Below are 72,089 nucleotides of genomic sequence, written 5' to 3'. Positions count from 1 at the left end.
GCCCTCTCATGAGAAAGGCTCCTTGACACTTGTCACCATAGAGATGACCAGTGTACCTTCCTCCAACCTCTTCTCCAACTTCCTCAATCTTGGCCCTTGATATCTTCAGATCAAATCTAGACCATTGATTCTCGCCACCTCAGCTTTGGCCTTGAAATTTCTATAAATATCCCCCTTTTTGGAGCAATAAGGATCCCTTGTATTCATAGCTTTCATTACTATAGGCAATTTTCATTTCAATCATCTAGTAATTAGTATTTTGGATTAATCATAGCATGTTAATCTAGTTTCTTAAATCATGCATTTAATATCATCTCCATAGTCAATCATGATCAAATAGCTACTCAATGCTTGAGTTGCCACTTTGGAGGTCATTTGATTCTCTAAGAGCCCATCAATCCAACACCTTCAAGGTCCTCAAGAATAGAGGAAAATGGAACATTTCAAGGAAGGCTTATGGTTTGCATTTCTAAACTAGTTTTTAATTAAGATTTTCAATTACATTTTATTGTCTCATTATATGTGTATGCCTTCTATATAGCACATTTTCTCACACTCCAAACACTCCAAAGTTCATTATCTCAATTGATCTCCCAAGGGGGCATCATCGTACCACAATTTATCAATCAATGTCTGGGGCATCCTATCGAAATCAATATCAGCAACATCCTCAATCGAGTTTTCTTTGAACCAACACGTCGTCACACATTGCTTCAAAAAGGGGGAAAATGTATACACCTAAAAATGGTCTGAAGATAGTAAATTAAATACGCAATTATTTGATTAATTGCCCTTCCCAATTAATTGAATTCACAAGTAATTTAATTGATTACTCTATTCATCTACTAGTTAATAAATCTACATGATTTATTTATATAGTTCATTTCATATTCCCCTTTGATTAATTAATTCTAAATGAATTAATGTCCACCCATATAAATCAATTCTTTTAATCCCTAATTAAGATTAACAAAATGAAGTTTGTTGAGATTAATTATCATTTTCCAATTATTTGAATTTCTAAATTCAAATGAGCACATTGCTCCTAACTTTAACCACCTAACCTAGCCATCCCCTAACCTAACCCATTCCACCTAATCCTGGGTCTAACTAACCCTATCTTATCTTGGACATTCTAACCTCCTTATCCTAACCTCCCATGGTGTGGATATTCTCTCTTTGAGACACATGGCACTTTTGCCACATGTCTCCTCCCTTGGACACTTGCCCTCTCATGAGCAAGGCTCTTTGACACTTGTCACCACAGAGATGACAAGTGTCCCTTCCTACAACCTCTTCTCCAACTTCCTTAATCTTGGCCCTTGATATCTTTAGATTAGATCTGTACCGTCGATTCTTGCCACCTCAGCTTTGGCCTTGGAATTTCTATAAATATCCCCCATTTTGGAGCAATAAGGATCTCTTGCATTCATAGCTTTAGTATCATTACTATAGGCTATTTGATTTTAGATTAATCATAGCATGTTAATCTAGTTTCTTAAATCATGCATTTCATATCATCTCCATAGTCAATTATGATCAAATAGCTACTCAACTCTTGAGTTGCCACTTTTCAGGTCATTTGCTTCGCTGAGAGCCCATCAATCCAACACCTTCAAGGTCCTCAAGAATAGAGGAAAATGGAACATTTCAAGGAAGGCTTATGGTTTGCATTTCTAATCTAGTTTTTAATTAAGCTTTTCAATTACATTTTATTGTCTCATTATATGTGTATGCCTTCTATATACCACATTTTCTCACACTCCAAACACTCCAAAGGTCATTATCTCAATTGATCTCCTGAGGGGGCATCATCGTACCACAACTTATCAATCAATTTCTAGGGCATCCTATCGAAATCAATATCAGCAACGTCCTCAATCGAGTTTTCTTTGAACCAACACATCATCACACAATGCTTCAAAGAGGGGCAAAATGTATACACCTAAAAATGGTTTGAAGATTGTTAATTAAATATGTAGTTGTAGCATTGTAAATTGTACACACTCGCTAGGGTGGTACAATTTCACACCTAGTTTAGCACTCGCCTTAGTGCATTTTACATTCTGCATTGCATTTCTCCCTAAGCACTTAATTAATCAAATTAATTAGGTCTAAGGTTCCTATTTCATCATTCTCTACATCATAAAGTTGGGCCCTTTCACTAAAGCACGCCCTTCGCATTTTATTCCTCCAATACACCACTTAATCAAAAACCCTAATTAAGTCCTATTCCGAACTTGGGGGCTTGGTTTCGGGGTCAAAACATCTCGAAATCACCTGTAACTTCGGGATTCTCTCTAAAATCATCATATCCGACGGCCCTGAAAATTTGGTGAAAAGTTGCCGAGACCGTGGCGCCCAGTGCACATGGTCCCGGACATTTTTCCCAAAATTTTAGGAGCGCGATCCAATCATAAAATAAAGCTTAACCCCAAGAAATTGGTGGGATATTCAATCTCTAGGTTGGCCAAAATATGAATTTACGACCTAGGGTTTCATACATAAAAGCTCTCTTTCCTCATTTTGAAGGGATGGGATTTTTGTTTCCAGGAACTTCATATGCAGCGAAAGAGCAGATCTTTGAGGACTTCAACAACATTCAACATCATTCTATCAAGCATCTATCAAATTCATTCATCCACTTAGGGCTTGGAAGACATTGAAGAACAATAGGAGATTACCGACTGAAGATTGGCTTGTACTCCTCCCTTGAGGGTTGGGTATGATTTCGTATTGTTTTCATGTCTTTGCATAAGCTTTGGTACATCATTTATTCATGCTTTAGATCACATTGCATCTTGATTTAGAGCATTTACATTATCATTTACAAGCAATTAGGGTTTACTTTCTAGGTTGCTCTAGTTTGCTTTCTTGCATTTTGGACCTTGCACACACACTAGGTCTGCACACACAATACATTTTACAAAACAACTTGGCTATTCGTGGAGGTGGAAATCACCGAAGCGGGGGTTTGACTAAGGCAAAACCCTATATAGCCGCCCCTCCCCCTTTTCAGATATTATTGCAGGTTTTGAGATTCGGACGACGCCGCAGGATACAGATCCGGAGAGAGAAAGTTGGGACAGCACTCTGTGTGAAATTGCAGAGCAGAAGACTGGGATAGGGGTGCTGGGTGCCCTGGTCCTGCCAGGACAGGGGCGCTGGGTGCCCTGGTCCCTGGGACAGAGGCGCTGGGCGCCCTGGTCCTCCGGACAGACAGTTTACAGACAGTTTCCAGACAGTGTTTTAGAGTGCAGAACAGTGGTTTCCGGTGCAGTTTTCAGGACAGTGGCGCCCGCGCCCCCGTCCCGAACATTTTCAGTCCGATTTTGACTCTGAGTACATATCTGCATTCTTATTTCATCCTTGTACTTACAGCTGTTCATTGTTTAATCTCAATTCTGCAATCTTGTTATTAGTTCATACTTGCATTTTGAGATTAGGGTTTGAACTTGCATTACTTGATCTTACAATTTCAACAAGGGAATAGAAATCCTAATAGATATCCCATGGCTCTCTCTTTCACAAAAAGAAGTATCCAATTGTGCGATATCTCTAGGCTCTTTCGTATTCCGTAATGTGTGTCAAAAGGTAGGATTAGGGCATGATTAACCTAGTCTCGCTTTTTCCCCTACACATTTTGGTGAACCCGATGTGAATCTATCATTGCTTCCTCTTGCATTGCATTTATTAGATCTAGATTTAGATTTAGTGTGTTTTCATTTCATTTTATTAAGAGAAAAAAAAAGAAAAAAAGAGGAGTGTGTTTCTTTGCATTGTGTGTTTAAATTTTATGCGATCTTTTCAAAATGTCAGATTTTTATTTGCAAAATGTTCATACTTTTGATGATTATTATGAGTATAGCCAAGATGAATTAGATGAAGCTTTAGATGAGTTTTTGAACCCTAAGGATGCTAAACCTTCATTTTATCAAAAACTCATAAACCTTGTTACTATGCCATTTAGGTGTGATGAGAAAGATAAGTCGAATGGTTCCTCTCAAGGATACATTCCTATCCACTCTTCCCCTGAATCTAGTAACATGGTTGTTTTCAATAATCCCCTCTATGAGGAGATGTCTCCTTTTGAATCAAAAGACAAACCTTTTAACCGATATGATCATGCTTTGTTGGATGATGCTCTTGATGACTTTGTGGCTTTGTCGAAACCTTTAAACAAAAACAAGACCTCTAAATTGGTTAACATGATAAATTTGAATGAATATAACAAGCCTCTCTTTGAAGTCCAAGGTGCTTATCCTTCTCCCACCTTTCAAATTCCTAAAACTCCTCTCCTTACTGTCCAAGGAAGGTATGATCATGATTCCTTTCGTACTCTGAATAAACCAATCATCACCGTGCAAGGAAGAAAACCTATAAGTCCTTACAATTATGCTAAGCAAATAACTAGAGAGAGTTATCATGCGGTTGCCCATACCTATCATACCAGAAATAATAGGCAACCTAATCCTCCTCCTGTTATTCCAGTCTCTCTTCCTAATCCTCAACCAATTCCTCCTCAAGCTCCCCGTATTTCACAAGTTATGGGTAAGGAATATGATCTCATAGAACAACTCAAAGCTACCCCTACTAAGATATCCCTTTGGGATTTGATTCAAACTTCTTCCGCTTATCATGGAATGTTACAAGATGCCTTGAAAGATTTGAATGTTCCTCCATCGAATACATCTAGTAATATAGCATCTTTTGTTAACTCTGTGATGAATCCTAAAGCTCAAATTGTGTTTACCCAAGATGAGTTGCCTACTAGTGAAATTCAACAACAATATGATCCCTTGATGATTGTGGTTGTCATGAAAGACACTGCTATAAGACGAACACTAGTAGATAATGGCTCTAGCCTTAATGTGTGTAGCATTAATTTATTGCATAAGATGAATGTGGATACATCTCTTATGGAGCCTGACTCTCGTCCCATTCGTGGCTTTGACAATGTGGCTAAGACTTCATTAGGTATCATCACCTTACCTCTCATAGTGGGACCTGTTACTTTGCCTACTCCTATCCATGTTATGCCTGGAAATTTAACATATAACTTGTTATTAGGCAGGCCTTGGATTCACAGCATGCAAGCTATCCCCTCTACATTGCATAGACAAGTTAAATTCGTTTATAACAATAAGACATACACCTTGATGGGTGATACTAATTTTCAAGCTTGTCTACAAACATCTAATTCCAAAGGAGATTCTTCTAAGCCATCCTCGTCTAGTGATGACTCTTTAAACAAGAAACCTATCAATGAGTCTTCGCTCTCCGATGATCAAAATCCTTCGGATGAGTCTGGAACTCCTGGAGAAGATCCTTCTCGACTTGAAAATACACTTGGAAAGGATTTTGATCCTGAGAAGGTTCTCGCAGAAGATGATTGGGGATCTCTTGATTTTAACCCTACCTTTGTAGGTGAATATAAGGTTCCTTCTAGAGAAATTAAAGTTGGAAAGAAGGAAGAAGCTGAAAATCATAAAGTTGAAAAGAAAGAAGAAGCTAAAAATCAATCAACCTTACCTAAATCTATGAGTAATAATTTTGTGGCCGCTTCTCAAACTTCTTCTCCTCACATCTATAATTATGAAGAGTTTGATTCTTTGTCTTATGAAAAACCACCTTCTCTTCCTGAAATGGCTGATCGTTATGGTCGTGGTTTTCGCATTTTCGCTAAGCATGGGTATCATGGAAAAGGTTGTGGTGCTAATGAACAAGGGATAAGGGTTCCTCTAGAGACTAATTCTCACAATTATGCCTTTGGACTTGGCTATAATCCCTGCAGACGTACTAAAGCTTCTAAAAGACCATGCATTAGTGTTAATGCTATTTCTACATCTCTATCAATACAACACCTTGAGTATATTGACGAGGATTCTTTGGGTGATTGTGCTTTGGATATCTTCCCTACCGACGATGCTTTAGCTGAGTTCTTGGGAGCCTATGACACTCTTCCTCGTTATCATCACAATAGGGGACTCCCTTATTGTTTGAACACCGAAGCCTATTTTGGAAAAGAGATTGATAACGATAAGATTGTGAAAGAATTCCCTCAGTTAAAGGATACTCCTCAACAAAGTAATCTTCTCATAAGTGACACCACTGATGTTAAGATGGATCCTTGCAATAAAGAGAAAGTCATTAAAATTGGGAAATGTTTGGATGAAGAAGAACAAAAACAATATGAAGAACTATTGCGTGAATTCCCTGAGATCTTTGCTTGGGCATATTTTGACATGCCTGGTATAGATCCTAAGATCGTTACTCATAATATTGTCTTAGTTCCTGATGCTAAGCCCATGAAACAAAAGATTCAAAAAATGAATCCTAAGGTGGCTCTACTTGTTAAGGCTGAGATTGAAAAATTATTGGAGGCTGGATTTATCCACCCTATTGACTATTCCCCATGGATTTCAAATATTGTCGCTATGGCTAAACCAGACAACAAAATAAGAATGTGTACTGACTTTCGAGATTTGAATAAAGCTTCCTTGAAAGATGATTTCCCTCTTTCAAACATTGACATGATAGTTGATTCTACGGCAGGACATGCCTTGTTATCCTTCATGGATGGTTTTTCAGGTTACAATCAAATTTTTATTAACCCTCAAGATCAATTCAAAACTGCTTTCACCACTCCTTGGGGTACGTTTTGTTGGATAATGATGCCTTTTGGACTTAAAAACGCCAGTGCAACTTATCAACGAGCGATGACCCTTATCTTTCATGATTATATGCATAAGATTTTAGAGGATTATGTTGATGATATTTTGGCCAAATCTTTTCTTCGCATGGATCATGTTAAAATCCTTTGACAAATTTTTGAAAGAATTCGTAAATATCACATGCGCTTGAATCCCCGAAAATGTGTTTTTGGTGTGGATAGTGGAAAAATATTAGGATTCATAGTTTCACATCGTGGGATTGAGGTGGACACTAAGAAAATAGATGCTATTGTCAACATGCCACCTCCTAGAAATGTGTCTCAACTTAAAAGCTTACAAGGAAAGATTCAAGCTATTCGTAGGTTCGTGTCTCAGCTTGCGGATCGTACCTTTCCTTTTACTCAACTTCTTAAAAAGGATATCACTTTTCAATGGAATGAGGATTGTCAGCAAGCATTTGAAGATTTAAAAGTGTATTTGGCTAGTCCTCCTATTCTTCAACCTGTTGAACCTTCTAAAACCTTCCTTCTATATACAGCTGCTTCCTCTCATGCTCTCGCAGCATTGTTGGCACAACATAATAAAGATGGTAAGGAATGTCCGGTTTATTACATAAGTCGTACCTTACTCGATTATGAGACCCGATATTCTGCGATAGAAAGACAATGCTTGGCCTTGGTATTTGCGACTCAAAAATTGAGACATTATCTTTTAAATTCAGAAGTCCATGTCGTGGTTAAGTTTGATCCTTTGAAGCATCTTTTCTCTAAAACTGATTTATCAGGACGTCTAGCTAAGTGGGTTATGATGTTAACTGAATTTGACCTTAAATTTGTTTCACAAAGAGCAATTAAAGGACAAGCGTTGACCGATCACTTAGTTGAGGCCCCTTCACCTTTCTCCTTCCCTAACCCTGAATCCTTTCTTGACGACTTCATTCTTTCTATAGAGAAAGATGAAACTTGGGAGTTGTACTTTGATGTCTCTAAGTGTCATACGGGATCGGGGGCAGGGGTTGTTCTGATTTCTCCTACAAAGAAACCTATTCCTTTATCATATCGTCTAAATTTCCTGTGTACCAATAACATTGCTGAGTATGAGGCTCTTATAGCGGGAATAAAAGTAGCCTTGGCTCTGAATATAAAACACATACATATCTATGGAGATTCGCAATTAATTATAAGACAAGTAACAGGAGTGTATCAAGCAAAACAAGACAAACTATCACAATATAAAGATCTTGTTATCTCTTTATTACAAAATTTCGATTCTTATACCATGGAACCCGTTCCTCGAAAAGATAATCGACATGCAGATGCAATGGCATGTGTGGCTTCTCTAGTATCTTTAGAGGACCCTATGGTCGATCTTAAATTCGTTATTCACAATCTTATTTCTCTAGCTATTGAGGATGATTCTAGCTTGATAACATGTTGTGACTTTGTAGACTCAGATGAATGGTTCTCGCATATCGTAAGATATTTGACTGATGGTACCTTTCCTGATTCCGCTAATAGGAACACTAGGGCTAGAATCTGCAAGCTGTCTACTAGATATATCATCCTTTCTAATGTCCTTTATCGAAGGGGTTATGATGGTCTTCTCCTCCGTTGTCTTAACAAGTCAGAAATCCCTGTTGCGCTTGAAGAGGCACATTCAGGTGCCTGTGGGGGGCATTTTGGGGGCAAATCCCTAGTTCATAGGTTGCTTCGTATGGGATACTATTGGCAAACTATGCAGAAGGATTCCTTTTCATTTGTTAAAAAATGTCATCAATGTCAACAACACAATAATCTGATTCATGCTCCTGCCCAAGAACTTCATTCTCAAGTAGCTTCTTGGCCTTTCTCCGCATGGGGTTTGGATCTTATTGGAAAAATTTCTCCTCCTTCATCTCAAGGACACACCTTCATTATAACTGCAACAGATTACTTTACGAAGTGGGTAGAAGCTATTCCTCTTCGCTCTACTACTGCTGAAGTGATTTGTCAATTTCTTCTAGAAAACATCATTTCTCGATTTGGGATACCTTCCACTATTATCTCAGATAATGGGACATCGTTTAAAAACAAGGATGTGAAGAAATTCCTCGAGAAGTATCATATCAAACATCGATTTTCTACACCATATTATCCTCAATCAAATGGCCAAGCCGAATCATCCAATAAGATAATTGAACAAATTCTTCGTAAAACCGTGAATAAGCATGGTAAGGATTGGAGTAACCAGCTGATCTATGCTCTTTGGGCCTACCGAACGAGTGTACGAATTGCTATAGGAACTACTCCTTATAATCTTGTTTATGGTGCTGATGCTATTATGCCCTTAGAGTTAGAAATTCCATCACTTAGGGTTTCTCTCAAAGGTATAGTAGATGATGACTCTTATAGGGAACAACGACTTCAACAGCTTGAGATGCTTGACGAACAGCGCATAAACGCTCTTGAGCATATTCAAGTGTATCACAAAACTCTACAACGAAGCTATAATGACAAGGTTATTCAACGTTCCTTCTCAGTAGGTGACTTAGTCCTTTATGAGAATCAGCGCAATGTGAATGCCTTACCTGCAGAAAAGGGAAAATTTAGTCCTAATTGGCTTGGACCATATATCGTTATTGAGGATTATGGATCAGGTGCTTACAAAATAGCGGATGTAGACGGTACGCCTCTTAAAGAACCTATTAATGCTATGCACTTGCGTAGATATTATGTTTAATTCTTCATTTTTCATCTATCTTCTTTTTCAATTCTTCAACATTGGATAATATGTTAGTATTTCTTAATTAAAGCAAAATAGAATTAAATGTTATGTTAATCTATATTGCTTCGTTCCTGACAAGCATGTCTTCTTACTTTATAGTTTGTCTTGAATTCATTTACGTAAATTGTAAAAGATTTACATTTTTCATTATGCTAGCATATTATACAATGTCTTTATGTGTTAAGTAGAATCGTATCATGTTGTGTTTAAGTTCAAAATTAAATCACATTAGTTATATGATTCTTAGACTTAATGCATATTTCTTCCTTATCATCAATGTTGTACTTGATTAAATATTTTAATTAGGTCACACATGTATCAATTTAATCATGGAGCATTGAGAAATCAATCACATGGAAATTAAATTCTGAACATACATGTACATTTACCAAATGTATTAGATTTAATCAAAACAAAATATACATTGTTTTAGGCATTAAAGATAACACATTTGAGACAAAAGAGAAGCATGTATATATACATATATATGTGTGAATCGTATACAAACATAGGTCACTGTATATCCAAAATGTGACCTCTCCTACATCATACAATCATCTCCTATCCCTAGGGCTAGTGGCTGGAGAGTGTCAACTGGATGCTCCCTCCTGATCTGGCCGTGGAGGTGGACCCATGGGTGTGTAGCGCGATACAGATCGTGAGTGACTCCGAGAGGAACTCCTACGATCCCTATCCATAAGGATCGCACGATAGGTGGTAGCCTCGGTCTGGGCCGCTACTAGATCTCGCCGCACCTGCTGGAGGTCCTCTAATAGGACTCTCTCTCTTTACCGCGCTTGCTGGAGGTCCTCTGATAGGACTCTCTCTCTCTATCGCGCTTGCTGGAGGTCCTCTGATAGGACTCTCTCTCTCTGCCGCACCTGCTGGAGGTCCTCTGATAGGAATCTCTCTCTCTCCCTCCATATATCTACCTATACTCAGAATGGGAAAAAAAAATCCTCACGCCGACCCGCGTTCCCCTGAGGCCTATAGGCAATCTGTGAGGAACTGGGGATCTGTGCTATCATGGAAATGTCTATCATTGCCTGCTAAATCAAGGAACGCCATTCCTGCACATTAGCTGTAGCAGTAGAACAGATTTTTGTGTTAGTACCATTCTTTATCATCAAAACATTAATCAATCAATATAAACCTACTATACCTGGATCTCCCTCGCGCCAGTAGGGATCATGATATGGTAGTATCTGTGACTGAGAACCGCTAGGCTCCCCTCGCTCATATACTCTATCCACGATGGGTGTAGGCTGGACGGTACTGGTGACAGGTCACCATATCGCCTCCTGTTCCCCCTGTTGGAGAATAGGGGGTGGATCCAGAGCTATGGTATCATCTCCTGAATGGTGGGGAGCTGCATCCGACTCCTCCTCATCATCTCTATCCTCCTCCTCGTCGTCCTCCTCATCATCATCATCATCCTCGTCCTCATCCGCATCATCACCTGCATCCTCCTCGTCCTCCTCTCTATCTGCATCCTCATCCTCCTCCTCCTCGTCACTGGGCTGATCGCCTGTAGGTGGATCAGGATCTTCTGCCTCCTCATGATCCTCTCCCTCCTCTGGCTCCTCTGACCTGGATCCCTCATCCTCGTCTCGGTCTCCATGTCTCCATGGGCCTGGATAGCCTGTCAGATGATCTGGTGGAAAGATAGGACCTGGATATGATCTCATGAACCATGAAACATATCTACGCTGTGCTCCAGGCTCTGTAGAATAGTCAGTGACTACATCCTGATCAGATCCCTCTAAATCTGTCATCTCAATATCATCTACCGTCGGTCTCGCTACTGCTCCAGGTCTGGGAAGGACCCATGAGTGTCGAGTATAGATGGGCACATCGGCTGGAACACACTACTGTAGTCTGAACTGCCTCCATACTCGGTCAAAGTAGAAAGGGACTATGATGTGTGCATATCGTCCTCGCAGTAGGCGGTTCCTCTGTAGACATCCTAACTGTCTCTCCATACCATCTCATCTATGCATCAGTAGGTAAGGTCTCCACACTATCACCTCGGATGTCAGTCTGTCAATAATCACTCTCCAATACAACAAATCACCAAATCTCCACTCTCTGGTAAATGGATAAGCGAACACCCTAGGTCGCTCGCTCGCTATACTCAGTGGAAAGCCGATGGGCCTGGTGCATGTGAAGTGCTCTAAAATCCACACCTGTAGAAGTGTGCATGTCATCAAACTACAACCCTGTCCGAATACATACTCCCCAAGGTCGTGATAGAGATGCACAAGCATACTCCGACCCCAAGCATACACTCTCCTGTGTCTCTCCATTGCTCTGATACACCATGTGAGGCCCCCATGCATATGTGTCCCTTGCCCATTAGGGCAGACGGCTAGTGCTATGATGGCTATCATAAGGCATCTCAGAAGTGGTACCTCCCCTATAGGATGTAAGAGCCAGCTGACCATGATGCGACCTCTCATCTCGCTCGGCATGACTCTCCCTATGCAATACACCTGCTCTCTCTGATGATCCTCCGCTGACCGATTGGTCACGTATGTAACTATTGCTCCTCTGATAGGAAGACAAAATATACGGTACACATCCTCGAGTGTGACCGTCAGCTCTCCTACTGGAAGGTGAAAGGTGCATGTGTCAGGATCCCATCGCTCCATCAAGGCCATCAGCATCGCAGGATGAAATCGAATGGCCAGCATCAAAATCACGTACCACAATCCTACAATTGATAGTGTGTCTCTCTCTGACTAAGTCAGCCGTGGAATCTGATCTCACAAAGTGCGAAGAATATGTCCCGCTGTGTGCTCTCTCATGTACGGGAGACCCTGCAACACGAAAACATGATGATAATCAGTACTCGATCATCGAAATCGCAAATGAAAACCGTCGCACATCGTATGCTAGCCCCGGAACCTCTCGCCAGGCCCTGATTGGGGACCATGGCACCCTGCAGGGACCATGGCGCCCCTGCAGGGACCATGGCGCCCCTGTCAGGGACCATGGCGCCCTGGGGGGAGCAGGGCACCCCTCAGGGACCATGGCACCCTGGGTGGGCCCCGGTCAGCCTTCAAGGCCTGCATACGATCACAGAAAAGTCAAACATGCGAAAAATCAAAAGTCAAACATTTAGTCAACTCACCTCGTCCAGTGGCTCGTCGTCGATCACGGCCTGGCGTAGGATCTCGATCCTCGTGGGATGCTCCGGTCGTCGTGAAGGTATGGTGATGGCTAGGTGGGCTCCACTGCACTGAATAGTATTCTAAATCGACAAAGTGACGAATACAAGTGTCACTTTCGAGGTATATACTCTTGTTTGCTTGTTCTTACTTTTTGAAACCCTAATTTTTCCTCTGTCATTCATCTTATCATAACTTGAGTTTGGGAGATGCGATTTTTGAGCTGTTTGTTGCATTGGAATCGTACTTTCCTTCCCCTACTCTCGGGATGTTCCAAAAAGTGCTTTGATGAAGCCTATTTAGTGAACACCCCTCATCAATACTCTCTTACACAATTTGTCGCAAGTAAACATGCTACCCTGTTTCACCTCCCTAATAAGCAAGTCGAAACAGGGGGGACATATAGCTACTCACAGATTTCATTACTTTCCCTAGTAAGCATTAGGTTATTTTGTGATCTAACGTTTGTTTTGTAGGGTGCGGTTCCTAACTGTGTACTGCAGATACCGCTGGGGGCTTCGTCCGACAACTTATGGATATATCCTTTTTTCAAATGATGTTTACTTTTCTGTACTTTAGCTTGCATATGCACGTAGTACTCATATGACCGCTAAAGTGGGGGCTAAATGTAGCGTCGTAAATTGTACGCACTTGCTAGGGTGGTACAATTTCACACCTAGTTTAGCACCCGCCTTAGTGCATTTTACATTCTGCATTGCATTTCTCCTTAAGCACTTAATTAATCAAATTAATTAGGTCTAAGGTTCCTATTTCATCATTCTCTACATCATAAAGTTGGGCCCTTTCACTAAAGCGCGCCCTTCGCATTTTATTCCTCCAATACACCACTTAATCAAAAACCCTAATTAAGTCCTATTCCGAACTTGGGGGCTTGGTTTCGGGGTCAAAACATCTCGAAATCACCTGTAACTTCAGGATTCTCTCTAAAATCATCATATCCGACGACCCTGAAAATTTGGTGAAAAGTTGTCGGGACCGTGGCGCCCGGTGCACATGGTCCCGGACATTTTTCCCAAAATTTTAGGAGCGCGATCCAATCATAAAATAAAGCTTAACCCCAAGAAATTGGCGGGATATTCAATCTCTAGGTCGGCCAAAATATGAATTTACGACCTAAGGTTTCATACATAAAAGCTCTCTTTCCTCATTTTGAAGGGATGGGATTTTTGTTTCTAGGAACTTCATATGCAGTGAAAGAGCAGATCTTTGAGGACTTCAACAACATTCAACATCATTCTATCAAGCATCTATCAAATTCATTCATCCACTTAGGGCTTGGAAGACATTGAAGAACAATAGGAGATTACCGACTGAAGATTGGCTTGTACTCCTCCCTTGAGGGTTGGGTATGATTTCGTATTGTTTTCATGTCTTTGCATAAGCTTTGGTACATCATTTATTCATGCTTTAGATCACATTGCATCTTGATTTAGAGCATTTACATTATCATTTACAAGCAATTAGGGTTTACTTTCTAGGTTGCTCTAGTTTGCTTTCTTGCATTTTGGACCTTGCACACACACTAGGTCTGCACACACAATACATTTTACAAAACAACTTGGCTATTCGTGGAGGTGGAAATCACCGAAGTGGGGGTTTGACTAAGGCAAAACCCTATATAGCCGCCCCTCCCCCTTTTCAGATATTATTGCAGGTTTCAAGATTCGGACGACGCCGCGGGATACAGATCCGGAGAGAGAAAGTTGGGACAGCACTCTGTGTGAAATTGCAGAGCAGAAGACCGGGATAGGGGTGCTGGGCACCCTGGTCCTGCCAGGACAGGGGCGCTGGGTGCCCTGGTCCCTGGGACAGAGGCGCTGGGCGCCCTGGTCCTCCGGACAGACAGTTTATAGACAGTTTCCAGACAGTGTCTCAGAGTGCAGAATAGTGGTTTCCGGTGCAGTTTTCAGGACAGTGGCGCCCGCGCCCCCATCCTGAACATTTTCAGTCCGATTTTGACTCCGGGTACATATCTGCATTCTTATTTCATCCTTGTACTTACAGCTGTTCATTGTTTAATCTCAATTCTGCAATCTTGTTATTAGTTCATACTTGCATTTTGAGATTAGGGTTTGAACTTGCATTACTTGATCTTACAATTTCAACAAGGGAATAGAAATCCTAATAGATATCCCATGGCTCTCTCTTTCACAAAAAGAAGTAGCCAATTGTGCGATATCTCTAGGCTCTTTCGTATTCCGTAATGTGTGTCAAAAGGTAGGATTAGGGCATGATTAACCTAGTCTCGCTTTTTCCCCTACACAGTAGTTATTTGATTAATTCTCCTTCCCACTTAATTGAATTCAAAAGAAATTTAATTGATTTCTCTATTCATCTACTAGTAAATAAATCTACATGATTTATTTCTATAGTTCATTTCATATCCCCCTTTGGCTAATTAATTTTAATTAATTAATATCCACCCATATAAATCAATTCTTCTAGTCCCTAATTAAGATTAACAAACTCAAGTTTGTTGAGATTAATTATCATTTTCCAATTATTTGAATTTCTAAATTCAGATGAGCACATTGCTCCTAACTTTTAAGCACATAACCTAACTATCCCCTAACCTAGCCCATTCCACCTAATCTTGGGTCTAACTAACCCTATCTTATCTTCCACATTCTCACCTCCTTATCCTAACCTCCCATGGTGTGGATATTCTCTCCTTGAGACACATGGCACTTTTTCCACATGTCTCCTCCCTTGGACACTTTACCTCTCATGAACAAGGCTCCTTGACACTTGTCACCACATAGATGACAAGTGTCCCTTCCTCCAACCTCTTTTCCAACTTCCTCAATCTTGACCCTTAATATCTTCAGATTAGATCTGGACCATCGATTCCTACCACCTCATCTTTGGCCTTAGAATTCCTATAAATATTCCCCATTTTGGAGCAATAATAATCCCTTGCATTCATAGCTTTAGCATAATTACTATAGGCAATTTTTATTTCAATCATCTAGTAATTAGTATTTTGGATTAATCATAGCATGTTAATCTAGTTTCTTAAATTGTGCATTTCATATCATCTCCATAGTCAATCATGATCAAATAGCTACTCAACTCTTGAGTTGTCACTTTGGAGGTCATTGCTTCGCTGAGAGCCCATCAATCCAACACCTTCAAGGTCCTCAAGAATAGAGGAAAATGGGACATTTCAAGGAAGGTTTATGGTTTGCATTTCTAATCTATTTTTTAATTAAGCTTTTCAATTACATTTTATTGTCTCATTATATGTGTATGCCTTCTATATACCACATTTTTAGCATCACAACAATAAATATGTCAACTCGATTAGACCATTAACCATAATACCAAAACCAAGTGTCCAAACCATGTATTCAACATAACCAAGTGATCTCCAGATGGTAGCAAGTCATCCTCGGTGCCGGTGAACGGTATACCAGTGACTGTGCATAAGTCATTGAACTTACCGGTGAACATAATGTGCAGGCTCAACATAACAAAAGATATCCAGAAGGATAAGTGTTGACATCAATGACAAAACTAATGCAACACATCCATAATACCAACAGTCTATATACCATAAAATAGCCTCTTCTAGTTCACTTTTCTCATTCTCTTCTAAATCTTCATAATCCTTTGATACATTTTTCAATATTCCATATTTTGTAATTTCATCAATAAGCTTAGCACAGGTTATTGTGGTCTTATCAGTTTCATTATAATCACCCTTCTTCTTTTTTCTTGTGGTTGCTGGTGTGACTGGTTCCCTCTTTTGAGGTGGAGGTGCAATAGGCTTAGTTGCCTTTCTAACAAGTTTCATCATAGGCTCTACCTTCTTCTTCTCTACCAATGGTTGTACCACATTCTTCCTTTGTACCCTTCTTAAAGCCAGAGGTTCATTATCCTTAGAATCAGTATCATAAGTGATAGGGGAAATGTGTGTTAGGTCCCAGAGACAACTAAAAGGGAGGGGGGAGTGAATCAGTTGTCCAATTAATTCAACCAAAATTAACTTAACCAAAACTTAATGCTTAATACTGGTAAACCAAACTTTATGCCGGTAGACAGTCTTAATAGTTAATTACAATGCCGGTAAAGATTAATGAATGAAACAGAAAGACAATAACACCCACAACACATAACACCAATGTTTGTATGTGGAAACCCTATAAGGGGAGAAACCATGGTGGGAAGCCTTACCCACAATCAAATGATACTACTGTAGATAGTATGTGTTTACAATATGGATTCTACACATGCAGAAAGGCCAGCTGCCTAGAGCTCACTGCTCAATCACAAAATGAGAGTCACACTGACTACAATTGGATGGTTAAATCCAATGATAATATACTGCATAAAATAACATCTTCATATGCTAGATTCACTACCGGTTTAGTTCTAATTGCATTCACAAGATCCTTCTTCAACCTTCAAATGATGTCTGTGTGTATAGCTCTGCTTATTTTTTGCATATACCTTATTGCAATCCTTTTCGCATTCACAATCCCATCTATATTCGATCTTACAAATAAGATGTTACATATATACCATAACCTAAGACCAATTGAATAGGTCAGCTCACTAAAAGATATTACAATAAAATCAATTATAAGTAAATAAATATCTGATGCATGATGTCGGCTCAATGCATTTACAACAATAATAAATCATCTCCATAACATGTAGTGCTGATCTGGAATAAATAAGTTTGCTGGTGCTTATCCTGGACCTATTTGGCGGTAACAACAAATATGCAAACCCGAATAAACAATTAACCGAATTTCCAAAACCAAGTGATTGAATAATGTCTTTGACATAACCAAGTAGTTTTAAGTCATTCAAAGTGCTGGTGAACAATATAATCTACCGATGAACCAAATACCAGTGTCTTGCATAAGTCTCTGTCTTGCCGGTGAACATAACCAAAATCTCCAAGTGTTGATAAGTGTTGAGAAGCGATGACAAGTGTTGAAATCAATGAAAAAACCATATCAACATATCCAATACCAACAATCTCCTCTTTTGGCATTGATGGCAACACAAGATAGAAAAACCATGAAAGTGCCAAAACAAAAATGCCAAAAACCAAAAACCAACAACCACCCAAAGAGATCATTAATCAGAAATAAAAAATGCATAATATCTCTCCCCCTAGGAATAATATGTGTTATCCATGTGTTTTTCCATATCAATCTCTCCCCCTTTGACATCAAATGCCAAAGCAATACAAAACCAAATACAAAATACCAACTCATTCAATATACCAACTACTCTCCCTAAGAAGTAGCTCTCCTCATCAAAGCCAGAAAAATGTTTCTTGTACCGGTTGATGACAAACATCAATTGTCTAAGTCTCTACCGATGGGGGTAGGACTCCAAGTTGCTCTCTGAGATACTCAAATGTTTCCTTAGGCAAAGGCTTTGTAAAGATATCTATAATCTACTCTTTAGTATTCACATAAACCAATTTCACTTCTTTTGCTTCAACATTCTCCTTTAGAAAGTTCAGTTTGATAGAAATATGTTTAGTTTTAGAGTGAAGTATCGGGTTCTTTGATATATCAATTGTTGTTGTATTATCACAACAAATAATTATAGGTTCTTTGCAATTCACCTTTATGTCCTTCAACATTTGCTTGATCCATAATACCTGTGTATAATTAGTTGTTGCTACAACATATTCTGATTCTATTGTTGATAGACTTGTACAACTATGTTTCTTGCTCAACCATGAAATTAGTTAGCTACCAAGAAAAAATGCTCCGCCGGTGGTGCTTTTTCTGTCATCCACATCTCCTGCCCAATTAGCATTTGTGTATGCTTATAAGTCAAATTTTTTATCTCTAAGATACCATAAACCAAGATTTGTAGTGCCTTGTAGGTACTGAAAAATCCTTTTTATTACTGATTCATGATTTTCTTTAGGATTACTCTAAATTCTTGAAACAATACATACTACATTCATAATAGCAGGTCTTGTTTGTGTCAAATACAATAAACCTCCTATCATATATTTGTATCTAGTCGGATTAACAGGTGTAGATTCATCCTTCAAAGATAATTTATCATTTGTAGTCATAGGTGTGCTTACCAGTTTACAGTTTTCCATGCCATATTTCTTTAGTAATTCCTTCAAGTACTTAGATTGACATAGGAATATACCTTTATCAGTTTGTGAAATCTGCAATCCTAAAAATAATTTTATCTCTCCAATCATAGACATTTCAAATTCTTGCTGCATTTTGGTAGAAAAGTCTTTACACAAACCATCTTCTCCTCCAAAGAGTATATCATCAACAAAAACTTCAATAACCAAGATGCCATCATTAGTCACTTTGTAGTATAGTTTGTTGTCTGCATTACCCTTTATGTAACCAAGCTTCAAAAGGTATCTGTCCAATCTTGCATACCAAGCTCTAGGAGCTTGTTTCAATCCATACAAAGCTTTCCTTAACCTACAAACAATGTCTTTGTTATCTGTCAAAGAAAATCCATCAGGTTGCTCAATGTAAACTTCTTCAAGATCTTCATTCAGAAATGCACATTTAACATCCATTTGATATACTTTATAGTTCTTGTGTGCTGCAAAAGCCAATAAAAGTCTCACTGCTTCAATTCTAGCTACCAGTGCAAAGATTTCATTGTAATCAATTCCTTGTTTTTTGAGAATATCCCTTACACACCAATCTTACTTTGTTTCAGATTACCATGCCATCTTCATTAAGTTTATTTCTAAAAACCCATTTAGTTCCAATTACATTTTTGTCTTTAGGCCGGGGAACTAATGACCAAGTGTTACTCCTTTCAATTTGTTCCAATTCATCTTCCATTGTTTTAATCCAATATTTAACTTCACATGCCTCATTAATTGATGTAGGTTCAATTTGAGAAATAAGACATACCTCCTCATTTTCCATTCTTCCTCTAGTCATAACTCCTTGAAATTTGTTTCCAATTATTTGATCTTCAGAATGATTCAATCTTACATATCGGGGTGTTTTTACTTCTTGTTGTTCTTTAGTGATTGTTGAATCTCCAGATGATGCCAGTGTAACTGGATCACCATTCTGTACCAGTGTATTCATAATAGGTTCATTTGTGATTATCACTATTGCTAGTTCAGAGTCTATGTACCTTGAATTTCCTCTCAATTGTTCATCAATCTTCACATTTGCACTTTCAACAATTTTTTGCAATCTTTTGTTAAAACATCTATATGCCTTTTTGTTAGATGAATAACCAAGAAATATTCCTTCATCACTTCTAGGATCAAATTTGCCAATATACTCATCTCTTCTAATATAACATTTACTTCCAAATATTATGAAATATTTAAGAGTAGGAGTATTACCAAACCATAGTTCATGTGGGGTCTTACCAGTTTCTCCTCTAATGTGAACTCTGTTGAATGTATAAACAACTGTATTGACCACTTCTCTCCAATATGTATGAGGTAGATTTGCTTATGATATCATACTTCTTGCTGCATCCAAGATAGTTCTATTTTTCCTTTCCACAACTCCATCCTACTAGGGTGTCCAGGGTGCTGACAACTGTTTTCTGATCTCATTCACTTCATAGAATGTATTAAATTCCTTAGATGTGAATTTACCTCCTTGATCTGATCTCAAACATTTGATTTTCTTGCCGGTTTCATTTTCTACCATCACTTTGAATAGTTTGAATTTTTTAAATGCTTCAGATTTTTCTCTGAGAAAAGTAACCCAACACATTCTAGAATAGTCATCAATGATTAGCATAAAGTATTTATCTCCTTGTATACTTCTAGTTCTTGTTGGACCACATAAATCAGTACGAATTAAATTAAGAACATTGTTAGACTTCTCTGGAATACTCTTGAAAGATGTTCTAACTTGCTTTCCAAATTGACATTCCTTACATACCGAATTGTGAGGTTTAACAATCTTAGGTAAATCTCTAACTGCCTTAGTAGTACTAATTTTCACAATGCAATCAAAATTTACATGACAAAGTCTCTTATGCCATAACCAACTTTCATCAATATGTGCAATCAAACATGATTTCTCATTGTTGTTCAAATGAAAGATATTACCTCTAGTCTGATTACCGGTTGCAATTTCCAAACCAGTTATGTTTAAGATTTTGTATTTACCATTCTTGAATTGTAACTGAAATCCTTTCTCAACTAATTGACCAACACTCAAAAGATTATGCTTCAAACCTTAAACATAGTAAACATTATCAATATTGTGCTTACCATCAAAAGACATAATGCCTTTTCCTTTGATCAAACAAGCTTTATCATCTCCAAATCTTACTAGACCTCCATTGTAATCCTGAAAGGTCAAGAATTTACTCTTATCTCCAGTCATATGATGTGAACATCCTAAATCAATAATCCATTGATCCTTATCTTCAACTTTAGCTGCCAGGGCCTGCTCTACCGGTTGAATAGTAGGTACTGGTTGATCTTTTGTTATAGTAACAAAATCCCATCCAGTGTCTGTCAGATCTTCATCAGAATCATCAGTAACTCCTTCATCAACATAATAACAAGATTTGTCTCTATTCTTCTTAAACTTGTATTTCTGATAGTCAGGGTTAGGCTTATATGTTCTTTTAGCTTCTTCTCTTAATATTGCATGTCTATCAGGACATCTAGATGCCATATGACCAATATTATTATAGTTAAAATATTTAAAGGGTTCTTTACCTTCATACTTACTTCCAATTATACCTTTAGGCATTTTTCGTTGCAAATAGTGCTCCAAGTTCTTCATTTTCTCTCCTGCTTTCTTCAAGTTCTCTTGCATAGAAGGCTTTCCAATCAGATTTATCATGCGATGATAATGATGATGCTACAGTTGATGATGATGCCTTAAAAGATAGATCTGTCTTGATAGTAGTAACAGGGCCAAATTCTTCAAGCTCAAAAGCTAAAAGTTTTCCAACCAAAGTGTCTCTAGATATTGATGCATTAGGCATTGTTCTTAATTCATTTATAGCAGTAACTTGCATTTTATATGTCGGTGGAAAAGCTCTTAAAACTTTAGAAACAATCTCATCTTCACTTAAGGTTCCTCCACAACATTGTATACCCAAAACAATTTCATTTACTCTTTCCATAAAAGCATAAATTATTTCATCTTCTTCCATTTTCAAACTTTCATACCTGACTCGGAAGCACTCAAGTTTTGCAATTTTGACTGTGGAATCTCCTTCATTCAACATTTCTAGTTTGTTCCAAATAGCTTTAGCAGTAGATCTATCTGACAATCCCATGACTTGTTGATCTAACAATGCGCTCAAAAGTGCTTCTATTGCTTTGCAATCATTTTCCTCATCTTTAGCCAAGTTAGGTGGATTAGCTTGACCTTGAGTAGGAGAATTATAGCCATTCTTTGTAACATCCCATATATCCTTTCCAATGCAATTCAAGTGTGTCTCTATCCTTATCTTCCATATGCCATAGTTAGTTCCATCAAGTTTTAGAATGTCCTTCCTGGAATAGTTAGACGACATTGGATCTCCTCAAGCTGTTAAACTTCTGCAAAAAGAGGATTAGGCTCTAATACCAATTGTTAGGTCCTAGAGACAACTGATAGGGGGGGGTGAATCAGTTGTCCAATAAATTCAACCAAAATTAACTTAACCAAAACTTAATGCTTAATACCGGTAAACCAAAATTTATGCCGGTAGACAGTCTTAATAGTTAATTGCAATACCGGTAAAGATTAATGCATGAAATAGAAAGACAATAACATCCACAACACATAACACCAATGTTTGTACATGGAAACTCTGTAAGGGGAAAAACTATGGTGGGAAGCCTTACCCACAATCAAATGATACTACTGCAGATAGTATGTGTTTACAATATGGATTCTACACATGTAGAAAGGCTAGCTGCCTAGAGCTCACTACTCAATCACAAAATGAGAGTCACACTAACTACAATTGGATGGTTAAATCCAATGATAATGTACTACATAAAATAGCATCTTCATATGCTGGATTCAATACCAATTTAGTTCTAATTTCCTTCACAAGATCCTCCTTCAACCTTCAAATGATGTCTGTGTGTATAGCTCTGCTTATTTTTGCATATACCTTATTGTAATCCTTTTCACATTTACAATTCCATTTATATTTGATCTTACAAATAAGATCTTACATGTATACCATAACCTAAGACCAATTGAATAGGTCAGCTCACTAAAAGATATTACAATAAAATCAATTATAAGTAAATCAATATCTGATGTATGATGTTGGATCAATGCATTTACAACAATAATAAATCATCTTCATAATATGTCATGTTGAACTAGAATAAATAAGTTTGTCAATGCTTATCCTAGACCTATTTGGCGGTAACAACAATATGCAAACCCGAATAAACAATTAACCAAATCACCAAAACCAAGTGATCGAATAATGTCTTTGACATAACCAAGTAGTTTTGCAAGTCATTCCAAGTGCCGGTGAACAATATAATTTGTCGGTGAACCAAATACCAGTGTGTTGCATAAGTCTTTGTCTTGTTGGTGAACATAACCAAAATCTCCAAGTGTTGATAAGTGTTGAAAAGCGATGACAAGAATTGACATCAATGACAAAACCATATCAACATATCCAAAATACCAATAATGTGAACTTGTGTCTTCTTCACTTTTGCAGTACCAACCTCTATTGGTTTAGCTACCTTTTGGATCTTGAACCCAGTTGAGTGTCTATCTTATAAATTACATCTTGTACATATGCAGACATCTTTTCTATTTTCTTCTCTCTTCTCTTCCTATTAAAATTCATTTTCACTTCAAGAGCCTTCTCTCCTGTTGTAACAAAATGCTTTGTTTTATCATCTAATGAGGCATCTAACAACTTTTTTGCATAGAGTTCAAAAATTCTATCATCCACCTCATATCCAAGCTCTATCACCCATATTATCCTTGGTTCAACTGCTTGCATAAGAGTTTCATCATTTTTTATCATAAAACGGATATCAGTGGAATACTTCTCCATAATGTTCTTTGATATTCTCTCCCTTTGCCTCATGTTTTCTTGTAATGTCTTGAAATACCCCCAAAGTTTCTCATCTCTATCAGTACCAAGACCGGCGATTTCTTCCTTAATCTGCATACCTACTAGTATATCATGAGCCTGATGCTTTTTCCCTAGACTAGGTAGCTCATTCAGGAAGTAAAGCATTAAAAAAACAGTCAAATTTCCATATCTAAAAGCGTCTTTCTTGACTCCTTTGATCTTACCAAAGTTCAACATCAATTCACTCCTCATCCATTCACATTAATCATACTTCACATTATTCCTTAGCATTTAATATGCAATATGAATGCATGAACTAGCAACATAATTCAATCAGTTGGATTGAGTTACCTTGTAACCTATTATCATGCTTGCAAATTTTACATCAGTGTTGGTGATTATGTTGATCCTCAGTGATCTGCTATTAGGAGTTGCAGCAATGAGTTTCTTGACCTCTGTGTTGGAAATTTTCTTGCCAAGTTCTTATCTGACTTTGGGTAAGTCGGTGACTACTTGAATAGCCTCCTTCATGATCATGTAAGGCCTATCTAGCCAAATAAATTTGTTGTGAACCCTTCTCAAAATGTATCTGATAACCTCATCTTTGAATTCTAGTATTGTACAAAAAACCGGTTAACCCTAGATCCTCAATTGCTTTGTATTCCGGCTTGATGGTTTTAGAGTCTCCAGTATCATAGATTGATACATGCTTTTGATGTCCTCTATGCCCAAATCCTCCAGAGTGCAGTGAATGTATGCCCTCACATCTTCAACATATATTACACCGTCAGGAACCCTAGAAAATGCTCCCCCAGAGTCTTCCTTTTTAGCAATTTCGGGAACCTCCTTAAATACTGGCCTTAACCTATCCTTGACTTTGATAAAGGTGGGATTTTTAATGAAAGTAGGAGCTAAAGATCCAGATGCTATTTCAAAAAATACCTGAAAGTGAACACCAATGGAAGATTGAGTGCTTCTGATAACTGCTCGAAATCCTTTCACAATGCTTTTGCTCACTCTTAACTTGCCTTTTATTCACTTTGAATGCTTGAATGCTTGGTGAGTGAAAATGATTTCACTAACCCCTTTTATCAGCAAATAAAATCCTAATTTTCTATAATAAATGCTTCGCCAACAACCCTACAGATGCCGGTTTCATAGTCATGTGTCAAGTGAACCTTCATCGATGATGAACACCACTCTTCAAATCTCTTCCAAATCTCCTTAGGTCTCTTCCGAGGTAATATGAAAAATTTAGCAATGACTTTGCTAACCCCTAAGGCTTAAATGCCTCAGTTACCGGTAGAATTTCCTGCCGGTGGAGGAATACCCTATTCTACCGATGGAGTTACTGGTGTAGATCCATCTCCACTTGGTTCTTTAGATTTTCTAACCCATCTCTTGGTGTGATCTTTTTGTATTTCATCTACCTTCTACTTTCCTTTCTCATTATCTTTATCATTATTAACCGGTTGAGTCTTACTTCTGCAATAATTAGCAATATGACCTATTTTATTGCATGTATAAAATGTAACATTGTTCTTCTGAATTTCTTTGACATATCCGATATTATTTCTTTCCCTAAAATGATTAGAAAAATATCCAAACTTTCCACATGCATGACATTTAACATTCATTCTATAATCTTTTGATCTATGACCATATTTCTTGCAATTTTTGCATTGACCGGGAATAAAATTGTAGTTTTGATTTTCTTTATTTCTACATTGTTTAGCCATATGCCCAAATTTGTTACAAACAAAGCATCTACCACTGAATTTATAAGCAATATATTGCCTTACCGGTTTCCTCTATTCTGATGAGTTTTGCATACTGATTGTTTGATCTTCATTTGCAGTATCGGAGCTTTCACTAAGTCATCCAACTGTACAACACTAATTCTAAAATTTTCTTTATACTCACTTGTAATAGTCAGATCATCTCTAGGAGTAGTTATTTGTCTTTCAAGTTCTTTTTCATTGTTCCGGGAGTGTACCAAATCAATTCTCAACAAATTATTCTCATGAGTCAATCTACCACATTCATCATAATTATTATTCAGAGATATAACAAGATTATCTTCCTTCTTCTTTCTGTCCTCAATATATTTTGTTAACCTCATAGTCAAATCTTGCATTTCATTCTTCTTTCTGTTCCTTAAGAGCATTCTTCTCCTCATCATCCAATTTTTGCAAAAGTTATTTTCTCTTGGCTTGAGCAGATGATAATATTTCTTGTAGGATAAGAATGAATTCATTTGCAGAATTTAATTCTTCTTGCAATTTCAAGTTCTTCATCCTTTCAACATCATAATCCTCAAGAGCCATCTCAAGTTGCTTCTCCATAGCCATGTTCAAATATTTTGGTTTTAGGATCTTCCTCAAGCTATTAAACTTCTTCCAAGGTACCAACCTCTGATACCAATTTGTTGGGATCCAAGAACACTGAGAGGGGGGGTGAATCAGTGTTCTATCTGTATGAACAATTTTTATCCTTTTAATACTATACACATATAAATCAGTAAACAAATATGTTAGGATTAATGATAGTCCCAAAGATACTGAGAGGGGGGGTGAATCAGTATCTAACTGGTTAACAGAATATTTAAACTTATTAAGAACTTTGCATCCCAAAATAGTGTACCGGTAAATAAGAATTAATGCAATAAATAGGAACAATAAAGACAACATAGAAAACACACCATAACACAAGATGTTTAATGAGGAAACCCAGTGTGGGAAAAACCTTGATGGGATTTGTCACCCACAATATTCACTCATTGGCCAATGAATAAATATTACTTACAATGAGGGGCCTGCACATGCAGGAAGGCCAACTGCCTAGAGCTCACTGGCCAATAAGAGTCAAATTGACTACAAAAGTGGATTATGAAATCCAATACAATGTACTGCTTCAAATCAGCATCAACTATGCCAGGTTCAGTGCCGTTTTAAGCTCATTCTATAACCAAAACCTTTGTTGTCAACTGTATCTCCTTTTACAAAATATCATCTATATATTCTCTCCATATATATACCTTCTACACAAAATGACCTATAAGATCCCATACATATATATGAGTTTTTAACAATATGCCATATTGGCTTTACAAAAGATAATTACAATTAAATATAATAAACAAAAGTTTATTCCTTGTCACCTGGGGTGTCGGTATGCATTGTTGCCGCTGCCGATGAAGTGTTTGCCGATGTATGTAGATGTCTATGCCAGTGTTGGTGCTTGCCGATGGCTTTACCAGATGAGTACCAGAAGGTTGCCAGATGGTTGCCATCAAGGACAACACCAACTATTCTTATAAGAGTGTAGAATGCCAACAATCTCCCCCTTTGGCATTGATGGCAACACTCATGAGAAAAATCCAAAAACTATTCCAAAAGATGAAGTCCAAAAAGTTACCAAAAATATGTGCTCCCCCTAAGCAGATGATCTCCTCTGAATAATCATTTTTCTATGTCCACTACTCCCCCTTTGACATCAATGACAAAGGCTGTCAAAAATTCTCAAACGAGTGCAAAAATTTCACCTCAAAGTTTGTAACCGGTTGGTTACAATCTGAAATATGTTTGCCAAAACCAAGTTTAAACTCTGCATGAATCTATTTCTATCATTTAGGGTTGCCTTAGTCTGTTGGATCATGTTGGTGAGATGATGCATGTGCTCTTTCGGTGATCTTTCTCCTTGAAGTAATGCCTTAGAGATCTCATTTCTTAGAGAGATAAGGTTATCCAACTTATGACCAAGTTTATACTTAAGCTCTCTGGCATTAGCCTTAACCCTTGCCTTCTCTTTCTCAAATTTCTCCAATTTCTCCTCAAAACCTTCTATTTCCTGCTCAATAACTGATATAGGTTTGGATGAACCAATTATGTTATCAACTATGTCATCTATTTCTTTGTATACTCTACTTATTTCCTTTTCTATGTCCTTTGTCAAAAGATGTGGTTTGCATGTATCTCTATATAGCTCTTTATATTCCAAAATTGTAGTATTCAGTGTCGGTAATACTGTATTTATGTGTTTTGTGCACTTCTTTATTATATCCTCAAAGAATTTATCCTTTTCCTTTTCAACTTTCTCTTTGAAGGTGTCCTCATTCACCTTATCAACTGTTATTACATTGTCAGTAATGAATTTGGATAATGTGTCCAATTTGCCTAAAGAATCCTTTACATGATCTATATTACATTTCAGTGCAATCAATTGCCTTGTAAGACAATGCATTACAATCAGTTATCTTCTTGATAGAGTCCAGGAGTACCTCTGTCACATTAGTAGGCCTGAATTCACTTGATGAAGTACCGGATGTCTGATCAACTACCTTAATTACATCTATGCTTCCAAAATTTGTAACCATTTTGCTTGTGTTAACCTCTGATAGATGAGTCTGAGTTTGCATTTCAACTAGTAAAGGTTTGTCTAATTATTTAGGTATCTCAGTGATTACCGATTTCACTACCTCAATATGTACCTCTGCCTCTATAGGTTTCTCTATCGATTTCTTTGTGTGCTTAGTTGCCAATATCTCTATCTCAGTAGGTTTCTTTGTGTTAGCATCTATACCTTTAGTAATCATTCCAGTATCCAATGGTTTCTCAATTTATAATGTTTGCTATGTTTGCTCTGTTTGGATCTCAACCTCTACAGTCTCTGCCGGTTTCTCAACAATGTTTTCACTGCCAACAATATCATCCTTAACCTCTGTATTGTCCTTATCCACAACAATGTTCACTTCTTAAGTGTCTACATTCATGGTGAATAGAATTTTAGATTCAGGATTAGTGTTATGATGTGTTATACTTTCACTTTCAGTAACCGGTGGATCATCACTATGTACCACTGCAGTGTCCAAGGGTGGTGGCAAGTTGTCAGTTATCTTGATGCTCGGTATCCACCAACTTTACCTTTCCCTTTGTCCTTATCCTTCTGATAAACTTTGAATTTTTTCTTAGGCCTGTTCACTTCCTCTTTTTTTCCCTTTTTCCACAAAAAAGATATCCCATTTATCAACAGTCTCCTCTGCAATCTCATTTACTCTACCTGCCATTAAACTCACTTGCTGGTGACCACTAGAAAAAATGGATCTATTAGCCTCACAAATTAGGTCATCAATCTCCTCTTTTGAGTTAACTGGATGTACAACTAGAAGTTTTTCAACTTTTAGTTTCTTGTCCAATTCCATCACTGCAATCCTCTTTGCATCTAATCTTCTATATAGTTCATTGGGCAAGTCATCCACAACTTCAAATAAAACTTTCTTGTATATATCCAGATATAAGATTATACCGTTTTCAATGCTTTCCTTTTCTCAATATTTGAATGTGTTATATAATTTTCTTACATTAGCCAAATTACCATCATTAGTTATTTCATTTAGCAAATTATCCAATGAGGGTATGATCGGTTTCTGTTTCATCTTAGGAGTTAGTTTCTTAGTTGGTTGCCTTACTGCCTGTTGTTTCTTCCTTAAGGTTCTTGTCCTTTTGGGTGGAGGAGAGGGTACAGATGAAGGTTTTCTCTTCCTTTCAACTCTTTTGAATTTAGCTGGTATCTCACTATCAAAAGATGTGCCAACTGGTGAAATGTGTCCCTCTGGTTGCAGTCCTTCTAGCTCACTAGCCGATATACTAGTAATGTTCATAACATTTTCTTTGATTTCTTTTACCTTCTTTGATGCATCTCTTATGTATTTCTCTATTTTCTTCCTTTGCTTCATTGTTTTCACATTACTTTCAATTGTTTCTGCACTACCAAAAACTTCTTCTATTGGTTCTCTAGGTGCATCTAACAAAGCTTTTGCATAGGTCTCAATAATGTTGAGATCTACCTCATAACCCATTTCAGTTACCCATACAATTATAGGAAGTATAGCTTCCATCCATGTCTCATCCTTCTTGATTACAAAACAGATTTCTTTATCATATTTATCCACTACACTCTGTGGTAGTCTTTCTCTAGTTTTCATTTTGGCTTGAAAAGCTTTGAAATATTCAGTTTTATTGCTATCTTTTGCAGTTCTCGTGCCGGTAAAAGCTTCCTGTAAATGTTTTCCTACCGGTATGTCATATCCAAAGTCTTTTTGTCCTATACCGGGGATCTCCTTTGTGAAATACAACATTAAGTGTAATACCCTAAAATTGGTCATCTAAACCATGGGCCCCTATTCTCGACAACATCACGAAGGTCCTAACCAAAGGCAATTAAATTAATCTTGAGCACATTATTAATTCTTTAATTATCAAAAATCACATGGCAAATCAACTACTCAACATTAATTAAATATTGATTTAATTAATCAAATCATTTTCAAGAATATCATTTTTATCAATTATCCCATTTTAATTTATTAAATATCCTTGCATATTTAATTAAATTAATAAATTTGCCATTCAATCATGCAAAAAGAATTAATTTACTACAAAAAAAAAGAAGAATTTATTACAAAAACAAAGAGTTGAATTGAAACAAAACAAAAATCAAAAAAATAATTGAATTAAGAGAGAAATCAAACTTGAGATATTATTTCTTTTTCTAAATTTAGAACTTGAAATCAGAAAAGCAATTTAATTGAATTATTGAATTATTCTCTAAAATTGGAACTCAAAGCTTTTCAGAAAAAGAAGTTCAGTTGCATTGAAAAGACCTTTTTCTTGAATGAATCAAATATGTGCATGGAATTATCTATTTTTATCAGATGTGCATGGAATTAATTTATTATTATTTTCCAATGCAGCTTGGACTTCTAATTTGAATGCATTTCAATTAAACTATAATTGGAATCTATCTCAAGGTTAACTCAGCCTGATTTCTCAATTATTTTCAATTAATCCTAAATTGAGCTTTTTGATTCTCTATAAATTCAATCTTCAACTCTCATTCCAATTCACCCTAGAGATTTTTGAGAACACGCATTGGAGATTATTATCAAGCTAATTTTGCTCTGGAGTCATTGAAATCATTGTGCTTTTTTAGATTACTTGGATCCATTTTACATTCATTATTGCTTACATCCATTGTTGCTTGAATTGGTTATTATTGCTTGAATTATTCATCTATCTTGCATCCATATAGCTTAATATCATATAGATTAAATCATTTGTCTTGGTGTAGTCTAGTCACTGGTATTGCTTATAAAAAATCTGAGAGAAATCTTATACTCGATCTTTTAGAAGGCAATTAGTTGCTTTGCTATGGTTTACTTCTTATTGATTATTGATTACTAACCATGCATATAATGACTTAATTGAAGTGTTGTTCTTGTAGCTACAGGTTCACTTTTTCACACACACATCTCTAGCGCCCACCGTGGGGCCCGAAGACTACATTTTTTCGGCCTCCAAGACTGACTACTTATTTTTTTGTTATTTTCCAGGTTTCAAATTTTTTGGTTCTTCATCCGGACATCTTGTACGACAATTCTTATAGGCTGAAATGACAAACTACAGGTGTCACATGAATTAAAAACACATTACCGTACGAGTAGACCCTCTGTTGTACAAGTAGACCCTCTGTCGTATGAGCAGATCCTCTGTCATACGATCAAAAATCATTTGTCGTACGAGCCAACATCATTAGCAATCTGGTCTTGTACTATACTACATCCTGTCTCATACAAGTCAAGTATCTGTCATACGATTCTATATTTTCTGGTAAAGGAGGCAAATTTCATATTTTTTTCATTTCTGATTGATTATTTTGACGACTGACCCTGACTGTTTATCTGTCTATCTCAGAGTTTTTCACAGCCTAACTAGTTTTTGCAGAACGCTTGTTGAAGAATATGCTTGTCTCACAAATAGAATATGACTACTGATTCATTGTGTTTGTAGGTTGCCTGAAGGAGAATCGACTAAACATTGTGTATTCTTTAAATTCATTTTTAGGAACCTAACTTGCTATCTGGTTAAAGAACAAATCTAGCTTTTATGCTTTTAAAAGATTCTGAGAGGTAGGAGAGTATGCTCTTGTCTTTATCTAGACAATCAGAAATCCAAACCCTTAAAGCTTTTTCTTTGTTTGAGATTTGTACATCTTTAGCAAGCCTACCCTCCCAAGGGGTTGAAAAACTCTTAAAGCCATTATGGCTAGTGTGAGGGGAATGACCTAAGTGGGAATGGCTAGACGCCAAGTACTCCAACCCACTATAAAATAAACGTGATTTGATGAAAATCAAGTCAACAGAAGTGCTCAGGAATAGCTCTCCTCCATACCTTCAGGTATATTAAACCTTGGTTTTCAAGGCTAGGAGACCTCTTAATTGTGCAAGAGAGATAGTAACTCTCCCAAGATACTTGTCATTTCGTGCCCCCATTAGTGTTTGTTGTCGGATAATACAACATTGAGAATCCATTGCGCGAGACTCAGTGGTTGTATTCTGATTAGCTATTGGGTGTACCTGAGTCTACAAGCAAAGGTTTTCTTTCCTCACCAAATTCCTTAGGGTTTGCATGCTGTGAGTGGAGTCACTATACATACTACTTTTTTCTGTTTTTTCATCCCTTAAACAAAAAATCAAAATACCAAAAATCAGTGAAGACCAGAAACAACTCAGTGAGTTGAAACTCTATCCATGTCAGAAACTAGTCCATCCTGAGTCAAAACTCTGTCCGTGTCAGAAACTAGTCCATCCTGAGTCAAAAATCTGTCCATGTTAGAAACTAGTTCATCCTCAATCGAAACTCTATCTGTGTCAGAAAATAGTCTATCCTGGTCAAAAATCAGTCCATCTCAGAATTGGTCATACTCAGCAATCGAAAAAAAACTCAAAATTTCTAGGCTTTGTCCTATGAACAGTCATACAAGTCTGATAATTCATCGTCCTATATCACATCCTATGTCATATGAGTTTTCTAGTTTATCGTACAATTCATTTCATTCTATCATCTGGCTCTGTATCCTATTTTGTATGAAACATAACTGCTCTCAGTCTTTTGTCATCCTGCACATGCCCATTTGTCATACGGTACGAGGTAGCAACTCGTACGAAACAAAATTATTGTTTTCCTATTGTTGCTAAATTATCATCTGGTCCAGAAAATCCTGTCGTATGAGTCTCTAGTTTTGTTAGAACAGAACAATCAATCTTGCCTAAAAACAGCTTATAGCGAACATAATACTGGTTATCATTTTCCTGAGCATAAACAGATCAAGACAGTGTACCTCTGCCATTTGCATTGCACGATTTGGTTGATCACCTCTCAGCTAGTTCAATCAACTACGTATCAAATTTTAGTCACTTAGATAATGTCTTATACATGATAGAGAATTCTTGAAACCAGACTACATCTTACACTACACTTAGAATCAACTTGGATAACATCTTAGACAGGACAAATCATTCCTGAAATCAGACAAAATCTCAGTTGTTTCTCCCAAACAATACTCTAAACAGAACAACTAGCTCTGAAATTGATCTTGACCTCTGCATCACAAAACAACTCTAGGTCACACTAATCCATAAAATCCCCTATTCAAACCAGGAGTTCTCATAAGAAACAAGCCAAAGGAAAAGAACAAACCTTCACTTATGGATCTCCTCACTGACATGCTGTCGTCATCAGGCAGACCAATTTTTGATGAACCAAAATCTCCCACTATACATGAGATATAATACAATGATGGAAACAAAAATGACCGTAATATTCCTAAAAATCATAATGACTCATCATCATCAAGTGAGATTGATGAAGCTACTGAACCTCTAGAAAAAGAAATCCTTGACTGTCAGAAAGCCAAAGACTTTAGAAAAATGATGAAAATTATCATGACCCGAGAAAAGGAAGACTATTTCTTAGAACTAGCAAATCAAGGTGCCAAACTTCCTATTGGATATGATGTTCAGACACTTGTTACTAAAAGGGAAGACTCACCTATAATCATGGTACACAAATAGTTACTAGCCTTGTGGACAAAGCTCATAGAGTTGAAGAATAAGGACAAGTCCCCGAAACAATATTCTCTGGAAACAATATGTCCCTTCCCATTTGACAAGAATTTACACATGCCTCCATTCCCTTCACGAGTGGAAATCCCAAAATTTGACAAATATTACGGTACCTCAGATCCTCAAGATCATGTTAGGAAATTTAGTGCTGCTTGTATGGAATTCATGCATGATCAAACCTACCTCATGCATCTCTTCCCAAGGAGTTTAGGGGGTCAAGCAATGGAATGGTTATCAAGTCTACCCAAAGGAATAAAAACATTCGAAGAACTAATCCAGCTATTTTTACAACAATACTCATACAACATTTGACATCCTGTGACTATGATCGATCTTTGTAATACTCAACAGAAAATGGGGGAACCTCTTCTTACTTTTCTCCAACACTGGAGAAGGATGTTCTCTAGGTACCCATGACCTATTCCAGACTCTAAGAAAATGGATATATTTGTCAATAATTTGGTCCCCAAAATAAAATATAGCATACAAATGCAAGTACACCCATCATTTAACAAAATGGTAGATAATGCCATTCGAATGGAAGATGTGCTCATAAAGAAGGGAGATATTACACCTTGGAAAGAAACACAAACAAGATCTAGCTCTAAAGAGAAGAACAAGTATTGGAAATTTGCCAAAGACAACAACAAGAATGTTGTTAATGATGGAGTAGTAGACACTCTCAAAACCAACTCAAAATCCACAATATTCAACCTGGCTAGTGGTACACAAGCACTTAAAGCCACTGAGATTGCAGCAGAGAATCCGCCAAAGAAAACAAAGGAATGGTTCAAAGACAAGCCTTGGCTTTCCAAACCTAAGCGTGATTTTACTCCTCTTGAAGAATCATATGAGTCTGCTTTCAAAACTCTATTGGCAAACAACTTGATAACACTACTAGATAACTCCAGACCATATGATCTAGATGTCAAACCAAGATGGTGGAGAGAAAATGAATATTGTGACTTCCATCGGAATAAGGGTCATAACATAAACAATTGCATGAAACTAAAACATGAGATTTAGGATCCCATAGATGCTAGTAAAGTTGTTGTTGGGAATCATCCAACCAATGCTGATCATAAAGCATTTAAAGACCCTTTGCTTGCTTATGAACAAGGTGATTCCTCAGAGACCAAAGGAGGTGCCAAGGTAAATTATGCTTATGCCAGCCAGGACAACATTATCAATATGATTGAACCTTCACACTCAGAATATTGCAATGTGATTATAGTTCAAGATAAACCAAATGAATCACAATATGCAAAATCTTTGACCAGATCCCAAAAGAAAGTTACCCTCCAAGGAGCTAGTTCTTCCAAACTGGCTCAAGAAACATCAAATCCAACAGCCTTGCCAAACAAACAAAAGGAATCAACCTTGGAAAAATTTAAAAGATTAACCTCATCATCATCCTCTAGATACAGCGTGGTTGAACAGTTGAAAAGGACAAATGTTCAAATTTTAATTTTTGAATTGCTACAGCTCTCATCTACTCACAAGGAAATCCTTGACGAAGCATTTCTCACTACCAACATTCCAAAAGATTTAGACATTGATCGGTTTCAGTCTATGGTGGGTCATATGACTTCACCTCACTATTTGACCTTCTCTGAGGAAGATGACAATTCATTAAATCATCCACATAACTAGCCATTAAATATTGAAGCTATGATCCACAAACACAAAGTTAAACATGTTTTGATAGATGGAGGCATGGGGTTGAATATCTATACTTGTCATCTACTTACACAACTAGGATTCTCTGAAAATGTCATTGATCTAGACAAGAAAATAACAATTAAAGCCTATGATGAAGAAGAGAGGACCTCCAAAGGTTTGGTATCATTACCAATCAGAGTGGGACCAGTAGAGAGAGATGTCCTTTTATAGGTTCTCAATATTCGATTGTCATACAATATATTATTGGGCAGGCCATGGATTCATGAAATGAAGGCAGTGCCATCAACATATCATCAATGCTTAAAGCTTCCTTATAATGGAGCTGAAGTCAATATTCCTGCTGATACAAGTGTCATCTGTAATGCATTGACAAAAGGTGCAGATACTTTTGTGCCTCATAATAGGGCAGCCTCTCCAAATGAAGATCCAGAAACATTAATGAAAGACTTAGAAAAGAGATTGAAGATTACAGATATTGGCATGGATGGCTACAAGATAGAACTGGTACTATCATTAGTTTCTCTCCCTCCATTGCCAAAACAGCTGGGCAAGCCATCAGAGGCTATGAGAACACAAAATTCATCTCCGAATACTATATATGATGGTCTCTTCATACAATCTTCTACCTCCTTGGCCGATGAAATAGAAGAGGATGTTGTGCTTAACTGGCTCTTTAAGGAAGATAGTCCAAATGAGGAGGTATGACATTGTGAGATTTCCTCAAACCAATATGGTCGTGGTTACAAAATGATTTAGTGCATGGGGTACTTAGGTACTGGTCCTTTGGGAAAACAAAAAGAAGGTATTACTGAACCAATTCAGCTACAAACCAAATCTACACATGATAAGGCTGGACTGAGATACAATCCTAAAAGGACATCAAAACAAAAACATGTTTCTAAGTCTAAAGGCTTGAAAAAGATATCATCTTTATCATTACATGCAGCAGACACTAAACAAACAAAAGTAGAGTGTAGAAAAGAGAAAGAGGAATCAATGGTCAAGAAGAGAAGAAATAGCCAGTGCTCAAGCTTCGACAATATCAGCTACAATAATACAAGAAGTTGAGGTTCCTGATGATATAAGAGAGGAAGTTGTGAGAATCAGAGAATTGTTTGCACCATTAAAAGTTCCAGTCACATATACTGGCAGACAACAAGTAGATGATTTAGAGACTGATTCAAACTAGTATGAATGGGGTCCTAACTATCTTTCAGACACATTCACTACAGAAACTCTAGAAGAATCTAGTTGTGTCATAGATGATACTCAAGAGCTGATGCACATAAAACTAGAGAGGGAAATACAAGAATTTAGACAAAAGAGGCAAGCAAATTATGAAAAAGCATTGAAAGAAGGAACAATACCAAAAAGCTTCTCATCTATGTGTCCTTATCCTAAAATAGAACAAATCAGTTATAGCACTACACAGGAAGAGTTAGAAGCTGCAGAACAAGAACCAGTTATCAGTCCAGAAGAAGCTAAATGGAGTAGATGACAAAAATCATAGAAACCATGAGATCATGTCAACAGGTGTGTCAGATACAAATGACAAATGAACTACAATATGAAGGAATTTGTAGCATTAGAGATGTTAGTATTGATACCATACATATGCTTACTAAATCACCTGAAAGAGACTTGGAAACTTCATCCAATAACTCTAATGATTCTGAGGACTCTGATAACAGTCCTATTCATGATGATACCCACTCATCCTCAAATTCTGAATCATCTGATACAAACAATGAAAAGCTACCTACTAGTCTTATTGTTGTTAAACCACGACATGACATCTAGTCTAGTGTAGTAAACGACGTTACAAGTATGCCTATTGGATTAGATCGATTAAATATTAATGTGAACTTTAATAATCATGATCTGACTCTTCCTGGTCTCGAGACACTTACACAAGGTATCATTTTGGAACTTGACTTTTTGATCTGCAGTTGTGATAACAATACCATGAATGCTCTTGAACCTATCCAAAATTTGTCCTTAATACATCCCGAATTGATTGACTGTACTTTACAGAATCAACCCATGGATATACCTACTTTTGCCAATGACTTTACATTATCCTATTATCTCAATGCAGTCGAACCTATGAACTCTTCCACCAGTGAATGGAGTGAAAATATGACTGAAGAGGATATCAAGTATCTTAGTCACAAAAACAAGAAAAATAAAAATAAAAGATCTGATGGCGAAAACCATACAGTGGCGATGTCAGAATCTAAAAAAGAGAAAATAAAGGATGTACCTAAAAGTGAAAACCTCTCCGAGGTGCCTTAAGGTGAGATACTTGGTATACTGCCCAGTCATTTTTAGAAGCGGTCTTCCATATTGATCAAGCCAACTCAGCCAGTAAATATCGGGAATCAAGAGACACCACAAATTATTCACGTAGCTCAATCACTATCGGCAGAGGAATTGAAGGATTTCACTAAGCTATTCTTAGAGAAGAAAATAAATTTTGCATGGACGTACTCTAATATGCCAGGCTTGGATCCTGATCTCATTATGAACCATCTCTCAATCACACCAGGAGTAAAACCAGTTAAACAAAAACTGCGTAAGATGCACCTGCATGTCGCACTATTGTTCAAAGCTGTGTTATCACTATTTAAAAAATGGGTTTTCCTCTCCCATAATTGGCTATGATTTTGAAATTTTGAATTAGACATGCTATCAATTGCTTCAGCTTTGTGTTAGGTCTTAAGGGTTTAGGGTTTTTAGTTTTAAATCTTTCAATGTTTTATCAAAAATCCCTCTGGTTCTATTTCTTCGTTACTTTATCCACTTAAGTAATAGGTCCCAGGTTTGTCGAAAGTGTCCCCCCTTGTCATTTGCCTAGGAAGTCATTTGAATTAATCATAAAATTTTATGCCTTATATATTTCCCCCATAATGTTGTCGGGCCCAGTAAGTGGTGCGCATCTCTCAGGAAGATCTATGGTTTTCGCTATTTTGTTAGGCAAAGTTGCACATGGTTTAAGACTCACAAAATGGTGAAAAGGCTTTGCATTCTAAATGGCGATTTTGGTCCAGTCTAAAGAGGTCTCATCTTGTCCAAGATCTAACGGTTGGCATTATTTCACAGCCTAAACTTGCAAGTGAAATAACTTTCACGAAATGGCGAAAGCATTTAGTGGGACCCTGCATGCGAGGATTTTCTAAGTGACTAAAAGGCTATCAAGTCCCATTTGTTCCGACGCTTTGCATTATTTCACAGGATGAAAATGCTCGATAGTTATCTTTCGCGAAGTAGCAAAATGATGTGGCACTCCAAGTAGACAATCTAGCTGGTCTAAAGAGTGAATGAAATGGTTGCACGTGGTAGAGGCCACAATATTCAGTGAGGCGAGTCCAAGGGTTAAAAGAAGGTGGGTCCCAGAGGTGAGTCATGTCGTGGGATAAGAGGCGACCTGGCAGATGCAGGTGGTAAAAATTAATTGGAACCCAGTGTTTTCTCTCAGCTAATGAAAGACTGACATGTCAGCTCTGAAAGTGACTAGATGCCAGGTGTTTGAGGTTGAGTCAGAGGGCCCACGTTTGCTAGAGTCTGTTCAGATGGTTAAGCACCGAGCAAGTAGAAAATAATCCAATGGCTCACATGAATTCGCAAGGGTAAGATACTTGTGCTTTATGCCCTGTGAAATGGCAAAAAGGTTTTTCTTCCCCAAAGGTACATAAAACATAAGGTTAAAAGAGGATCGACTTTGTTTTGATCCAACGGCCGGCACTATTTCGTGGTTGCGAGATGCTTGAAGGATATGCTTTGCAAAATAGCGAAAGTAAAAGAGGTTCATCCAAGTTTCAAGCTAGATGGTGACATGTCAGTGGATACATGGTTTCAAAAGAAGCTGAGGGCGCGCCAAGGTGTAACCGGCAGTAAAAAGGAGAGACACGTGGCCAATGTGGAACTAGGCTTGAACGGTTTTCTAAAACCAATGGTTGAGTGCCACATGGTAATCAATAACCAATAAAAAGTGGCATAAGCAAAGTAGAGATAAAGGGCTCCCCTTAAGGGATGGTCATCTCCAATCTGATCCAACGCTTTGCATTGTTTCACAGCCCAAAGTTGACAGATGTTTAAGCTCCGCAAAATAGCGAAAGACCGCTAGCAGTCAAAGTAAAGGCGCGGTTAGTAAAGATGTCGGCGGTCCCAATGAGAGTTAAATGCCGAGCATTTAGAATTCCATCTAACGTCTAGCGTGGTTCTGCGAAGGAGAAGTGCTCGAAAGATAAAGTATGCGAAATGGTGAAAAGGAGGTGGGTCCCAGAGCAGAGGTAAGACTATTAAGTTAGTATAACGGCCGATCAAGTTTCTTTTGACCGGATGGTTGGCGTGATTTTGCTTAACAAAATTGCCTGAAGGTTATGCTTCACGAAATAGCGAAAGAGAAAAAGGAAAGAATTGCTGGAATGTTGTGGCTCGTTGGAGCAAAAAATACAAATTCTCTCATGAATTCAATTCTGAAGGGACAGTCGAAGCATGCGGAATCAATGTTGCAGTTAAGACCCTGGGTACCATATATGAACTCCTGTCGATTGAGTAAAGGTATTATTCAAAAGAATTGTTGGAGAAAAGGAGATACAGAGATTTTGTGTTTAGATACAGAGCAAGTCAATTCAGTTGCAGAGAAGATTCCTTCAAGCTAAAATCAGGTTTTCTTGTACTCCTGTGTGGTAATTGCTTTGTAGTGTTTTAATTAAGGTCTTCATTTATTGCTGAACCATTCGGGGGTAGTGTTTTGATTGCTTGCATTTTCAAAATGGAACTTAAGAGAGAGTTTTCTGGGAAGGTTAATTATCAAGAGAGGGCCATTTGTGATGATTTTCTTGAGCAGTTGACGTTGTCAACTAACCAAGCATCAAAAGTAAAAGAGTTAGTGCCTAGAGCTCCTCGTTTGAAGATAGGAGAAGGGCTATATGATAAGGGCAACTGGTTGAGAGATCCATAGGTCATATTATCTGGGTTGGGGTTATTCAAGGTTGGATTTGGAATGAGGAATTATCTGGCCCCACAAAATAGCATCTGAGAATTAGATGTAGGGAAGTTGGTAGTTCCAGGGGTATTCATGGACATGGATCTATTGACTCAAATTGCACATAATTATGATCTAGTTACAAGAAGCATTAGGGACATAAATGGAAAAGCCCTTATTGAAATTAATAATGAAGAGTTCAGGAGTACTTTTGGGCTCAATGAGTTCACAAATTTTCTAGAACCCATAAACTTCAAATCATTAGCTCAAATATACAGCGCATAGAGGAATCATCTTAGGAAGGGGTGTCTTAAGGAATTTTTTGTGAAGATATGTGGGTTGACAGTTGTAGGACCCAACATAGAAGAGCCCTTCTCATTAAATCTATTCACCCTCAGGGCTAAGGGAATGTATTGGTCACTCTGGCAAGTTTTGGGAGAAGATGCTGAAGCAAATATGCCCATTCACTACTTGCTAATGATTGCTCAAATTTTGAATCCTTCTCTTTCAGTAACATTTGATTATGCTCCTTTCATTGCTGATGCTATCCATGGAGGGCTAATAGGAATAAAAAATGGGAAGGTGGATAGGCCTTTCAAATGGTACTCACTCCTTGTGCATCTATTTCTATTCAAAGGAGGTGATTACTTTGCCTGTGGATTGGACCTCATCAAAGAGAAGGAGAAAAGATGCCAGTGCAACTATGGAGTACTGTCTTGTCATGGGATAGAGAAGATGCCAGTTTCTTAAAATTTGATAAATATTTTGCATCCAAGATTATGACTCTCCTCTGCTCAGAGAACCCAAGAATCCCCAAGGTTCTTTTGGAGTTTGTTAGACCAAAAGAATTTACAGAGAGCATAAAGATTGTTCATAATTGGGGTGACATTTATCTATACCCAGTCTCAATAGTTTTTAGAGTTTTTGGTTTTAAAGGCACTCCATTCTTGTTTCCCTATCAGGTTCCTCTCAAAGTGGGAATTGCAAAAGTCCTCAAATAGATTGCTAGTGTACAAGAGGCAGAGCTGACAGGCAGGGGTAAAGGGACTATTTTCCCTATGGTTACCATAGCCCATCAATTTATAATAACCAAGGGATGTTGGAATTGTTTTGAAGATTTTCTCAAACCCTATCATTTGTCAACTACAATATCCAGGTGTGCAGATCTAGAAGACTTCTTCAATGGCATATTCAAAAAGAGGGCAGTGTGTAGAGAAAGACCCCATGAATTTCAGTTTCCTGAGGACCACATTAGAAATGAGTTTGATTTGGATGAGTAGGAAATGAGGAAAGAGAAATGGGTGGCTTATACAAAAGCCTTAGACTTTGTGCATCAGTTTGATGCCAGCTATGACCCATTGTCTATCTTTTTCCCTCTGGAGGAGAAAATAAAGTTTTTAATTGTTTGCTTTGAGGATGTGATGTAGACCCTGAAGGAGAAAATGGAAGCTATGATTAAAAGAAACCCTAAAAAGGAAAGAATGATTCTAAGCAGGTCTGCCTCCACCAAAGCAATCCCTCCTCGTGATTACACACTGCATAAGAAATCTAGTTATAGTGTGTTGATGCCTACAATAGGGGTGCCCTCTACCTCCAAAGGAAAGAGGAAGATACAAGATGTCATTGACATCCAAGAGAGCCTTAAAAAGTAGAGAGTAGGAAAAGAAGTACAATCTAATACACCTTTGTACTCTCCATCCGAATCCCCTATCCACATAGGAGATGAGTAAGCAACAACTAAGCAACTTTTATAGTTGTGCAGTTTAGGGGAAATTGCCTACACATATGATGAGGTAGAGGAAGGAATGCCAGAAGAACCCCTTGCTGCTGAAATGAATATTACTACCATTGAACTTAAAGGCTAGGAGTTGGATCCTGAGATAAAGCAAGCCAGTGATGACTTCTTGGCTAACAACAATTTTGTTACTCTAGGAGCATTTATGCAGTTTGTATGGAAACAAAACATTGATAAATACAATGCAAGATGCGGGAAGAGAAAAGGTGAGAAGCCTAGCAAAGATCCAGATTTGGTAGAGGAAGAAATAAAATAGGAAATGATGGAAGAATTTAAGACCATCACTCCTGAGAAAGGAAGAGATATGGTGGCACACGCTGGAGTGCTTACTCTCCCTGAGTGGGACATAGCAGATGCCCTGGTACTAGAGGTAGTGAGGAAAGAAACTAAGCCCATGGAGGGAATCACTTTCAGCAAGGACAATGTTGCACTCGTCATGTGGTCTCTCAAGAGAGATGAAAATAAGAAAAGAAAAGGTACCCAAGGGTCAAGCTACCTTGGTGGAATGATAGTAAAGAGAGTGTAGAGCACAAGGGTGGTAGAAGCTGCTATTATTGTGTTAGAGACTACAAAGTTTAGTGTTGTAGTAGCAGAAAAGGAGGCCAAGGAGAAAGCAGACCTCCAAGTCAAGTTGGAGACAATTCTGAAGGCCTAGAACAGTGTTAAGGAAGAGGTAAGAGGTAGAGCTAGCATCATTTGTAAGCTGCAAAGCCAGTTGACAGGACAGTACCATCAAGGTGAGTCTTCAACACTGATGATCTCCTCTTCTCTTGCAAGACCTCCACCTAGCAGTCCTATCATTGAGTTCCCACCATCTCCAACACCCTCTAACTCCCAGATGATTGAGATTACTCCTTAAGAGCTAGAGAATTTGAAACAAGCTTAGGCCCTGTATGCCAAGAAATATGAGGATAAAGTAAGGGCTACTATTTCAAGTTTTGCAGTTACAATGAGTGCCTCATTGCTATATAATAACATAAGCAAGATTTTTGATAGGAGGAATGAGCTCAATGGAGATAAAGCCATTCTGACACCTATTTTTGACAAATGGAGGCCTAGAGAGCAGCACTTGGAGTCTATTTGTGCATATTATGATGAAGCAAGGGACAATCCTATCATCAAATCTACTTGTGATACCACCAAGGATCTAGTGAAATTAGTGGAAGGGGTGGATAATGCTGATAGGAAAATTATCTTGTACAAAAAGGAGTATACTGATCAGGTTTTTGAGTTGCTCCTAGGAGTTTTTGCTAGCCCAGATCAACTAAAGGACAAATAAGTGTGCTTCAAGGATTTAGAGGCCAAACTATCAGCCGGGATTAAAGGAATTATTGATCTAGATGATGCTTCCTTCTTTGTTGTGACAATTCAGGAGATAGAGAAAATCAAGTCTCATTATGGTTTTCTCAATTCAAAAGTCAACAAGATGAGAAATTCATGGAAAAGGTTGACCAAGGCTAAGACAAAAGTGATTAATTTCACATGGCCCACTGATGATGTGTACAATGAATGGACAGCAAAATATGCCATCTAGGATGCAGAGCAATTACAGGGCACTCCTGAATAGTTAGAAGAGGTTGTAACTGAATAGCAAGTTGGAGAAGCTGCAGAGGTCGAAAAGGACTTGTAACTATTTTTGCAAAAGGTTTTGTAACTTCTTCTTGAGAAGCAATAATTGTAACAAGATCTCCTCGGAAAGTCTGAAGCTATGTGCATCCATATTGTATAAATGGATACCAGGACTAGTGGAAAAAGGATGGCAAAGAATTGTAAGAAAACGCTGCAGAAATTTATCTGAGCTATTCTAAGTGTAATGGAGAATATTCAAAAGTTTTTGTAATACTCTTGAAAATATATCAATATACAGACCATCAATTTTGAGTAAAACTTTGTGTCATCTTCGAATGTGCTTGCAGTTGTTTATTGTTTCATTCTAAATAATCTAGGGTTATTTTGTTTGAATGGGGATTGTAAGGCAATTTTTAGTAGATGTGCTCACTAGCTTTTCTCTTTAGGAGGGAAATTAAATATGCAGGGATCACCTCTACCAATAAATTCTTCATAGGATATTTTGAATCTTGATGAGCATAGTTTGATTTGGTGTGCATAAATTCTCATGTATGTCAGGCATATATAGGGATTAACAAAAGCCGAGCCAATGGCATGTGTAGAGATATTCTATTTGGGGAGTATTGTTTGAATTTTGATGACTTTGTGACCTTGGATAAGGCACTGGTATAGATCAAGGTTGTCTATTGCATATTTTGTAGATCAAAATACTGAATATGAGTATAATTTTCATTCCTTTATTTCAATTGGTTTCAAGGTGATTAGATCCATTGGTTTTCTGGACTGGTTTGCTATGGATTTATCTTTTGAAAGTGTAAATTTAGTTCACAAAGATATACCCGCCTGGACTCTGAGTAAGTCCAAAGTGTAGAAGGTTAAATCAAACCTTGTCATATGTTGTCCTAAGAGTTTCCTTCCCTTTAATATCTCTTCTGCATAGAGTTTAAATCATTTTATTATAAGGATGTTGAGGTGAATCAGATTTTGAAGACAACAAAAGTGGTGACTCTGCTGTGGAGAGTCACATTAAGGATCCAGACATAGATTTGTTCTTAAGTTTGCAAAGTAAATCATTGTGTTTGTGGATTTCCTGCATATTTTTCTAAAAGCTCATTTTCATAATTCCCATAGTCTTGTGGGTGGCGACTCTGTTATATTGGAACCAGTCCTTGTGAATTGTAAATAATTTTAAAAGAAGACAAGCGTAATTCAAGGAGGAAAAAACACCAGGTCATTCATGAAGAAGCATCCTTCTGAAACTTTGCAAGAATGTTTACCAGAGCAGTCACGGAGAGGTTAGAAGAGATCTATGTTACATGAGCCATCAAATGTTGCTTGGGTACAAAAGAACAATAATACTGGTAAGATGCCTAATCGACCTATTTATGCAAAGTCTAATTCATCTTCCAAAGATTCAGAACATGATATATTAGGTTTCTATTCAGGATTGTTTAGAAATATTGATAATGCACCTGTTTTAAATCAAGATTTGTCCCACGTTAGTGTTTCTGCAAGAGATAGGACCAATTCAAATGCAATTAGACACTCTATGCTTAGAACAATAGATGAAAACATTAGTTTGATTGGCATAGACCAAGTCAATATGTCAGACTCTAAGGAAAATTTCCCTGATGAAGATAAAGTGTCCCAAGAAATTGAAGATCTGAATAAAAGAGTTCACCATCTAATTTCCCTAAGAGCCCAAAAGGAAGAAAATAGGGAGAAAGAGGTTAAAGCTAAATTAATGGAGAGACATAGGCTTCTTAGATAGATAGCTAATCTTGAGGTACTAGCCAAAGAAAAAGAAAAAAGTGATGAAGAAGGCCCTATGATCAGAGAAATCCTGATCCCCAAAGCCAAGAAAGCATATAGGTCAGTAGTCCAACCTAACAGGGAAGTATTTAGTGATTCTCAACTTCCTATGACTAATGTGGATAAAGGAAAACAAAAATGGGTGGATGATGTAACTAGATCTAAAACTATAGAGGAAATTTCTCATAGGTTGTCAGCACATGAGAGAGAAATGGAAAGAATGAGGAAAGAAAAGGAGGATCTCCAAATGGAACTAGAGAAAGCTGAATTAGAAGCAGCAAATCAGGAAGTAAAAAGAAAAATTAGTTACTTAAAGGCTCCCCCTATCACGTTCCCATCAAAAGATCTGAATAAGCCTAATCCTCAACAAATTTCCCTTCCCCCTATTAAAATTCAACCTGTAGTGCCTGCTAATGCAGCATTAGTGAGTCAAATCCCTTTGAATAGTCATCACACCCAAATATCTCAGTCTCCAATTCCAAAAATTAGAATGAACATGGGAAATAATAATGCTATTACCCCTTTTCAGAGGAGACCAATCAATTTAGAACAATATAGACAATTGTTCTTTGATGGGGTCTCAGGATATCCCAATCATGTTCCTACTGAGTTAAGAGATAGACTCCATAAATTTGCTAGGAACAATGCTATTAGTGCTAAAGAACATCTGAAATCTTTTGGGGATTTAATAAATGATTATGAGATAGTGGATGAGGATGTCATCATGAAACTATTTGTTCAATCCCTGGTTGATGATGCAAGAGATTGGCTCAGAGGTCTTCCAGTTAACAGCATAGGGTCATGGGAGGATTTTAAAAATTGCTTTCAAGAGCAGTATGGTGACAAGACTAATGTGAGCTTCATGCTCAATGAATTCAATAATATTAGAAAGTCTGATAATGAAATGGTCACTGATTTTAATACTAGATTACAAAAAAATAGATTGTATCAGGTGATGAGATTATATGATAACATGTGTTTAAATACTTATTACAATGCATTTGATTCTAAAATGGCCTATATCCTGAGAGATAAGAATCCACATAACTTGAGAGATGCTTTTAGAATTTCCATAAATGTAGAAAGTAATAGAAAAGCATCTGGGAAGCTAGGAAGAAGAACAGATGGTAGATTATGGCAGGAAACAAAACAGGAACCTAATAAAGTTGCTAAGAAGGATGATAAGACAGAGAAATTGGTTATTGCAAAGAAGGATCTAACTGCCAAGGTAAACAAAAATGACAAACCTTATTATAACTAGCAAGATAGACCCCCTAGATTGCATGACATGCCATATAATACCAATTGGAAAGATGGCAAACCCCAAAATGAGAAGCCCAAGATTGCCCAAAATCAGGACACTCTAGATCCCTTGAAAGGGAAAACTGTCCATAATATAGAAAATACTCCATGGTGTGTTGCTTGCGATGGAACACGTTCTCCTCATCAGTGTGCAGTGGCCTAGGCTCTAGAAGAATCCATGAAACAAGAAGCTGAGCCTAACATCAATATGTTTGAAACCATCATAGAAAGTGATTACGAGTCTATACAAAGTGAATACAGTGATGTATTAGATAATGAAAGGTTTGTTCAAGGAAAACTAACCTTAGATTGGCATCCTACATTGAATGTGGTGACAATTGAGGATGAAGAGGTTCATCTTAGAAGGCCTAGTGAGGAAGAAGTCAAAAATATCACTAAAGCCGCCATTGCCAAAGCAAAACACAACTATAACTTGAGAAGCACCAAGAAGGACATTGATCAGGGTGAACCTGGTTCCATGTTCATAAAAGAGACCACCCAAAAGGGGGCAGCAAGTAGTACTACTACTGTTCCTAAGATTGGTCAAGAAAAGAAGGAACACATCAAAGATGTACCCAAGAGTACAGATACTGGTGATGTACAAGGAGTTGCCATAGTGAAAAAGGCAAGTCAGCTTAAGACAGAAAGAGTTAGAGTTAGTACTAAAATAAGCAATAGTTCTACATTTGACATGGGTCAAGCTCTTACTCAAATGAAGGTCACTATCCCATTAGTAGAACTACTAAAGATTAAAGAACATAGGGATGCAGCTTTGTCTTTATTCTCTAGTATATCTGATAGTGACATAGTCTTACCCACTAGTTCAGCTAGAATTGGAAAAGATCAAGAGTTCCAAACCCCAGAGGTTTATGTTGGAACCACTATCACTCAAGAGCCTTCACAGGTAGACCCTTTCTATGTTACTTTGTTAGTAAACAACCAGTTGATTAAAAACTACATGATAGATTCAAGAGCTACTGCTAATGTAATGCCCTATGGTGTTATGAAAGAATTAGGACTATCAGTAACCATTGTGTATGGGAAATGTTATGCCATGGATAACAGGGAAGTACCTGTGATAGGTATAATGAAAGATGTTGAGGTAAAAATAGTAGCATTCCCTGAGGAAACTTATAAAATGGATGTTATTGTTACTGATACCAAGCCCCATTATGGTATGTTACTTTCCAAGCAGTGGGCAGCAGCAGTAGGAGGAAATGTTCAACTAGACTTATCCTATGCCACCATTCCAATCAATGGAAATCAAGTCAAATTGTACAAAGAGCCACGAGCTCCTAGGGTAATTGAAAATGTAGACCCTAATATGCTCAATTGTATGATTGATGTAGATCTTGATAATTTTAGACTTCAACCAATTTTACCCCAATTGAAGAATACTGATCCCATTGTGGTTGAGTTAGAAGCACAACAGTATGGGTTATGGCAGATGTATTTTGATGGAGCTTGCTCCAAAAAAGGATTTGGAGAAGGAGTTCTTTTTGTATCCCCATCAGGTATAACTTTCAAGTATTCATTCTTATTGGCCTTCCAGTGCACAAATAACACTGCAGAGTATGAAGCTCTATTGCTAGGGCTTGAAGTTGCAAAGAAGCATGGAATACAGTTGTTGACAATGTTAGGGGATTCAGAATTGGTTGTATCTCAGGTAAGAGCCAAATATGCATCCAAGAATGATAGATTAAAGAGATATAACATGCAGTTTGGGATGTTATTGAGCATTTTAGTGCATTTTCTATTAATTGGATATAGTGGTCAAAGAATATTATGGCATATTTCTTAGCTAATGTTTCTCTCAAGAATGATGATGCAACATTAACCGATATTTCCACTGTGGAAATAAAATCTAGGCCTACTATTCCTGATAATGTGTACAATTGGCAAGTTTTCGCTGATGATGAAGACATTCTTAGGTTCATCCAATGTGTTGATGATTATGATGGACAAAAGATTGATTGCAATGCACTGGTGGAGGTGGTTGACAGTAGAGAAACAGTGTTTGGAAATGAGTTGGTCCAGTTGGAAACCAATGAAATACCTAAAGGACTAGTAGAGCTGGAAAGCATGTTTAGTTGTAATGACAGTCACTTACATCAGCAGTCTACAACCAAGTTGGAAGAGCTAGAGGAGGTAAACCTGGGGACTGAATCATCCCCAAGTTGGTATACATTGGGAAGAAATTACCCTCTCATGTCAAGACTAACCTTATTAATTTATTGAAGAAGTATAAACATGTTTTTGCTTGGTCTTATGAAGACCTAAAGGTGTATAGACAAGATCTTTTTCAGCATGAAGTTCCTCTACTTCCAAATGCTAAGCCTTTTAGACAGAAACAGAGGCCCATCAATCCCCTGTTGGAAACTAAAATGCAGCAAGAGTTGACCAAATTGAGAGAAGGGGGGATTATCAAACCAATAAGGCATTCTTTATGGGTCTCCAATCTAGTTCCAGTAAGAAAGAAGAATGGGGACATTAGATTGTGTATAGATTTCAGAAATCTAAATGTTGCTTCTTTAAAGGACAACTACTCTTCTCCCAATATGGAAGCTATGTTGCAAAGGGTAACATGTTGTGATCTTTTGTCCATGATAGATGGTTTCTCAGGATACAATTAAGTGTTAGTGAAGGAATCTGAACAGTTCAAAACTGCTTTCACTACTCCATGGGGGACATATGTCTATGTGAGAATGCCATTCGGATTGAAGAATGTTGGAGCTACATTTTAGAGAGCAATGGATGTAGCTTTCAAGGAGTTCATTAATATTATCATGGTGGTCTATCAAGATGACCTAACCTATTTCTCCAAAAGGGACGAAGATCATTGTGGACATTTGGAAAAGGTATTTAGTAAAGCCTTGAATTTGGTGTGTCAATAAATCCCAAAAAATGTCATTTTGGAGTTACTGAAGGAAAACTATTGGGACACATTGTTTCCAAGGAAGGGGTAAGGATAGACCCTAAAAGAATTGAGGCAATAAATAAGGTGTCTGAACCTAAAAATGTAAAAGGTATTCAGTCCTTTCTAGGTAGAGTGAATTTTGTTAGGAGGTTCATTGCAAACTTTGTAGAGATAGTGAAGCCTACCATCAAGTTGCTCAAGAAGGATACCAAATTTTGTTGGGATTAAGAAGCCTCAAAGGCTTTTGCTGAAATTAAGAAAGCCATTCAAGAAGCACTAGTGCTAAAATCTCCTGATTACAGTAAGCCTTTTTCTCTATTTTCCTTTGCTTCATATCATACAGTAGCTACAGTGTTATTACAAAAGGATAATGAGGGATATGAACATCTCATAGCCTTCTACATCAAGTCTTTGCAAGTAGTAGAACTGAAATATGAGACCATGGAGAAACAAGCTTATGCTTTGGTTAAACCTGTCAAGGATTTTAGGCCATATCTGGTGAATGCAAATGTCATTGCCTATGTCCTACATGCTATAGTTAAGGATATTTTGTCTTAGTCTGAAGTTATAGGGAAAAGATGCAGATGGATTATTAGAATCCAAGAATTTGACTTGGAGATAAAGATTACTAAATTGGTAAGAGGTCTAGGTCTAGCTAAGCTCATGACTGAGTCTAATCTTATGAATGTTGAAATACACAATGTTGAAATCAAAGATACTTCAGTCACTAGTATTGAAAGACAACCTTGGTACTCAGAGATAGTCAGATTCTTAAGAGATGCTGCATTCTCAAAAGGAATGACACAAAATCATAAAAGAACTCTGAAACTCAAGTCCCAAAAGTATGTGCTCGTTCAAGGTGATCTATTCTAGAGAAAGAGAGATGGAGAATTACTAATGTGTTTGGATGAGTTCTAGGCTAAACGAGTATTGACTGAAATGCATGATGGAGTATGTGGAGCCCATTACTCTACTACGACCACTGCTGGTAAGATAATCCAGGCTGGATACTTTTGGCCTACTTTATTTAAAGATGTTCATGCATATGTCCAGAGATGTGACCTCTGTCAGAAGTTTTCATCCAAGTTGAAGTATGAAGGAGCCTTACCCCTAAATCCAGTCTCTATGGAAGCTCCTTTTGTCCAGTGGGGCATTGATTTTATTGGAGAGATTATTGAGAGGTCAGGAAAAGGTCACAGATGGATCATAGTAGCCACTGACTATTTCACTAAATGGATAGAAGCTATCCCTACAAGAAGAGCTACAAGTAAAGTTGTCATTGATTTCCTGATGGATAATGTTGTAACCAGATTTGGAATACCTACACAATTGGTGATGGATAATGCCATATGTTTCAGATCAGAAGAGTTTGCAGGCTTTTGTACCAGTCATGGAATACTCATATCTTACTCTTCACCTTATCATCCTCAGGGGAATGGACAAGCAAAATCCAGCAATAAAAGTCTTTTGATCATCATCAAGAAAATCTTGGAAGAAAATAAAAGATCTTGGGATCAAAAATTGAAGTTAGCTCTATGGGCAGATAAAATAACAGTCAAGAAGGCCATTGGTATGTCCCCTTTTGAACTAGTTTATGGTGCTCAGGTCAGATTTCTAGTGAATAATATTCTTCTAGTTTACAAGTTCTTTCAAGATGAGGATATGGAGCTTTATGAACCTATGGAAGACAGAATGATCCAAATTGTGGAGGTGGAAGAGCTCAGAACTTTAGCTCACAAAAGAAATCAGAAGATCTAATTGCAATCCAAATACCTTTTTGATAAAAGGACATCATTAAGGAAGTTTCAAATTGATGACATGGTTCTTCAGTGGAATGCAAAAGGACAAGACAAGGGAAAACATAAAAAATTTGAATCATTATGGATTGGCCCTTTTGTGGTCTATGACTTAAATGGTAAGGATTCATATTTTGTGAAGAATATGAATGATGAAGTATAGGAATTTCCAGTGCATGGATAGTTCCTGAAACATTATTTCTCTTGATGTCCATGCACAGTAGGTCCTTTGTTTGTACATATTTTGTTTCCTTCCTATTTTTTCTATTTGGGTCTATGTCTTGGTCTGTTTCTCCAGAGTTTCTGAGTTTTCTTGTATTGATCTTGTGATCAACCACCCCCAGTCAGAGCCACTGTTATCACTGTTTAAAAAATGGGTTTTCCTTTCCCATAATTGGCTATGATTTTGAAATTTTGAATTAGACATGCTATCAATTGCTTCAGCTCTGTGTTAGGTCTTAAGGGTTTAAGGTTTTTAGTTTTAAATCTTTCAATGTTTTATCAAAAAACCCTTTGGTTCTATTTCTCTATTACTTTATCCACTTAACTAATGGGTCCTAGGTTCATCGAAAGTGTCCCCCCTTGTCATTTGCCTAGGTGGTTATTTGAAATAATCATAAAATTTTACGCCTTATATATTTCCCCCATAATGTTGTCGGGCCCAGTAAGTGGTGCGCATCTCTCAAGAAGATCTATGTTTTTTGCTATTTTGTTAGGTGAAGTTGCGTGTGGTTTAAGACTCACGAAATGGTGAAAAGGTTTTGTGTTCTAAATGGCAATTTTAGTCCAGTCTAAAGAGGTCTCATCTTGCCCAAGATCCAACAGTTGGTGTTATTTCGTAGCCTGAACTTGCAAGAGAAATACCTCTCATGAAATGGAAAAAGCATTTGTTGGGACCCTGCATGCGAGGATTTTCTAAGTGACTAAAAGGCAATCAAGTCCCATTTGATCTGATGGTTCGCGCTATTCCACAGGATGAAAATTCTCAATAGTTATCTTTTGCGAAGTAGCGAAATGGTGTGGCACTCCAAGTAGACAATCCGGCTGGTCTAAAGAGTAAGTGAAATGGTTGCACGTGGTAGAGGCCATAATAGTCAGCGAGCAGGTCCAAGGGTTAAAAGAAGGTGGGTCCCAGAGGTGAGTCATGCCGCGGGATAAGAGGTGACCTGGAAAATGCAGGTGGTAAAAATTAATTGGAACCTAGTGTTTTCTCTTGTCTAAGAAAGACTGACATGTCAGCTCTAAAAGTGACTAGATGTCAAGTGTTTGAGGTTGAGTCAGAGGGCCCATGTTTGCCGGAGTCTGTTCAGATGGTTAAGCACCGAGCAAGTAGAAAATAATCCAACAACCTGCATGAATTCGCAAGGGTAAGATGCTCATGCTTTATGCCATGTGAAATGGAAAAAAGGTTTTTCATCCCCAAAGGCAGATAAAAAATAAGGTTAAAAGAGGATTGACTTTGTTTTGATCCAACAGCCGATGCTATTTCGTGGTTGCGAGATGCTTGAAGGATATGCTTCACGAAATAGCGAAAGTAAAAGAGGTTCATCCAAGTGTCAAGCTAGATGGTGATGTGTCAGTGGATACGTGGTTTCAGAAGAAGCTAAGGGCCCGCCAAGGTGTAACCGGCGGTAAAAGGGAGAGACACGTGGCCAATGTGGAACTAGGCTTGAACGATTTTCTAAAACCAATGGTTGAGTGCCACATGGTAATCAATAACCAATAAAAAGTGGCATAAGCAAAGTAGAGATAAAGGGATCCCCTTAAGGGATGGTCATATCCAATCTGATCCAATGCTTTGCATTGTTTCGCAGCCTGAAGTTGATAGATGTTTAAGCTCCGCAAAATAGCGAAAGACCGCTAGTAGTCAAAGTAAAGGCGCAGTTAGTAAAGATGTCGGCGGTCTCGGTGAGAGTTAAATGCCGAGCATTTAGAATTCCATCTAACGTCTAGCATGGTTTTACGAAGGAGAAGTGCTCAAAAGATAAAGTATGCGAAATGGTGAAAAGGAGGTGGGTCCCAGAGCAGAGGTAAGACTGTTAAGTTAGTATAACGACCGATCAAGTTTCTTTTGATCGGACGGTTGGCGTGATTTTGCTTAACGAAATTGCCTGAAGGTTATGCTTCACAAAATAGCGAAAGAGTGAATGGAAAGAATTGCTGGAATGTTGTGGCTCATTGGAGTGAAAAATATGAATTTTCTCATGAATTCAATTCTGAAGGGACGGTCGAAGCATGCGGAATCAATGTTGCAGTTAAGACCTTGAGTACCATATATGATCTCCTGTCGATTGAGTAAAGGTATTATTCAAAAGAATTGTTGGAGAAAAGGAGATACAAAGATTTTGTGTTTCGATACAGAGCAAGTCAATTCAGTTGCAGACAAGATTCCTTCGAGCTAAAATCAGGTTTTCTTGTACTCCTGTGTGGTAATTGCTTTGTAGTGTTTTAATTAAGGTCTTCATTTATTGCTAAACCATTTGGGGGTAGTGTTTTGATTGCTTTCATTTTCAAAATGGAACTTAAGAGAGAGTTTTCTGGGAAGGTTAATTATCAGGAGAGGGCCATTTGTGATGATTTTCTTGAGTAGTTGATGTTGTCAACTAACTAGGCATCAAAAGTAAAAGAGTTAGTGCCTAGAGCTCCTCGTTTGAAGATAGGAGAAGGGCTATATGATAAGGGCAACTGGTTGAGAGATCCAAAGGTTAGATTATCTGGGTTGGGGTTATTCAAGGTTGGATTTGGAATGAGGAATTATCTGGCCCCACAAAATAGCATCTGAGAATTAGATGTAGGGAAGTTGGTAGTTCCAGGGGTATTCATGGACATGGATCTATTGACTCAAATTCCACATAATTATGATCCAGTTACAAGAAGCATTAGGGACATAAATGGAAACAACCTTATTGAAATTAATAATGAAGAGTTCAAGAATGCTTTTGGGCTCAATGAGTTCACAAATTTTCTAGAACCCATAAACTTCAAATCATTAGCCCAAATATACAGCGCACAAAGGAATCATCTTAGGAACGGGCCTCTTAAGGATTTTTTTGTGAAGATAGGTGGGTTGACAGTTGTAGGACCCAACATAGAAGAGCCCTTCTCATTAAATCTATTCACCCTCAAGGATAAGGGAATGTATTGGTCACTCTACCAAGTTTTGGGAGAAGATGCTGAAGCAAATATGCCCAATCACTACTTGCTAATGATTGCTCAGATTTTGAATCCTTCCCTTATAGTAACATTTGATTATGCTCCTTTCATTGCTGATGCTATCCATGGAGGGCTAATAGGAATAAAAAATGGGAAGGTGGATAGGCCTTTCGAATGGTACTCACTCCTTGTGCATCTATTTATGTTCAAAGGAGGTGATTACTTTGCAAGTGGATTGGACCTCATCAAAGAGAAGGAGAAAAGAAGCTAGTGCAACTATGGATTATTGTCTTGTCATGGGATAGAGAGGATGCCAGTTTCTTAAAATTTGATAAATATTTTGCACTCAAGATTAGGACTCTCCTCTACTCAGAGAACCCAAGAATCCCCAAGGTTCTTTTGGAGTTTGTTAGACCAAAAGAATTTGCAAAGAGCATAAAGATTGTTCATAATTGGGGTGACATTTATCTATACCCAGTCTCAACAGTTTTTAGAGTTTTTGGTTTTAAAGGCACTCCATTCTTGTTGCCCTATCAGGTCCATCTCAAAGTGGGAATTGCAAAAGTCCTCAGATAGATTGCTAGTGTACAAGAGGCAGAGCTGACAGGCAGGGGTAAAGGGACTATTTTCCCTATGGTTACCATAGCCCATCAATTTATAATAACCAAGGGAGGTTGGAATTGTTTTGAAGATTTTCTCAAACCCTATCATTTATCAACTGCAATATCCAGGTGTGTAGATCTAGAAGTCTTCTTCAATGGCATATTCAAAAAGAGGGCAGTGTGTAGAGGAAGACCCCATGAATTTCAATTTCCTGAGGACCTCATTAGAAATGAGTTTGATTTGGATGAGCAAGAAATGAGGAAAGAGAAATGGGTGGCTTATACAAAAGCCTTAGACTTTATGCATCAGTTTGATGCTAGCTATGACCCATTGTCTATCTTTTTCCCTCTGGAGGAGAAAATAAAGTTTTTAATTGTTTTCTTTGAGGATGTGATGTAGACCCTGAAGGAGAAAAGGGAAGCTATGATTAAAAGAAACCTTGAAAAGGAAAGAATGATTCTAAGCAGGTCTGCCTCCACCAAAGCAATCCCTCCTCATGATTACACACTGCATAAGAAATCTAGTTATAGTGTGTTGATGCCTACAATAGGGGAGCCCTCTACCTCCAAAGGAAAGATTAAGATACAAGATGTCATTGACATCCAAGAGAGCGTTAAAAAGTAGAGAGTAGGAAAAGAAGTACAATCTAATACACCTTTGTACTCTCCATCCAAATCGCCTATCCACATAGGAGATGAGTAAGCAACAATTGAGCAACTTTTATAGTTGGGCAATTTAGGGGAAACTGCCTACACATATGATGAGGTACAGGAAGGAATGCAAGAAGAAGCCCTTGTTACTGAAATGAATATTACTACCATTGAACTTAAAGGCCAGGAGTTGGATCCTAAGATAAAGCAAGCCAGTGATGACTTCTTGACTGACAACAATTTTGTTACTTCACGAGCATTTATGCAGTTTGTATGGAAATAAAACATAGATAAATACAATGCAAGATTCGAGAAGAGAAAAGGTGAGCAACCTAGCAAAGATCTAGCTCTGGTAGAGGAAGAAATAAAATAGGAAATGATGGAAGAATTTAAGACCATCACTCGTGAGCAAGGAAGAGATATTGTGGCACAAGCTGGAGTGCATATTCTCCCTGAGTGGGACATAGCAGATGCCCTGGTACTAGAGGTAGTGAGGAAAGAAACTAAGCCCATGGAGGGAATCACTTTCAGCAAGGATAATGTTGCACTCATCATGTGGTCTCTCAAGAAAGATGAAAATAAGAAAAGCAAATATACCCAAGGGTCAAGCTACCTTGGTGGAATGATAGTAAAGAGAGTGCAGAGCACAAGGGTGGTAGAAGCTGCTAGTACTATGTTAGAGACTGCAAAGTTTAGTGTTGCATTAGCAGAAAAGGAGGCCAAGGAGAAAGTAGACCTCCAAGTCAAGCTGGAGACAATTCTGAAAGCCTATAACAGTGTTAAGGAAGAGGTAAGAGGTAGAGATAGCATCATTGCTAAGCTGCAAAGCTAGTTAACAGGATAGTACCATCAAGGTGAGTCTTCAACACTGATGATCTCCTCTTCTCTTGCAAGACCTCCACCTAGTAGTCCTATCATTGAGTTCCCACGATCTCCAGCACCCTCTAGCTCCCAGATGATTGAGATTACTCCTCAAGAGCTAGAGAATTTTAAACAGGCTCAGGCCCTATATGCCAAGAAATATGAGGATAAAGTAAGGGCTACTATTTCAAATTTTGTAGATACAATGAGTGCCTCATTGCTATATAATAACATAAGCAAGATTTTGTATATGAAGAATGAGCTCAATTTAGATAAAGCCATTCTGAAACCTATTTTTGACAAATGGAGGCCTAGAGAGCAGCACTTGGAGTCTATTTGTGAATCTTATGATGAAGCAGGGGCCAATCCTATCATCAGATCCACTTGTGATACCACCAAGGATCTAGTGAAATTAGTAGAAGGGGTGGATAATGCTGATAGGAAAATTAACTTGTACAAAAAGGAGTATACTGATCAGGTTTTTGATTTGCTTCCAGGAGTTTTTGCTAGCCCAGATCAACTAAAGGACAAACAAGTGTGGCTTAAGGAACTAGAGGCCAAACTGTCAGCCAAGATTAAAGGAATTGTTGATCTAGATGACGCTTCCTTCTTTGTTGTGATAATTCAGGAGATAGAGAAAATCAAGTCTCATTATGGTTTTCTCAATTCAGAAGTCAACAAGATGAGAAATTCCTGGAAAAGGCTGACCAAGGCTAAGACAAAAGTGATTAATTTCACATGGCCCATTGATGATGTGTGCAATGAATGGACAACAACATATGCCATCCAAGATGCAGAGTAGTTAGAGGGTGCTCTTGAATAGTTAGAAGAGGTTGTAACTGAACAACAAGTTGGAGAAGCTACAGAGTTCAAAAAAGACTTGTAACCATTTTTGCAAAAGGTTTTGTAACTTCTTCTTGAGAAGCAATAATTGTAACAAGATCTCCTAGGAAAGTCCGAAGCTATGTGCATCCATATTGTTATAAATGGATACCAGGACTAGTGGAAAAAGGGTCACAAAGAATTGTAAGAGAACATTGTAGAAATTTATCTAAGCTTTTCTAAGTGTAATGGAGAATATTCAAAAGTTTTTTTAATACTCTCTTGAAAATATATCAATACAAAGACCATTGGTTTTGAGTAAAACTTTGTGTCATCTTTGAATGTGCTTGTAGTTGGTTATTTTGTTTGAATGGGGATTGTAAGGCAATTTTCAGTAGATGTGCTCACTAGATTTTCTCTTTAGGAGGGATATTAAATATGTAGGGATCGCCTCTACCAGTAAATTCTTCATAGGATATTTTGAATCTTGATGAGCATAGTTTGATTTGGTGTACATAAATTCTCATGTATGTCAGGAATATATAGGGATTAACAAAAGCCGAGCCAATGGGATGTGTAGAGATATTTTGTTTGGGGAGTATTGTTTGAATTTTGATGACTCTGTGACATTGGATAAGGCACTGGTATAGATCAAGGTTGTCTATTGCATGTTTTGTAGATCAAAATACTAAATATGAGTATAATTTTTATTCCTTTGTTTTAGTTGGTTTCAAGGTGATTAGATCCACTAGTTTTCTGGACTGGTTTGTTGTGGATTTATCTTTTGAAAGTGTGAATTTAGTTCACAAAGGTATACCCGCCTGGACTCTGAGTAAGTCCGAAGTGTAGAAGGTTAAATCAAACCTTGTCATATGTTGTCCTAAGAGTTTCCTTCCCTTTAATATCTCTTCTACATAGAGTTTAAATCATTTTATTATAAGGACGTTGAGGTGAATCAGATTTTGAAGACAACAAGCTGAACTAGAGAAACTACTTAAAGCTAGATTTATCAGAGCAATAGATTATGCTGAATGGATTTCCAACATAGTACCTGTGTTGAAGGCAGATAAATCTATTAGAGTTTGTACAGATTTTAAAGATCTCAATAAAGCATGTCCAAAAGATGACTTTCCATTGCCAAATATTGATATGATAGTCGACATGATAGCTGGGTATGAGATGTACTCATTAATGGATAGATTTTCCAGCTACAATCAGATTAAAATCGCTCCTGGAGATAAAGAAAGGATAGTTTTCACCTATGAATGGGGAACCTTTTGCTAGAACATTATGCCATTTGGGTTAAAGAACACAGGAGTGACCTATCAGAGAGTATTTACAACTATCTTTCATGACATGATGCATAAGAATATGGAAGATTATGTTGATGACACCTTAGTGAAGACTATGAAAAGATCAATGCATATTCAAGAGTTAGGTCCTATACTTGATAGAATGGAAAAGTTCAAGCTCCAATTAAATCCAAAGAAGTGTGCATTTAGAGTGACATCTGGTAAACTACTTGGCTACATCATTTCAAAGAAGGGCATCAAGGTTGATCTTGAAAAGGTCCAAGCTATAATGGAAATGTCACCTCCAAAAAACATTAGTCAAATGAGAAGTCTACAAGGACGTCTCCAATCCATTAGAAGATTCATTTCTCAACTAGCAGACAAGGCTCAACCTTTTACAAAAGTATTGAGAAAAGGAATAATATACAACTGGGATTAGCAGTGTGAACAACATCTTCAGTAGATAAAAAAGTACCTGTCTAATCCACCGATATTGATGCCACCTATTCAGGGTGAGCCACTAATCTTATATATATCAGCAACTGATTCATCACTGGGGGCACTTCTGGCACAATAGGATGACAACAAAAAGGAAAGAGCTATTTATTACATCAACAGGACATTGGTGTCTTATGAAATGAGCTACAGTATAATAGAAAAAGCATGCTTGGCATTAGTCTTTGCATCATAGAAACTAAGGCACTATATGCTCACACATTCAGTCAAGTTGATGGCCAAAATTGATCCACTTAAGTATCTTCTTAATAAAGAAACACTCACTGGATGATTGGCAAAGTGGGTAATGATCCTTATAGAGTTTGACATTGAATATGTAGAATGCAAAGCCATAAAAGGATAGGTAATTGCTGATCAACTTGCTGAAGCTCCACTTGAGGATACTCAACCACTACACATTGAGTTCCCAGATGAATCAATAATGCATCTTACTCAACAACCCTGGAAGATGTTCTTTGATGGTTCCTTTACTCAAAATGGTTTAGGTGCTGGCATACTATTCATTACTCCTCAGAAGTACTCAATTCCAAAGTCTTATAAGGCTCTATTCCCTTGCACAAACAACATTGCAGAATATGAAGCTTTGGTGAATGGAATAAAACTAGCCATTGAATGGAAGGTTGCTGAACTACATATTTATGGAGATTCTCAGCTGGTAGTCAATCAAATCAATGATACATACCAGACTCAAGATGAGAAGTTTATGCCTTACAAGAGGATGGTAGATGATTTCAAGAAGTATTTTGCTTTTGTATCATTCCAACAAATTCCTAGATCAGCGAATAGAGCAACAGATGCTATGGCTACCTTGGCATCTATACCTGAGCTACAAGAGTCCAATTTTCACTTTGATTTCCTAGTGGAAGAGTTATATTACCTTGCTTATGATTCTCTTGAGACCTAAATACTCTGTTCTATTATTGGACATGACTCATCCCGATACAGCCACATCTATTCCTATCTATGTGATCAAATTATCCCTAGAAACCTTACTTGTAACGAGAAAAGAAGCCTAACTCGAAATGCTTCACGGTATGTTATCATAGCTGATGATTTATTTAGACGAGGTTTGGATGGTACTTTGCTTAGATGTCTAGAAACTGAAAAATCTAAACATGCATTATTGGAAGTCTATGAAGGTATTTGTGGATCTCATTCGAATGGTTTTATTTTAGCTTGGAAACTATTACTGGCTGGCTACTACTAGCCAGATATGGAAAAAGACGCCATAAAATTTGCTAAGACTTGTGAGAAATGTTAGCTTCATGGAAATCTCATACATGGACCTCATACCATTTATAACACACTAGCCTTTTCAGCAATGGGCCTTTGATCTCATTGGTCAGATATATCTGGCTTCATCCAACAAACATAAATTCATCATAACTGCCACTGAGTATTTCACCAAGTGGGTAGAGGCAGTTCCACTCACCAAGGCAACTGGTAAACAAGTCACCTTATTCATCCTAAACTATATACTTTGTAGGTATGGGATACCTTTGTCCATCATGACTGATAATGGAAGACAATTCAAAAATAAAGATCTGGATGAGCTTTGTGAGAAATTCAAAATAAAGCAACACTGGTCATCAGTATATTACCCTCAAGGTAATGGACAAGCTGAGGTGTCTAACAAAAACTTACTGACTATCTTGCACAAAACAGTGAACAAGTCTGGGAAGGATTGGCATTTGTAGCTCAATCCTACACTATGGGCTTACAGAACCAGTATCAAAACACCTACTAGGGCTACACCTTTTTCTTTGGTGTACGGGTCTGAAGCAGTATTACCTATTGAAGTAGAAATACCATCTCTAAGAGTTTCGTTGCAAGGTCTTATTATTGATGAAGATCATAGAATATCTAGATTGCAAGAACTTGAATTGCTGGATGAGCGTCGGCAAGTGGCATTTGATCATCTCAGAGTGTATCAGAAGAGAATGTCCAGGTGGTATAACAAGAAAGTTTGACAAAGAGAATTTCAAGTTGGTGACCTAGTTCTGAGGGAAAATCAACAGTTTCGCGACAACAAAGGGAAGTTTGAACCCAACTGGCTGGGTCCCTACATTGTTACTGCAGCATTCGACTCTGGTACCTATCAACTCTCAAACTTGGAAGGAGAACAGTTCCGTGAACCAATTAACACCATCCACTTGAAGAAATTCTTCGCTTAGCACTCTCTGCTCCAACAAACTTGTACAGTTGGAAAAAGTCCTGAAAAAAATCCTAAAAATTAGAAAAAATCCTGAAGAAACCAAAAAAATAAAATAAAATAAAAAAGCAAAAAAATAAAAAAGAGAAAAATTGCCCTGGTGAAAACCTGGCAAACAGGCACCTTGGTAAAAAAAAAATTGAATCTCCACCAAGCAGGTGAAAACCTGGCAAACAGGCACCTCTTTTACTCAAGCGCTCCATCTATCAATGCAATGTTGGCATTTCCCGCTTTCAAGTATCTTTTGCTTTCACTTGTACATATTTTTAGTCACTTTTGTGACATCCTGGTTCGTTGGAACCCTCATGACTTGAAATTGATCAACATCCTAGTCTTAGGTTACTCGACAGATTACATTACATATCCTAAGAAGTGTCAACCAAGTCATTATTCCACTAGTGAAACCTGGTCGTCCACTCTAAGTCAGTTACCTATCTCTTGACTACTACAGAGTTTTTATCACTGAGTTCACAAGCAAAACAACATAACGGAAAACAATTACTAAACAGTTTGGGCTATGAATGAAAATTTTCTTTGTGTGTTGTCTTTTATATTGATTTTTGATTATTGTCCCACTGAGTAACTTGAGGAAGTCTATTGTGACTAAGAGAAGCAAGGATTGGGGGCATAATATTTTCCTTGTTTTTTGCTTGTAGGAATGATCTCGATGATCTAGAAACATATAAATTAGCTGGGTGTCTATGATAAGAGCCTTCACATTAAGGTGAAATCACCTCACATACCTCGACTCTGCTTATTTGTATGCTACAGGGAGGTCCATATCATTTCTTTGTTTGTTTTGAGGGAATTTCTTTATGATGCAATTCGAGTCCCTACGAAATTTGTCCAAGGATATGAACAAAAAAAGGGTCATTGCGGACAAGATAACTAATATTGCACATTGAAAAAGAAAGGAACTCTAACCTGCTTGTTGTGTTCGTTATGCTCAGTGATGAATCTTAAGTATTTTAAATCCAGTGAGTAGGTTTAGGTTGCATTTTGCACATCATTTTACATTTCATTCTACATTTTTGTGAATCTAGAGTGATTTTAGTATAGTAATAATCTCATTATCTTATGAATGAGAGCTGAGAGCGTCATCATTTCTTACGCTAGGTGGTCTTTCTTTTTATCATTATTTCTTCGATGGAGTACTTGTGTTTTGAGATGTTTAGTTGCATACATAACAATTCATATAGATTCATTCATTCATTTTATTATTAAATCATTTGCATTCATCTTATTGCATAGAAAAGAAACAAAAAAATTTGCACTACTCATTTTCATTTATTTATTTGCATATGAAAAGAAACAAAAACATAGACATTCATTATCATTTGCAATACATACATTCTTGCTGAAAGAAATACATACATGTAGAATAAAGCATATAGAAACATCTCATAATTGAATTGACACAAGTATAATGAAGTCAAATCGGATCTCGTATATATATATATATATATATATATATATATATATATATCAAGTCTAAGAGTACAAAATGATGTCCAATGACATGTACAAACTCCCATCGGAGCAAGAATCGTATCGGCTACAAAAAAATGGGTGTGTCTACAAAAAATATCCTAGCTAAAAAAAGAATCATCTAGCTGGCACCCTCTCCCTCATCGCCTAGTGGAGGAGGATGAGCTTGATGCCCAGGATCCTAGCATGGTGCTCGTGCTCCCTTTGATCTAGCTATATACTGTGAATAAGGTTGCACCTGATGTGCAACAGGAACTGCAATACTATATGCCACCACATAATATCCAGCCCTACTACTCTGGAGCAGCACCTCCTATCGAAGAGACTCTATCTCTGCTCTTGACTCGGCTCTCAATGCTATGATTTGGCAATCATGCTATACCCTAACCTCGACTAGCTACCATCTCGCTTCGCTAGCTGAGTCTGAGCCACTGTCAACTGTGACTACAACTCTACAAGGTGTGCTCTCATCGATTGACTTGTGTCAACCCCCTGCTCTCTCTCAGGCTCTCCGCCACCATCTCCACCTGTGGCTCCACCTTGCTCATCCTGCCACTGCCAGACCTGCCTCGAAGCTACTTTCTCCCCCTCTCCGCCACCCAACCTCATGCCTACTCTCCCAAGGGATCCACCCTCACCCCTTTGCTGTCCAACATTAGCTCACACTCTGCTGCTGCTAGCACCAAGATCACCACCAGTCCGTCATGGAGCATCTGGTCTCTGGCGCTGTCCCTACCGATGGCCCTATCTTTGTTCCTGTCCCTGTGTCGATGTGGGGGCATCATCCTCCACATCCTCAATATGAGGAGCATGCTCTCTAGGATCTGTAAACCGAGGGAATTGATGCTGCTGAAAGTAATCCCTATACTGAGGCAATACCCCCGTATCTGCTATATCCTCCAGGTAATCCCACCTCAGCCAATGTAAACCTATCAGCTCTTGCATCATTAAAGGATATGATAGCCTCGGTGACCATCCCTATCTCTCCTCATCAGCGTATCGAGCATACGTCGTATACTCCTGAGAGATCCCCTTCAGCTGGTCATACTACCTCATTACTCGTGAAACGATGAATCGCTCCACAACACTCTGCAATCTCCTAATCAGTGGGTGTGTAACAAAAAGATCTCTCTGCACCACCTGCCAGTCATCCCATGACTCCAACCCCCTGTACGGTCTCCATATAATAGCTATCAGATCATCTAGTTGTCATCGCCAGAAGTCTGTCTTGCCTAGATGGGGCTGCGTAATATATCTGACAAACCTATAGATAATAGGCTACCCGGGCTCTCTACTATCATTGACTATCGGCCGACAAATGGGAAGGTGCTCCCAAGCCCACACCTATAAAATGTAAACCCTTGTAGCCATGCTCTGCCCATCTCTATAGACAATCTCATGCATCTCCCAATACATGTGAGCTAATAAGCAAGAGCCCCAGCCAAGTCTCTGAGGGGTCTCTATCAACCTCTCCAGCATACGGCCCCATCCGCTCTGAAAACCCTGTTACCCTCTATCTGGCATCAAGAAGCAACCAATGAAACCTGCTAGGACACATGCCAGCAGATACTCCTCACTATACCTGCCCATCAATATATCCCAACTCATAGAATGAGTCAAGATATCAGGATCCCTGAATACGTTCCTAAGAGCCTGTAGTCCAGGTAACAATGCAGTATCATAATCCACCTTATCCCCAACAAAAGGGATATGAAGGATCGTGTACACATCCTCAGGAGTGATAGTCAACTCCCCAACTGGCAAATGAAAGGTATTATGCTCTGAATAAAACCGCTCTACCAATGTTGTGAGCATCCCGTGGTTCACACGAATATCAGGTAACCTCATCAGGTGAGTAAAGCCACACATATCAATATGAGCCTGCTTGACCTCAGACAAATCATGAACCAAAGCCATAGTGGGAGGATATACACATCTAAAGAGTATAGGAGGTAAGCACACCTGCACAAAAACCCAACAACGATCATCAGAAAACATTCCACATGAGCCTACAAGAGAAGTTAAACATCACGCAAATCCAAATAAGTCAAATGCAAAAGCAAAATTTCATGTTTACACTTTCAAAAATGGTCACTATTTTTCGAACGACAAAACACAGTTAAACAGAATCTTGTACGAATCAGGAATGGCTCTCATACGAGAAAACAACCTCAAATGACACTTTATTAGACTTTGCACGACAAAATGGTCTCATAACCGACCTGTCATACGACATAAGGGTTACTCCTGTACGACAAATCTAATGGTCTTAAATGATAAAAAATAATTTGCCAGTTTCTCGTATGAGATAGGATCCTGTCTCGCATGATAAACCGCGACACCTGACCCAAAACCCGTGAAAAACATGAAAAATAAACAAAAAAATTCAAAATTGGAAACATGACGAGGCTAAAGATCGATCACTTATCGTTGGCTCATAGTTTCAGGGTTGATTGTGACGTGTCTGGTGCTCAAATTGATGCTGACAAGTAGGGACCACCATTTTTCTTCACAGAAGGCTTTTTGAATTTTCAAACTTGGAGGGTTAAAATGAATTGAAAATGACACTTTCGTCCTATATATAACCTAAAACCTAATTTTTCAACTTACTCCGATGGTCACAAAAATTGTACCCTTAGCTAATATGCCTGCTCTGATTCCATTTTCGGGATTGAAATCAAAATTCGAGATTTTTTTGCTAGTCAATTTCAAAATTTTGACCACTTAGCACTTTTTTTTTTTTTTCATCAAATGCTCATTCTTTCTTCAAATTTGCGCTCAATTTCAAACACTGAATCTTAATTCAATTTCATTCTACACGTCAACATTACAATCAACTCTACGCTCAATTTCTTATCAATCATCACCAAAATTTTCAAAAAAAAATTTATGATCATTTTGTGCTCAAATAAGTTATTGTTTGTCACATAATTGCCTATAATCAATCCCTCGCTATCTTTCGATTTTGCTCCCGAGGGGGCATACTCATGACCTTATGACTTCACATCTCACAAGTCAAGAAATTTTTCAAAAGTCGAGCAAAATATTTTCAATTAAAGAAAATCAATCCTTATTGCTAAGAGGCATATCAATTTCATTGCTTCAAATCAAACTGATTATTTGTTTAAACTCAATCAAAAGTTTAAAGAGTTTCTTTGATCACACTAAATCTAAGCAGGTGTTCAATATTTGTTTCTTGATCAAGGTGAATGGTTCATTCTTCACTCATCGTGTCTTGATCAATCAAGTTCAAGATTGATTCTAATCATCACTCACTGCATCTAAGATCAATCAAGTTCTAGATCAGTAAGATCCGCTTCTTCATCAATCAAGTTCAAGTTCGGTATCTTTGTTTTCTATCATTCCTCGGTTCAATCAAGTTTGAGATCGGTATCACTTTAATCAAACCTCATTTAGCTTTGTCGCTTTGAATCAAGCTAAACACCTTGCTTTTTTATCTAGTTAATGATCAATCAAGTTCAGAACTGGCATCTCCTAGACATCACACATTCTTTGAACCAATGTGCTCCTCGCACATTAATTCAAAGAGGGGCAAATGTAATACCCTAAAATTGGTCATCTAAATCATGGGCCCCTAATCTTGACAACATCACCAAGGTCCTAACCAAAGGCAATTAAATTAATCTTGAGCACATTATTAATTCTTTAATTATCAAAAATCACATGGCAAATCAACTACTCAACATTATTTAAATATTGATTTAATTAATCAAATCATTTCCAAGAATATCATTTTGATCAATTATCCCATTTTAATTTATTAAATATCCTTGCATATTTAATTAAATTAATAAATTTGCCATTTAATCATGTGAAAAGAATTAATTTACTACAAAAAAAAGAAGAATTTATTACAAAAACAAAGAGTTGAATTGAAACAAAACAAAAATCAGAAAAAGAATTGAATTAAGAGAGAAATCAAACTTGAGATATTATTTCTTTTTCTAAATTTAGAACTTGAAATCACAAAAGCAATTTAATTGAATTATTGAATTATTCTCTAAAATTGGAACTCAAAGCTTTTCAGAAAAAGAAGTTCAGTTGCATTGAAAAGACCTTTTTCTTGAATGAATCAAATATGTGCATGGAATTATCTATTTTTAATAGATGTGCATGGAATTAATTTATTATTATTTTCCAATGCAACTTGGACTTCTAACTTGAATGCATTTCAATTAAACTATAATTGGAATCTATCTCAAGGTTAACTCAACCTGATTTCTCAATTATTTTCAATTAATCCTAAATTGAGCTTTTTGATTCTCTATAAATTCAGTCTTCAACTCTCATTCCAATTCACCCCAGAGATTTTTGAGAACATGCATTGGAGATTATTATCATGCTAATTTCGCTCTGGAGTCATTGAAATCATTGTGCTTTTTTAGATTACTTGCATCCATTTTACATTCATTATTGCTTACATTCATTGTTTCTTGAATTGGTTATTATTTTTTGAATTATTCATCTATCTTGCATCCATATAGCTTAATATCATATAGATTAAATCTTTCATCTTGGTGTAGTGTAGTCATTGGTATTGCTTATAAAAAATATGAGAGCAATCTTATACTCGCATCTTTTAGAAGTCAACTAGTCACTTTGCTATGGTTTACTTCTTATTGATTATTGATTACTAACCATGCATATAATTGCTTAATTGAAGTGTTGTGCTTGCAGCTATAGGTTCACTTTTTCACACACACATTAAGCATACAAAGAGATTACCAAAACAAAATTTTCCTTTCTTATCACCTTTAATCTTTTTTAAATTATCAATGAGTTCATCCTTCAGCCATTCACACACATCTATTTTTGCATTGTTGTTCACTATTTCAGAAGCACTATTAATTCAAAGTCTAGAAACTGAATTAAGTCTATTTGCATGAGTATTCCTATAACCTAGAACCATACTTATGAATCTCACATTGATGTCTTTGATGTCATTTACTCTTAGTGATCTACTATCAGATGTTGCTCTGGTTAGCATCATGACTTTGTTATTAGGGACTTTCTTTGTCTTGTCTGGTCTACTGTCTGTTGAGGGTAAACCTATTACTGCCCTAATTGCTTGCCGGGTGAATTTGCAGACAGAGTCTAACCATAGAAATTCTCTGTGTGCCCTACTTAGGAAAATTCTCACTACTTCTAGAAATTCAAGGATATTCAATATCTCAACAAAACCTAAAGTCTCCACAATCTTGTGCTCGGGTTTAATAGTGCTATTTTCATCACAAATTATAATTCTAAACATTTTCAACAATTCCTCACAACCTAATTCTTCAATGTTGCAATGAATATACATCCTAGGGTCTTCAGCATAAGCTACACCTTTAGGAATCTTTGAAAATACTCCTATGGAATCATCTTGCTTAGCTACTTCGGGAATAATTTTGAACATGGGCCTAGGACGTTTTACATTTTCCACAATAGTAGAGTTTACAATAAATTCAAGAGTAGGAGAAGAAGCCATTTGAAAAATACCTTTAGCTGCCTGATAATATATGAATGCTTGAAATCAATCACTTCACACCTTCTCCTTGAATTCTTTTGCTCAGATTTCATGCTCTCTACTAATTTGAATGCTTGGTGAATCAAAAATGAGGGAAAACCGATGATTTAGAATGAAATTTCTTTCAACAACCACATTAAATTATCGTCAGTTAAGTGAAAACTTAACACATCTACTGGTAAAGAATAAATCTATCTTCTCATGATGAACTGAGGGTAATTTGCATGATGTTTAATTTCCTGCATTACCCCCAAAGGGTTACTTCTCAGTTGGATGAATAATCTCCTTCCGGTGGAGTAATACTATGTTCTACCGATGAAGAAATAGTCTCATACACATTCTGATCTGTCTTCCTAATCCATTGTTTTGAAAATTATTTCTTTACCTCATCTACCTTTTCTTGCCTTTCAAACTGGGTCCTTTACTATTTGTCGGTGAAGCCTTGCTTCTACAAAATTTTGCAATATGTCCAATTTTCTTACAAGCATAACAAGTTATGTTATTCTTATGAATAGATTTTCCATATCCTATGTCGGTTTGTGTTCTGCATTCATTAGATAAGTGCCCAAATATTCCACAAGCATAACATTTCACATTCAATCTACAATTTTCTGAATTATGACCAATTTTGTTGCATTTGGAACATTGACCGGTGGGTGCATTGATGTTCTAATTGTTTTTGAATCTACATTGATTTTATGTATGAACATACTTTTTATAGTTAAAGCATTTCCCATTAAATTTATAAGCACTAGGTTGTCTTACCGGTTTACTTTGATCATGATTGTTTGCAGTACCAGAACTTTCTCCAACTTCAAATCCAAGTCCATTAGTATCTCCATTAGGTTTCTAACTTTTCAACATATTATCAAATTCTTCTGAGCTTTTCTTGAATTTATCTGTGTTGATTTGTAGTAGCTAACTCATTTTCCAGAATTCCCTTTTGTCTCATAAGTTCAATTTTATCATGTTGCACGTGAATCAAATTTATCTTCAACATATCATTTTCATGACTAAGTCTTAGATTTTCATTTCCAATATCATTGAGTCTCCTAGTCAAGTCATCTTCATTCTTCTTTCTATCTTCAATGTCTTTACAAAACCTCATAGTCACATCTTGCATTTCATTTTTCATATTACTATTTTCTTGTCTCAACTTGTTCACAAGTTCATTAAGATTTTTCGTTTCATCATTATCATTCTGCATCTTCTCATGAAGTTCTTTTCTTTTCTTTCGAGCTATAGTAAGATTCTCCTGAAGTCCTTGAATGAATTCTTGTGCAGTCTTTAGATCATCTTCAAGTTACGGTTCTGGCTCTGCTCTGTACCGGTTCATAAACCCTGAAATACTACTGGTATCTCTTCTCCTCCAAGAATGCTTTCCAAGCTATCTACAGATCATTTCATGATATAACATTTGCATACAAAATGATCTCCATACATATATCTTGCATTATGAAGTTCTACTATATTCTCTTATATCCACACATTTCATATCTCTCAAAATAACCTAGCAGACTGACCTATATACCCATTACAAATAATATGCCTTATGTCAGCTTACAATATATTTAAAAAAGATATTCAATGTCGGCCTTAACAATAATTACAAAATGATTTATTAAGTAAATCCTCATTGATGTCAGCTTCCAATGAAGTATTGATGTTGGTTTTGATGCTAGTGTATCCCTGAATGCTCCAAAGCCAGTATCTATTGATATATGCCTCCTACTATTGGTATATGACGTCCATATGATTTTGTTGCCATCAATGGCAACAAAATGAATCTAGTGAGTGTCAATTGCCAACACACTATTCTTTTCCACTGTTCTCCAATATTTCGAAGCATAGATCCTTCACTTGCGCACATGAAACTATACAAAATTGATTATATACACTTTCCACACATCTTCCAGTATCCAAAATGATCACATCCATTGGTCTTTTATATCTGCAACATGAAATTAGGTCTTCTACATGTTAGCTTCAAGAACATATAACATATAATGTAACGTGCATACATAGTCGGCTCAATCCAAACTCCAATACATATGCAGACTATAAATAATTATCAACATGCTTCCCAACTGTGAACTAAACATCCTCGATCACAAAAACAATTACCAAAATTACTTCATCAATTCTGCACAATGATCAACTATCCAAGATGGTCATACCACACTATTCAACCCAAAAACCTATACACTGGATCTTCTAACTCACACGACAATCATCATCGGAGGCTAAGATTATGGAATAAGGTACTTCAAACATCTAACTATCTTCCTCTAGCTTTGCAACACAAAATATTTAACCGAAATGAAATGCCAGCCAAAATACTACATTTTGTCGAATGCTCTGTTCTAACTCACTAGACCTAACCAAATCTTCATTCTGACTTTCGGTAGGATCATATCACACACTATGGATGGAATTTTTGACTTGGGTTGCCATCAATAACAACAACGGATGACTTGTATAGTGTCTCTTTCCCAAAATCTTCCTCCTTGGCACTGACGACAACACAATGAAAAATAACTAAGTGACAGAATCAGTACCAACATATATACACTGCAAAACTCAAAATCTCTAAATTATAAAATTTTGAAAATTCCCCTAAAATGAATACAACATTTTTCACTACCCTACACTCTCCCTTTGATATCAATGGCAAAGGTAGGGATCCACATGCCAAAAATTTACATAGAAATTCTATATATAGTGGCATATGTACACGCAAATCTTACTAACTTGAATAAGCTTGAAAATATCTGCAAAAATGTTTTTCAAAGAGCTCAAATGGTTGTCCCAGCCCTTCTTGAGACACTCAAGAAATTATATAAGACCATTGAAGAGGTATGCTTGCATCTCTTCCAACTTGATATCAAAGGGATCACCTGTGGCTATGACATCTTGAGCATCCTTCAATGCATTGAGTATTGTGTCCAACATGGGAGTGATGTGACTCTGAAGTTCACCAACTTTGGCAAAAATATTCTCCTTGTCATAGCTTAACCACTTGATTTTGTCAAGTAGAGATATTACTTGATCTTCATGACTGGCCACAGAGACTGACAAGGGGTTAAATGACTAAGATATGATGACTAATTATTTTTCATGCTCCTTGGACTGCTTCTCAATATCCTCAATGAACTTTGACAATCATAGACAAGATTTGTAAATATTACCTCCTTCGAATAATGCATCTTGAATGCTCTTGACACAGATATCTAACACAACTCTATCATCTGCAATCATTCTCTTTAATGTCTTGAGCCTTTTAGCATTAAATTCATTGCAAAACTTGACCTCAACAAACTTCTCTAACGACTCAAAATGAGTACTTACGAAATTGATCAAACCTTTTAGTTGGTTGGAGGGAGGATCATGTTGGTATTTTGGATATGTTGATATGGTTTTGTAATTGATGTCAACACCTATTAACACTTATCAACTCTGGCACTTGGAGAATTGGCAATGTTCACCGACAAGCATGTGGCTTATG

Source organism: Cryptomeria japonica, chromosome 1 (assembly GCF_030272615.1).
Source record: "Cryptomeria japonica chromosome 1, Sugi_1.0, whole genome shotgun sequence".
In the NCBI taxonomy this organism is placed as follows: Eukaryota; Viridiplantae; Streptophyta; class Pinopsida; order Cupressales; family Cupressaceae; genus Cryptomeria; species Cryptomeria japonica.
The sequence above is the reverse complement of the archived record's forward strand: the minus strand, read 5'-3'. Positions refer to the sequence as shown.